This window comes from Bos taurus, chromosome 6 (assembly GCF_002263795.3).
Source record: "Bos taurus isolate L1 Dominette 01449 registration number 42190680 breed Hereford chromosome 6, ARS-UCD2.0, whole genome shotgun sequence".
Classification (NCBI taxonomy): Eukaryota; Metazoa; Chordata; class Mammalia; order Artiodactyla; family Bovidae; genus Bos; species Bos taurus.
Window position 1 is genome coordinate 11,062,955 of NC_037333.1, and position 72,089 is coordinate 11,135,043.

At 38.5% G+C, this 72,089-nt stretch overlaps 1 long non-coding RNA gene and 2 pseudogenes across 1 annotated transcript; all 3 read right to left on the reverse strand.

Moving 5' to 3' along the window:
- Positions 1–8,492: 8,492 nt before the first annotated feature.
- Positions 8,493–8,807, reverse strand: LOC100295063 (pterin-4-alpha-carbinolamine dehydratase-like; annotated as a pseudogene).
- A 210-nt stretch (positions 8,808–9,017) lies between these two features.
- On the reverse strand, positions 9,018–30,599 carry LOC101908035 (uncharacterized). Its single transcript, XR_234865.5, has 4 exons — positions 30,443–30,599; positions 28,448–28,509; positions 15,036–15,092; positions 9,018–10,886 (listed from the first exon to the last, which is right to left on the reverse strand). It is a non-coding gene; the product is annotated as an uncharacterized lncRNA (long non-coding RNA).
- A 6,065-nt stretch (positions 30,600–36,664) lies between these two features.
- LOC782938 (eukaryotic translation initiation factor 4 gamma 2-like) lies at positions 36,665–38,456 on the reverse strand (annotated as a pseudogene).
- Positions 38,457–72,089: the final 33,633 nt, after the last annotated feature.

The following is a 72,089-nucleotide window of genomic DNA, read 5'->3' on the forward strand; positions in this document are numbered from 1 at the left end:
GCTTTGACTAGATAGACCTTTTTTGGTAAAATAATGTCTCTGCTTTTCAATATGTTGTCTAGGTTGGGCATAGCTTTTCTTCCAAGGAGCAAGTGTCTTTTAATTTCATGGCTGCAGTCACCATCTGCAGTGATTTTGGAGCCCAGAAAAATAAAGTCTCTCACTGTTTACATTGTTTCCCCATCTATTTGCAATAAAATGATGGGACCAGATGCCATGATCTTAGTTTTCTGAATGTTGAGCTTTAAGCCAACTTTTTCACTCTCCTCTTTCACTTTCATCAAGAGGCTCTTTAGTTCCTCTTCACTTTCTGCCATAAGGGTGGTGTCATGTGCATATCTGAGGTTATTGATATTTCTCCTGGCAATCTTGATTCCAGCTTGTGCTTCATCCAGCCCAGCATTTCACATGATGTACTCTGCATATAAATTAAATAAGCAGGGTGACAATATACAGCCTTGACATACTCATATCCTGATTTGGAACCAGTCTGTTGTTCCATGTCCAGTTCTAACTATTGCTTCTTGACCTGCATACAGATTTCTCAGGAGGCAGGTCAGGTGGTCTGGTATTCCCATCTCTTTAAGAATTTTCCACAGTTTATTGTGATCCACACAGTCAAATATTAGTTGACTGAATAAATTATTTACATAGTAAGGTAGAGTTGATGATCTTGTGTTCTAGAATATTGAATTAATTCCTTGCATTTCAAAACATCAGCATTCTCTGTAACTTTCTGCTACATCCATGCATGCATGCTAAGTCTCTTCAGTCATGTCCAACTCTTTGGGACCCTATGGACTATAGCCTACCAGGCTCCCTTGTTCATGGGACTCTCCAGGCAAGAATACTGGAGTGGGTTGCCATTCCCTTCTCTGGGATATCTCTGACACAGGGATCGAACCCATGTCTCCTGTGTTGGCAGACAGGTTCTTTACCAGTAGTGTTCTGGGAAGCCCTTTCTCCTACTTAGAGAAGCTCATATTCAAGTGATGAAGAGATCACTTCTTTGACTTCACAGCTTCCTCCTCCTTCCCCTGTTTCTTCAACCATAGTTTTAAACACTCCTGTTTATAAAGCTGGCTAAATTTGCTCCTGCCTTACGTGATTTGTACTAGCCATTTCCTGAACCTATAATTCCCTTCTGCCAAATATTCTCTCTCTACATGATGGAAGCTTCATCTTTCAAGTCTCAGGTCAGATACCCCTTGCTCAGAGAAGCCTTGCTCAATCATCTAAGCTAAATTACCCTAGTCCAACATTCCACCATGTTTGATTTTCTTTCTAGTATTAACTGAGTTTATTGTGTCTATTTTTGCCTAGTTTATTTTTCTGCCTTCATGAGATTGGAACTTTATAGGAGAAGAAATCTGGTTTGTCTTTGTTTATATAGGGCCAGCTCCAAGAAGAATGTATGAAAATGGAAGATGCTGAACATGTAACTGTTGAATGAATGGATGAATAAAAGAACAGCTTCCAAATAAAAGTGCTTTTACATATATTTTCAGTGAAAAGCCTCAGGGCACACAAAAGCACATGACTTTATATGCTTAACTTTCACTGGGGAGGTAGCCTGGTTTAAATTTTCTGCTCCGTAGGAACTTGAGTCATAGCATCTGTAACACCTTATTAAACACCTTATTGGTCATACCTTAAAGAGAGAGCAGGCAGGCTCTTGCTGTTACATTTTTATGCCAGTGCTTGACACAGTTCATGACATTAAGTGGAACAAATTGAGTAATGGGTTAAGTAAATGTGGCTTGATTCTCAAACTCTTATTTTACCTTAGTACTTACCCATTTTTCAAGAATAATAACTATCATTTTTGGAACAGCTACTCACTAGATAGGTATTTTGTATTCTTTATCATATCAATTCACTTAAATAACCATTTAAGAAAGGATTACCATAATCCATTTTTAAAAACTTAAGCAACAAATGATTCTTTGGCATTGGACACAGGTCTAGTTTCCAAAATTCATAATCTTAGTTCAATCAGTCAATTGCCGGTTCTTATTAGACTAAAAGAAATTCAAATATACTTGACAGTTTATTTGAACATTAACTACTATCTCAGACTTTGCTGACTAATTCCTAATAGTCTTCATAGCAAATAAGTACTTTGTAGCATGAATCTGTTCTTAATATATAAACAAATCTATGGAGATTTTTGCTATACATCTAGCCTGTCATTTTTCATAGTTTAACATAAAAATAATTTTGTTATGATTGTAAAAAATAATATTGTCATTGCAAAAAGTCAAATAATACAGAAAATATGGAGAAGAATATACAGACTAAAATCCCATCTTGTGTGGGCTCAGTTGCTCAGTCATGTTTGACTCTTTTTCACCCATGGACTGACTGTAGCCCACTTCTAATGTAGCCCAGGCTCCTGCATCCATGGAATTTTCCAAGCAAGAATACTGGAGTGAGTTGCCATTTCCTACACCAAGGGATCTTCCCAACCCAGGGATCAAACCTGATTCTTCTGCATTGGCAAGCAGATTCTTTTACCACTGAGCCACCTGGGAAAGTCCATCCTAAATATGTATAAAATTTTATGTAAATAGAATCAAATTGTATATGATATTTTTTTCTTGTCTTTCACTTAGAATTATATCATGCTACTACTTTCACAAAAAACCGTTTAGGCACTATCATGGACATTTGGATTTATTGTCTCTATTCAACATAGATGGCACAGGTGACTTAAAATCTAGCTGAGTGAAACCTATTCTGACTTCTGAAGTACTACTAATCTAACTCTGCTACTGCTGCTGCTAAGTCGCTTCCATCGTGTCCAACTCTGTGCAACTCCATAGACGGCAGCCCACCAGGCTCCCCCGTCCCTGGGATTCTCCAGGCAAGAACACTGGAGTGGGTTGCCATTTCCTTCTCCAATGCATGAAAGTGAAAAGTGAAAGTGAAGTCGCTCAGTCGTGTCCGACTCTTAGCGACCCCATGGACTGGAGCCCATCAGGCTCCTCCGTCCATGGGATTTTCCAGGCTCTTAAGAGTACTGGAGTGGGGTGACATCGCCTTCTCCAGTGCATGAAAGTGAAAAGTGAATGTGAAGTCGCTCAGTCTAATTGGTTTAGTTTGTCAGGTTTACCATCACATATGCCTTCTGTGAGGCAGAAAATCTGCAGAAGTCTTAAGCTGGGAACTGTATTCATATTTATTCAATAAACTACAAAGAACTGAAGCAGACTTGTTTTTATTTTTTAATGCTTTCTCTTTTCTGCTGCCTTTCAACTTTTGACAATGACATGTTTTCATCAAGACTCATGTTATTGAAGGTACCAATGGTTCCTCCTCCCTTACGCTCTGCATCCTTTCTCTTTCACTCCATCTACCTCTGTCCAGTGTTAGAAATCTGAGCCCAGGCTATTACAATTCTCACATATATCTTATCCACTCCAACTCATGCTGTATATAGCAATCATCAGATAGATATTTCTGAAATATCCAATTTTTATAAGATCATATCCAAGCATCTTAATCAGACATTCCAAGTCTTTCACAACCTGGACTCTATGGATTCTCCAGATTCTCTCAACCTCATGGGCTCTGTGTTACATCCAGGCTACTATACACAGAGTTCTTTCATTCAGGAGACATGCTGTCCGAATCCTTAGTACCTTTTAACACTAAAATAAAGTTGGCTCATTGGAAAAGACCCTGATGCTGGGAAAGATTGAGGGCAGGAGGAAAATGGAGTGACAGAGGATGAGATGGTTGGATGGCATCATTGACACAATGGACATGAGTTTCAGCAAACTCAGGGAGTTGGTGATGGACAGGGAAGCCAGGTGTGCAAGGAATTGGACACAATTTAGCAACGAACAACCCTGAAATATCATCTTCCCCTGAAATCTTCTTACTCCATTTAATATGTTTCTGCTTAATTGCAGGTATCTTCCATATAATTCATTCATTCCAGAAATATTTTTATTGAATATTTGCTGTGTATCAGACATTGTTCAGGGCACTGGGGATATATCAGAAAATAAAGTGGACAAAATTCTCTGACTTAGTGGAATTTGTGCTCTTATAGAGATACAATATACATAATTTACAAAGACAGTGTATGGTACAATGTGATAAATGTTATTTTTAAAAATTGAGAAGGCGAAGGCATCAGGATTGCCAGTGAGTGCTTCCAGTAATTAACAAAATGTTAAGCTTATCCTCAGGGGTGGGCAAACTTGTTCTGTAAATGAGCAGATATTAAATACTTTAGACTTTCAGGGCCACATGGTCGCTGCCATAACCATCTAACTTGACCATTTTAGCACAAAAGCAGCCTGTGTTTCAATAAAACTTTATTCATGAGCCCTGAAATTTGAATATCATGTGATTTCCATGTGCCACAGAACATAATTCTTCTTCTGACTTATGTGTTTTTAAATAAAAATCTAAGTGCTATTCTTACTTTGTGGGCCACACACACACAGGCAGGAGGCCAGATTTGGCCCACAGATGATAGTTTGCCAACCCTTTGTACACCACTGAGAAGCTGAGATTAGTGAAGACATGGGGAAGATAACAGAGTGAGCATGGGGACAGGTAAGAGTAGAGTATTCTAGGCAGAGGGTACAGTCACTGCAGAGTTTGTGAGACAAAGACATGCCTCCAGTGTGCCAGAGCAAGCTGAGTGAGAGAGAGAGGGGCAGGAGATGAAGGAGGAGGAGCAATAAAGATGAGAATGGATAACACAATTGATCTACAATCACGGTGACAACCATAGGCTCTTAGACCAGCAGAAGGAAACCCCAAGAGATTCTCTAGTCTTGCCTGTCCAATAGGCTTCAACTCAGAAAGCCAGCTTTGATTGGCATACTGTTGAGTACTGCTCTAAGACCACATTCTGTCTTAGCCAGAATCACTTACATGATCAATTAGCAATATGTGTTCAGGGGTGAGGGTAGTGGTTGTTCTACATTTGTGTTCTTCACCTAGTCTGCCCACAACATTTCACCTCTAGGACACCCTGAGTTCCCAACAATTTACATGGCATCCTCAACATTACCATCTAATTAATGACAGGAATTCTGAGTGCCAGATTGTGATCTTCATTGTATCTTGGCCCTTCCTTGTTTCAGGTTTTACACTTAGGGCAATGATCAGTATGTATCTTTTCTGAAGAAGCTGAAAAGATACTGAAATTGAAAGCTGAATAGAGATGAGAATTGCCAATGCAAATTTTACTCCCTTAGACCTATAAAACCTTTACCGCTTCTAAAGCACTTTTGTCTTTATCCCTTCTTTGAGCTTTAGGATGGCCCTATGAATCTTTAATAAACCCATAAAACAATCCTTAGGCCCTAAAATGAAAAATCAGGCTGCTCTTATCTTAAATTGCATTTGCCTGTGATCTGTGAGATTTTTTTTCCCCACAATTCCACGTATTAAAATTTAGCTTAAAATTATTACCAAAGATTTTTTCATAATTGTTACTAAAATACTTCTTAGTGTACTTAGAGCAAAAGGAAGGAAGAACCAACTGTTCCAAAATGTTCAATGATAAGCTTAAAACTGCCATTGTTTCTCTGCATTGTCAGAAAAAGAGGAGGAGTTCGTGGTGAGCTACTGTGATGACTAATGAAATTTTTATTCTTTTCAATAAGAAGAGCTTTAACAATTAGGCTGTGTTATAATGAAATGTTCATTTGTCCAAACTCTGATTCCTGGTCCATCAATACCTCTTTGTGAGAGGTACATCCCTAAAACATGCCTTTGTCTTGAATGGAATGCAACCAGAGGCGTTTAGTGCAAGGACTCTCAGTAAGGCAGCCTGAAATGAACAATGGACTTCAGATAAAGCTAAAATTAAAATGTATATATATATATTTTCCTGTACCATCTGCTATTCATTAGGCAGCTTTCACCTGACTAAATAGCTAAAACAACGAATGAAACGTCACATTTTAAAATAAGCATAAATAAATGTTTAAAAATCCAAATTGTAAGGGAAGCATATTTTACATTCTCTGTATCAGTATAAAGGACATCTGGAAAATACTTTTTTGCTGTGTAGATTTAAAGGATTTCAGTTAAAACTATCTAATGAGTTTAAACGGCCTATAATTTCCTAGAAATATTTTCAGTTTTATATTTTGATAACATTCTATTGCAGCTGGAACCAGTTGGGATCTATTTTAAATACTTTCTTGTTCCTCCTCCTACTAATCTCTTCTCATTACTATTCAACATTTAGAAAGCGGCAACAAATGCTGGGTCTGTATTTAATGTGACCTTAGTGACAATGGGCTCACATTTCCACCATGATGGGAAAGAACTTTGCATTTATAAAGAATGTACATAGCAGAGAATGGAAGCAAAATGATAATAATTATGGGGATTTACATCACCTATAAGTTGATTCTGGTTCTCTTCATAGCTTGAGGTAATTCCAAAATGCCAGTGATGGTGCAAAAGGCAGAAATTTTTGCAGGAATGGCATTTGAGTAGAGTAGTGGAGATAGTCAGGCTCCTAGAAGTAGAGACAAGGGAGGTACAGGCAGAAGTGGGAGCAGTGGCAGCAATGACAGTTAAGCAAGTGTCCATGACATTCCTTATTTCATCTTACACTCTTACATGGTCAGCCTGTGGCTCACTGGACACTAAGCAGCCTCCGGTCTCCATTCTGCTCTCTCCATCTTCCCACCCACGTCAGAGCATCTAATGGGGTACTGGAACCACTGGGCCTAATTATGTTCTCATGGACAATGCTGATGTTGTTTTTCTCGCTCCTGGAATGAGAACCCATGTTTTGTGCCTAGGCAATTTTAACACACACACACACACACACACACTTCAGTGAAAGTCACCTGCTCTGAAAAACTTCTGTGGTATCTATAGTCTAAATGAAATGCCCTTCATTTGAACTCTTATAGTAACTTGCACACACTTCTATTCTTATATGATTAGTCCTTTTTTATCCTTCTAAATTTCTCTTAAAAATTATAAACTACTTGACAAGGAAAATATCTCATTAAAGTGCATATATATTTCTAGTGCCAAACACACTTCCTGGGAGAGTGATAGTCACTCTAGAAATGCTTTCTGTTCTTCCTTTGGAAGAACAAAGGAATGATATTTCTCATTGCTTTTTTTTTTTTTTTTCTTTTTGCCCCATTCAGGTAATTTTTTCAACTGTTAGAAAGATGTTCTAGGTGAAGAGAAATAAAAATCCAGGCACTATGGCTTTATAGAATGTTTTGCAAAAGTGGAAATGATTCTAAAGTGATAAAAAGTGATCCGTTGTCTTTAATCAACACTTAGTCTGTGTTAGCAATGTCACCCATAAGAGTTATAGTGAAAAACTATTGCAGATAAAACTAGCTTGTCTTAGCAAGTTCTTTTATAAAGCTTGTATAAAATACCATTTCAGGCAGAATTGACCCAAACAAGGAACATGTTTTATCTTCAGAAATAATTTACTTAGATACTGATAGAAGAATTTAATGCCTGTGCTGTGCTGTGCTTAGTCACTCAGTCATGTCGGACTCTTTGCAACCCCATGGACTGTAGACAACCAGGCTCCTCTGTCCATGCGGATTTTCCAGGCAAGATTACTAGAATGGGTTGCCATTTCCTTCTCCAATTAAGTGCCTACATATACTAATTTTATGGTCCTGAGAAGCTGCCAGCATCCAAACCTGTCATTTCCTCTGCCTATGGTCATGTTGAAATCATCATGAAGTATTTTAGGCTAATGTTTTATCTATTAGGGGAGATAAGACTAGAATGTTGTCATTTCTCACTTGTTGATGCCAAGAAGAGCTTTCTACTCACTGCTTTCTAAGAACAATTTGCAAGAATAGGAGCTGAAGACAGGTTGTGCATTAAGAAGAGAAATTTGCAAAACCACAGAATCCAACATTTATCTTATAACAGTGCTAGCTAGAAAATATTTGTGGGACTTTGAAAGACATTCTCAGTTCAGGGGGGCTTTTCCTGGTCATCTATAAAATAAAGGAGTGGAAATTTTGAGATTTATAGTACCGTATTTCTTTTGTTTGTTTGTTTTTTTCCCCAAGTGAAACAACGATTTTATTTGAGGCATAAAAGTGAATGCATTTCTGTCACATAGGATGAGGACAACGTGAGGGTCCTGGTTTCTAAGATAAAACTTTGTCTTAGACACAGTTTCCGTCAAGCTTCTTGGGAAATGAATCAGAAAAGGAGCAAGCAAGACATGGCCTGAAAAGAAAGCATTACTGTTGCTGGGAAGTAGTGAAGCAAGAGAAGAACTTACTCAGATCAGTGTACATGTTTCAGAGGTCCAAGGAGGAGGAGAGTGGTGTGGGAAAAATGGTCTAATTTCCTCATCTTGGCAGGAGATATGGCCCTCTCCTTCCAGGGAAATAACTTGCCTCTAATCAGAGGCAGCAGTACTGACTTGGCAGTTTTGACTGCAGCAACATCTCAGGGCTCCCCAGTTCCCTGGATCCCCTGAAAAACTCAGAGACGAAGGGTGGGGTCTATGTCACGGACCCTGCCACTTGCTCCCTGAAGCTGGCCGTGTTTATGTCCCTTTCTGAAAAGCCCGCACACTTGGGGGTACTCAGGATGGTGTGGGCCTTGGTGCACAGGTTAAACCATTCAGGATGCTGGTCCAGTTTTTCAGTCTGCAGGCCACTGTCATCCGGAGGCCAAGAGCCCTACTGAAGTCTTTGAAATGGAGCTGCCTGCAGATGGCATTCCTGCCCATCTGGCTCCCTCCACCTCATGGCAGGTGGGTTTGGCAGCAGCTGGTCCTCCTCCTGAGCACTTAGTTTGTGGGCTTAGCCAGTCATGAAGTGGGGAAGGAGGCGGGGGCATGGACACGGGCAACTGTGATAGCAGTAGAGTGGAGGAGTATGACTTACAGTTCCATACTTCTAAGAGATACTTACCATCTAAATTTTTACAATAATTGAGAGAATAAAATGAAAGGTCCACACCATATCATTAGAAGGCTTTTGAGTGGCATGCCTTTTTTTGTACATAAACTCTCAATCTTTCCTTCTTTTGTAATTAATTTTTATTGGGGTATAGTTGATTTACAAGTTTCTGTTAGTTTGAGGTGTTCAGCAAAGTAAATCAGTTATACATACACATACATCCACTCTTTTTTAGATTCTTTTTTCCATATAGGTCGTTACAGAGTACTGAGTAGAGCTCCCATGCTATACAGTAGGTCCTTGTTAGTTATCCATTCTATATATATGGTGTGTATGTGTCAATCCCAGTCTTCCAATTTATGCCTTCCTAGGGAGATGCTTAACAAAGAACCAAGACAGGCAAGGAAAAATGCTTAAAGCTAATAATTCAGACTGTGAGACAATGGCGTTAGGGTTAGTGATTACTGATCTCGTACCTTTCACAGCTTTGTTTAAAGCTGGTAAGAGAAAATGGGGAATTATAGAAAATGAGGTGGATGAAACTGGAGCCTATTATACAGAGTGAAGTAAGCCAGAAAGAAAAACACCAATACAGTATACTAATGCATATACATGGAATTTAGAAAGATGGTAACAACAACCCTGTATGCGAGACAGCAAAAGACACAGATGTATAGAACAGTCTTTTGGACTCTGTGGGAGAGGGAGGAGGGGGGATGATTTGGGAGAATGGCATTAAAACATGTATAATAGCATATAACAAACGAATCGCCAGTCCAGGTTCGATGCAGGATACAGGAAGCTTGGGGCTGGTGCACTGGGATGACCCAGAGGGATGGTACGGGGAGGGAGGTGGGAGGGGGGTTCAGGATGGGGAACACATGTACACCCGTGGCGGATGCATGTTGATGTATGGCAAAACCAATACAAAATTGTAAAGTAAAAAATAATAATAAAAATAATAAAAATTGAATGACAAGAACAAAGATGGATGGCCCAGAGAGCAATTAGAATCTTGAAAGATTCTGACCAGTACATCTGAATATAATACAAATTAAAAAGAATGAAATGCTAGTGAAGTTCAGGTTTAATAACCACATTTATCAACTATCTGAGGTTTTAGTTACAGAAATCTGTTTGTTTTACATAGAAACAATATTAATAACTAATAAACATTGGCCATTCTATTGATAAACACTTGCTAAGTACCTCTTTTATCATCTCCGTTATCCTGAGGTACATATTCTTTTTATTGGCAGTTTATTAATAAGGAAAATAACACACTGCTGCTACTGCTGCTGCTAAGTCGCTTCAGTCATGTCCGACTCTGTGAGACCCCACAGACGGCAGCCCACAAGGCTCCCCCGTCCCTGGGATTCTCCAGGCAAGAACACTGGAGTGGGTTGCCATTTCCTTCTCCAATGCAGGAAAGTGAAAAGTGAAAGTGAAGTCGCTGAGTCTTTCCGACTCTTAGCGACCCCATGGACTTCAGCCCACCAGGCTCCTCCATCCATGGGATTTTCCAGGCAAGAGTGCTGGAGTGGGGTGCCATTGCCTTCTCCAAAGGTTAAAAAATTTGTTCAAAGTAAATGGTAAAGTGTATTTTGAGACAGGGCAGTCTAATTCCCAATCAAAGTTGAACTCATATCCATTAGACTATAATACATTGATTAAAAATTATCTTACAGTAGATCTAAAAAGAATTCCTTAAAAACTCAACACTGTTTTAAAGAGTGATGTTCTTGGAATGATGTAAAGCGTGTAGAAGTTACTTCATCCCTAAGGTATCTGTCAGTTTCTTCCTGTTGTTGCTAGTAATCGACTGTTATCATGACCTGCTGAGGGGAGGCAGAGTTTGCTCTGGCCACAGTGACCTTCTCCTCCACCACTTCCATCCTGTGGGCGACTGCGGTCCTCTTGAGATGCTGGCGCTCTCCAGCCTCCAAATCTCTCTGTCCCAGTAAAAGCAAGCCAGAGGAGGCATAAGCGTCTCTACACAGAAAAATGAAATGGATCATATCTCTGTTTGTCCACGTTCCCCAAAACTCCGACATAGGACTTATTGTGCTCACATAGATGAAGGCGTTTCTCTTTCTGATGTTAGAGATTTAGGTCTCTGGCAGGCAACTCAACCCCAAGAATGGCATTAAGACTCAGATTACCCTAAATATCCATTCACCACTTGCATTTTTTTTTAGCTCTGTAACAACACATATACGGGTTTCTCTTGACAAAAGATAGACAATTAAATACTAATTACTACAGAAACTTGAGAATAAACCCACAAATAAAATATTTAAAAAATTTCCGTTCATTATACCACAGCCTTCCTTTAAAATTCTATGATTTTATGCCAGTATTTTTTGGTGGTGTTTTCATGTATATCATATTCACAAAATCACAGAATTATACAGCTGAAAGGTTCTCACACAATCTAGTCCTGTGCCTAACATTCAGAGAGACTGAATAGCTACCACCTTATGATGGAAAGCCCTCCAGTTCCCATGTCCATGTTTTACCATTACAGCTCATTGTCTTGGAATTTTGACAACTTACAGATGTAAAGAGCAATGAGTTATCACAGAGTCTTAGACCACTTGAATTGTCAGATGGCAGTGTAGCAATTTTTTAAAACATAGTACTCTCTCTCATATCAATAACCTGTTATCCATCACATAACATCTAACAGTTAAATTTCCCAACTCTTGTAACTTCAATGAGTATTCTTTTAGGAGCCATCTCTGAGAACTTCTCAGTTTAGATCTGATGATAGTTTTGCACATATCTTGGTCTCATATCATGTGTCCTATCTCACCAAATTTTTATCTTACAGATAATGACCATATCTGCTGGTTTACATAAACCTCCCTGCAGTGCTTATTCCAGTTTTATTAAATCACTTTTTGAATAAATCACTTTTACTTGGACAAGCCATATCTCCCTAAGTCCTTTTGGTGGCTGTTTCTGAATTTAATCTGTGAAACATCTTTCCACTTTCCAAAGAAGATAGATTTCCAAAGAAGGCATCTATCACATTCCCCTATGCCTGAATGTATACCTTAGACTTGGATGGTTGCCTAAATACACACCTTAATAAGAAAGCCATAAATAGATTGCTTTGACCACTTGGGCAACTGCCTATTTCAACACGACTCAAATTCACTATTTCCACCGACTTACCAAAAGAACTCTTTTGGGCAACAGGTTCCTTTCTCTGAGCTTCAGGAGGATGTTCCAGAGATTATAGAGTCCCTGCATCCAGGCAGCTGACTTAAATTTGAGTTACAAAGCAATAACATGAAATACCAGCCACACCTAAAATAAGTTACTTCATTTTCCCAGCAGATCCAAATGCATGCTTAAATGAAACTGCAGCCCATCTTTAAGACATGGCTCAGAAGATAAGATCTTCTTGTCTAGGATGTTTATTCACCTGCTTGCATTTCTGTCTGAAATCTAACCTCTAAGTTTGATTATTCTCGAGCAAAGTAATAGATCTGTGCTCATCACATGTGCTGTTAGAATACACGATAGTAAAGGATGCAGTCACTGCTCTTAGCTACCCTTTGTCACTTGTCCTTTTCACTATAATAATCCAAAATAGCTTCTGATAGGTGACATAGTAAAAGTGGAGATAAATGAGAACTATGATGAGAGTATGGGGTTCCTGGGGTATAGAATATGATGGAAGACAGAATAAATAAGAAATAAAAAATTATCAGACAATTCTCAGCTTGAAACTTTGCTTAGGATTAGCTGTGTTTCTCGGGGTTTCTGGAGCATCTTGGAGCACAGTCAAGATGTAAGTGTTCCCCGCAGAACCTGAAACCTAACTATGGTCGTGTCCTTGGGCACACATTGTGGACAGCACACACTGTCCTCAGACAGGAAGATCCTGAATTCTCAGAAGTCATGCCAGGCCAAATCATGCCAGACTCTTGCCCTTTGTCAGGGACCCAGTCCAAAGAAACCATAACATGTTTTTCCTCTAAAAATTTTTTTAAATAAATATGTGCTCTCTGAAGCCCAGTTAAGATACTGTGGGTTCTTACAGATTTCACACAGCTTATATATATGGCTCAAATGAACTGGACAAAAAGGCAATCTCACAATGAAAGGACTTTGTTCAGCCTGAGCAAAGTTGAGCAGCTTAATAACAGTGACTTGGTACATTATAAAGGTGAAAACTGCCAACTCATCACTATTGTGCTGTAGTTAGTTATAATAGAAAGAAGTAGATTCAAAGTATAGGAAGTATGTGAAATGCAAAGGAGAACGTTTCACTAGTGGTAGGGCCTGGCTGCAGCTCCCTTTTCTTGTTGTGGTTTGACAATATTTTTCAAAGGATGATACTGAGTAATTTGTAAAGGTAGTTCACTAACTTTTATTTTAATTATCATTAAGCTTCTAACTGCAAAGATAAGAATTGTTTCCTAGTATTTTGTAATAAAATAGCCTATTTTGTCCGGCTTCCCTGGTAGCTCAGCTGGTTAAAGAATCCACCTGCAATGTAGGAGACACCAGTTCAATTCCTTGGTCAGGAAGATTCCCTGGAGAAGGGATAGGCTACCTACTACAGTATTCTTGGGCATTTCTGGTGGCTCAGATGGTAAAGAATCCACCTGCAGTGTGGGAGACCTGGGTTCGCTCCCTGGGTTGGGAAGATTCCCTGGAGGAGGGCATGGCAACCCACTCCAGTCTTAATCCCATGGACAGAGGAGCCTGCCAGGCTACAGTCGACGGGGTTGCAAAGAGTTAGATATGACGAGGCACAACAGCCTATTTTTTCACCAACATGATGTTAGCAAAGTACAGTGAGGGAAAAGATTATTAAAAAAAAAAAACTGTATGTGTTTAACTTCTGCACATCTTCCAGCTAAATATATAAAAGTGGAGTTGCTGATAGAGGTCTAATATATTCCCTTAGATAATTTCTGGATCTGTAGAACTCTAGAAGTTCTACGCTAGGAGAACCCCATCACTCTTCCTTCTAACTTCACATATAGTTTTGTTCTAAGTTTAAAAGTGTTCCAGCTAACTATAATGGTGTAAGAACCTCAATTTACTGTTACTTGTGTGTTACTTAGAAAGATATATTCTTATTTCCCAGTGGTGGGATGATTATCCTCTCTGATTCTCCCCATGCCCTCCTGAATACATGTATCCCTTCTCCCAATCAAATTTTAATTCAAATGAAATTTCTCTTCAGAATTTTCAATTCAATATACTTTGCTTTATATTTTATCCTTTTTCTTTATTTCATCTTTTTATGGTGGAAAAGCATTTGCTCTAGTTTACTTTTGAACTAAAAATTCAATACAATATTACACAGATGTAATAATTTAAATTTATAAACTAAATTTATATGAGGAACAGGGAATTATAAAGCAGTGAGTTGGGAGAAACAGGGAAATTGAATATCACTAAGTATCACTCAACATTACTAATTACTAGAGAAATGCAAATCAAAACTACAATGTGGTATCACCCTACACTGGTGAGAATGGCCATCATCAAAAAAAAAAAAAATCTACAAACAATAAACTCTAGAGAGGATGTGGGGAAAAGGGAACCCTCTTACGTGATGCAGGGAATGTAAATTTATACAGCCATTATGGAAAACAATATGGAGATTCCTTGAAAAACGAAATATAGAGCTACCATATGATCCAGCAATCCCACTTCTGGGCATACATCCAGAGAAAATCATAATTTGAAAAGATATATGCACCCTGAAAGAAAACTGCAGCACTATTTACAATAGCCAGGACATGGAAGCAACCTAAATGCCCATCAACAGGTGAATGGATAAACAAGTTGTGGTACATGTATACAACAGAATATTATTCAGCCATTAAGAAGAATGTAATAATGCCATTTGCAGCAACATGGAAAACCTAGGGATTGTCATACCAAGTGAAGTAAATCAGACAGAGAAAGACAAATGCCATATTACATTACTATTACATTACATGTGGAATCTAAAAATTTGGTACAAGTTAATCTATTTACAAAACAGAAATACAGTCACACATGTAGAAAACAAACTTATGGGGGAAGGTGAGGAAGGGATAAATTGGGAGACTGGGATTGACATACACACACTACTGTATATAAAATAGATAACTAAGTAGAACCTACCGTGTAGCACAGGGAACTCTATTCAATCATTTGTAATGACCTATATGGGAACAGAATCTAAGAAAAAAGAACAGATTCATATATATATTTATAACTGATTCACTTTGCTGTACAGCAGAAATTAATACAACATTGTAAATCAACTATACTCCAATAAAAATTAACTTTAAAAAGTGCTAAAAATAAAATAAATACATTTCTAAAGTAAATTACATCTAAGGAACAGGGAGTTATAAACCAGTAAGTTGGTAAAACAGGGAAATTGAAATAGTTTGTACATCCAAAGTATTTGCCTTGACGCTATCACCACTCCTGACTAAACCCACAGTCATGATGGGAGTAGCAGTGGGTATCTTTTGAGCAATTAGAAAACTTATTCATTCAGTTCTGCTTATAAGCTAAGAGCATGTCCATTTTTAAACTCAAAGGAAATTTTGAGTGATTTATTGATAAATAGTAGCAGTTTTCTTCCTCAGAACTCATATTCATCAAAGAATACTATCACAGCTAAAAAGAAATGATCAGTTAACAAAAATAATCCAATATTAAATTCATTTTTTCATTCAAACTTACGAAATCTAAGTTGTTCTGTTTCTCACTTTCAGATACATGACAAAATAAATGCAAAACATCAATGTTTAATAAAAGTGTTAGAGACCAGTTGTCCTCTGGAATCTGTTCTATTCTCCATCCACAGGAACAAAGAATTAAAACCATACTTGGTCATTCAGAGCTACTCAGTCACCTATTCTTAGAGCCAGAGTAAACACGTGAGAGAGTTCTCACTGATGGAATGTGAGCAGAAGGGACTTGTGCCATTCCAAGGCTGGGTCTTACCACACCACGAGTGCTCCTTTGTACCCTCCTTGGTTTCCACTGGGAGAAACTGGACATCGTGGCAATCAGACTTCAGTGTCTGATTGGACAGACACTGAGGCAGATGAGGGCAATGCCTTGGTGAATGGTAAAGCAGCCATTGCCTCTGGGAGATGTCATAAAGCCCAACTCCCCTTCCTTGACTTTTACATAGAAGAAAATAATAAACTATCTCTATTGGAGCCATTGCATTTTTTGTACCTCTTTGCTGCACAGTCTTCACCATAAACTAACATCAAAGGAAAACTAATATAAATTCATGAGGCTTTTTTTTCCCCCTAAAGTGGGACATTTCATTACTAGAACTAGATATGATTCAAGTGATTAAATAGAAGGAGACATAATCTATATATATTTATCAGTTCATGCTAAAATTGCTGATTATAAACAAGCAAGATCAGGAATGAGCAGTTATTAGGAAAAGTCATTGCATCGGTATAAAAAAAAAATAAGTTGAGTAGACTATACAGTTGTTAACTTAGGGCTTTCTGCTTTGTTTAATGTGTAAATGTGTTTTAAGAGTGATGCATATAAGGAGCAATGTAATTGAATTGGACCTGACCAGTGATGTTTGAACTTTACAATAATGTTTCTAAGAGCAATAAAACGGCTTTACAGTAGAAATCATCTATAGGGTAAATAAACTTACTGTATTTATTCTTAAATTCTCTAGACCTTAATACCATTCTTGCCTAAAAAACAATTTTTAGAATTAATTTTTTACAATATGTGGGTTCTTAGGTCTTCAACTACTATATTATAGTGTAACAGAGTAATGAAATTATAAAAATTCTTGAATGATCTAGAAACCAATGTCCATTTAATTATGGCCAGAATTTATAGGAAGCTGGAGAATGTTCTCGTCTAATAAGCACTTGGTCAGTGTTGAACAGCTGAAGGGCTCCAAGCACTCCAGCTACACAGTGAAGTGAAAATGTTAGTCCCTCAGTCATGTCCGACTCTCTGTAACCCACACACTGCAACCTGCCAGCCTCCTCTGTCTCTGGAACTCCCCAGGTAAGAACATTGGAGTGGGTAGCCATTCCCTTCTCCAGGGGATCTTCATAACACAGGAATTGACCCAGGTCTCCTGCATTGCAGGCGGATTCTTTACTGTCTGAGCCACCAGTGAAGCCCCCTGCAACGTAAGACTCAGTTCAGTTCAGTTCAATCACTCAGTCATGTCCTACTCTTTGTGACCCCATGAATTGCAGCACGCCAGGCCTCCCTGTCCATCACCAACTCCCGGAGTTCACTCAAACTCATGTCCATCAAGTCGGTGATGCCATCCAGCCATCTCATCCTCTGTCGTCCCCTTCTCCTCCTGCCCCCAATCCCTCCCAGCATCAGGGTCTTTTCCAATGAGTCAACTCTTCCCATGAGGTGGCCAAAGTATTGGAGTTTCAGCCTCATCATCAATCCTTCCAATGAACACCCAGGACTGATATTTAGGATGGACTGGTTGTATCTCCTTGTATTCCAAGGGACTCTCAAGAGTCTTCTTAAACACCACAGTTCAAAAGCATCAATTCTTCGGTACTCAGCTTTCTTCACTAAGGGAGTATTTTTTTGGTGCGGCAAATATTGAGCTAAGCTGACATGGTCATTGTGCTTCCTGATTCAAATGACTTAGTCATTTGAAAGTTTCAAAGTGTCTGGGCCATGCCATTAGAGAGCAAGCTGTATTCAGAGAAAACAAACAGGCTTCCAAAGAACCAAGCAGCGAACGAGGCGGAGCTTGAAGGACAGCTAATGAGGTTCTGACTGTTCCACCGAGGCATGCCAGGCAGCAAATCCCCATTTAAAAGCACATCTTCCATCTCTCTAAATCCTACCACTTGGCAACGACTCCTGACAACAGTTTATGTCATTGGAAAGTATCCTTTGACTAATAGCTCTTTTCCTTGTATGTACACTGACCTTAAAAACACGGGAACATTTTCTTTTGGGAGATGTTACAGTAGACATGTTGTTCAGTAGTCAGAATTCATTATCTCCTTCACCTTCCATAGTGCACCCTGATACTATTTAGTTACCTGCCTCTCAGCCTAAGTGCCTCTTAGAAAGTTGGGTCTGGTGGTTCTAATGCTCCTTCCACTCCCATTTTTAGTTTTTGGCTCAGAGACAGCCAAGGGCAACAGTCAGAATACTGAGATTCTTATAGTGATTTGCATGAAGCTTGTGGAAAGATCCTCTTCATTACTCTGAAAGAATTCTGGAAGCCACCCTCTCTTACATCTGATATAAATCAATATGCATGTATCTTCTGTTGCAACTGTCAGCCGTTCTAGAACCAGGTAAGGAATTAATATTAAAAGGTATATTAGAAGGATGATGAAGATCATGACAGAGATACAATGACTCTGAAGCTTGAGATAATTCTTAGAGTGCTAGAGCTACCGAACTCAAAGCCTGTTTCTCTTTGAATTTTTAATTTCATTTGTCAACACATTTTCCTACCATGTAATCCAGCCTCAACTGGTTTTTTGTTTACTTTTTTTTTATTTAATTATGCCCAAAGGTCAGTTTTCATTCCATTCCCAAAGAAAGGCAATGCCAAAGAATACTCAAACTATCGCACAATTGCACTCGTCACACACGCTAGTAAAGTAATGCTCAACATTCTCCAAGCCAGGCTTCAGCAATACGTGAACCATGAACTTCCAGATGTTCAAGCTGGTTTTAGAAAATGTAGAGGAACCAGAGATCAAATTGCCAGCATCTGCTGAATCATGGAAAAAGCAAGGGAGTTCCAGAAAAACATCTATTTCTGCTTTATTGACTATGCCAAAGCCTTTGACTGTGTGGATCACAATAAACTGGACAATTCTGAAAGAGATGGGAACACCAGACCACCTGACCTGCCTCTTGAGAAACCTATATGCAGGTCAGGAAGCAACAGTTAGAACTGGACATGGAACAACAGACTGGTTCCAAATAGGAAAAGGAGTACATCAATGCTGTATATTGTCACCCTGCTTATTTAACTTCTATGCAGAGGACATCATGAGAAACGCTGGGCTGGAAGAAGCACAAGCTAGAATCAAAATTGCCGGGAGAAATATCAATAACCTCAGATATGCAGATGACACCACCCTTATGGCAGAAAGTGAAGAGGAACTCAAAAGCCTCTTGATGAAAGTGAAAGAGCAGAGTGAAAAAGTTGACTTAAAGCTCAACATTCAGAAAACGAAGATCATGGCAACCAGTCCCATCACTTCATGGGAAATAGATGGGGAAACAGTGGAAACAGTGTCAGACTTTATTTTTCTGGGCTCCAAAATCACTGCAGATGGTGACTGCAGCCATGAAATTAAAAGACCCTTACTCCTTGGAAGGAAAGTTATGACCAACCTAGATAGCATATTCAAAAGCAGAGACATTACTTTGCCAACAAAGGTTCGTCTAGTCAAGGCTGTGGTTTTTCCAGTGGTCATGTATGGATGTGAGAGTTGGACTGTGAAGAAGGCTGAGCATCGAAGAATTGATGCTTTTGAACTGTAGTGTTGGAGAAGACTCTTGGGAGTCCCGTGGACTGCAGGGAGATCCAACCAGTCCCTTCTAAAGGAGATCAGTCCTGGGTGTTCTTTGGAAGGACTGATGCTAAAGCTGAAATTCCAATACTTTGACCCCCTCATGCGAAGAGTTGACTCATTGGAAAAGACTCTGATGCTTGGAGGGATTGGGGGCAGGAGCAGAAGGGGACAACAGAGGATGAGATGGTTGGATGGCATCACCAACTTGATGGACATGAGTTTGAGTAAACTCTGGGAGTTGGTGACAGGGAGGCCTGGCATGCTGTGATTCATGGGGTCGCAAAGAGTTGGACACGACTGAGCAACTGAACTGAACTGAAATCATCCTAGGCAACACTTATGGTCATAAAACCTACTGTGTAAACCTCATTGAGGTATGCGACATGTGACAAGTAAACTTTTCCAAACAGGGATATATAAGAAATACTTTAGCAATTTAGTCAATAATGTTTGTTGGTTGGACCCATCAATATTTTTGACCCCACTTTTTAATTTTATATTGAAGCATAGTTGATTTATGATATTATATTAGTTTCAGATATGTAACATGGTGATTCAATTAACTCTAAAGTCATAAAATATTAGCTATATTTCCTGTGCTGTATAATGTACTTTATATTATATATAGTGGTTTGTATATCTTAGTCCCCTAATTCTTTTTTCTTCCTCCCCCTTGCCTCTCTCCACTGGTATCCACTATTTTGTTCTCTATATCTGTAAGTCTGCTTTTATTATATTCACTCAGTTGTTTCATTTTTTAGATTTCATGTGTAAGTGATAACATACAGTATTTGTCTTTCTTTCTTTGACATATTTCACTAAGCATAATCCCCTCCAGGTCCTTCTGTGTTACAAATGAAACAAAATCTCATTGTGTTTTATGGCTGAGTAATATTCCATTGTTTATATACATCACACCTTCTTTGCCTATTCATCTGTCAATGAACACAAGTTGCTTCATATCTTAGCTATTATAAATAATGCTGGACATTATTATTATAAGAAATAATATACAAAAAACAATGAACATTAGGGTGCATGAATTTTTTGAATTAGTGTCTTCATTTTCTTCTGAAATTACCCAGGAATGTAATTTCTAGTAGCTCTATTTTTTAGTTTTTTTGATGAAACTCAATGCTCTTTTCCATAGTGGCCATTTCAATTTACATTCCCACCAACAGTGTACCAGGGTTCCATTTTCTCCATATCCTCACCAACATTTATTATTTGAGGTTTTTTGCTGATAGCCATTCTGACAGGTGTGAGATGATCACTCATTGTGGTTCGGATCTGCATTTCAGATGGTTAGCAATATTGAGCATATTTTTCATGTGCCTGTCTTCTTTGGAAAAATTTCCGTTCAGATATTCTGTTCACTTTCAGTTGAGTTATTTTTTTGATATTGAGCTGTATGAGCTATTTATGTTTTGGATACTAACCCTTTGATGGGCACGTCATTTGTATATATTAATTTCTCCCATTCACTAGGTTATCTTTTCATTCTTTTGATGGTTCCCTTTACTGTGCAAAAGCTTTTAAATTTAATTAGGTCTCTTTTGTTTATGTTTGCTTTTGTTTTCTTTGCCTTAGGACATAGATCCTTATAAATATTGCTATGGCTTATATCAAGGAGTGCTCTGCTTTGTTTTCTTATAGGAGATTTATGGTTTCTAGCCTTACATTTAGGTCTTAAATCTATTTTGAGTTTATTTTGTATATGATGTAAGGAAATATTCTAATTTCATTATTTACATGCAGCTGTGCAGTTTTCCCAGCACCACTTTATTGAAGAAATTGTCTTTTCCCCCATTGTTTTGCATGTTTTATCATAGATAAATTGACCATAAGTTTATGGGTTTATTTCTGGACTCTCTATTCTGTTGCATTTATCTATATGTCTGGGTTTGTGACAGTACCATACTGTTTTGATTACTGTAGCTTTGTAGAATTGTCAGAAGTCAGGAAGTATGATACCTCCAGCTTTGTTCTTTTTTCTAAAAATTGCTTTGGCTATTTGGTTGACCAATTTTTTTTTTTTAATTTTATATGGTCAGATATCTATAAATGGTCTGAATAAATCACCTAAAATTAATATCACAATTTGTCCATCTGTTCCTGTTTTCCAACATTGCACAGTTAGACTTCACCGTTCCTGGAAAACATTTCTTTTTAATTATAGTGACTCAAATTTATTCAAATAATAATGGCATTATTATTCTATTCAAGTTTAGTTTATATTTAAATAATAATAACTTGACGGTATTATATGAGTCACTGTTGGTGTGCCCATCTTAACATTCATATTCAGAATGACTAAGCAGTCACTCATAAATGATAATGCTCATAATGTGCACAGTTTGAACACAAGTACTTCCCTGGCTAACATAAATTAGCCAAGAGATTAAGGCTATAGTGGCACCATTTTTCATCTATCAGATCCTTAAAAATGTTCTAATCTTCTTTCTCCTTTTTTGTATTACATAACAAAAGTTCCCCTCCCCCAAATTCTAATTATTTGAATAATATTGCTTTACTTCTTGTATCAGTCTTTGCCCATATCTACTGTAGGCAATTGTCTCATTGTATTTAGGTTCATAGAATCATTAGAATTACACTGAAGAAAATTTAGAAATTGATATAATCCCAGTACTCATGGCAGATATTTTACTCATTCACTTTTTCATATGCCTATATCTACATATATAAAAGTTTATCCGTAGTCATGCAGTTGGAAAATAAATGATTCTGTGCTTTGATGATTCCAACCAATACATATCATATGATCTTAAACTTCAGGAGGAACACCACAAACTGTTAATTGTGATCACCTCTGCAGAAGTCTCACTGGATATTTGATAATGGAAAAATCTTTCATTTTATACTTTATATGATAATTTTATAAATTAATAGATTATGTTTACTTCTTTGTTTTACATTTTCTATATTTTTCTAGTAAAAAAGTAAGATATAACACAGTAAGCTGTAAAAGTGCTACCAAGAAACCAGAACTAAACAAAATATATGTTCCACTTTGACATAAGACCTTCTTACAAATCTTTTAAATGGTCTGTAACATATTCAAGTGATTGAATATACTAGATTTTCATCAATAAGTTCTTAGCCAATAAACATACAAGTTGCTTAAATTTTTTCACTAGTCTATTTAGAACTATATTGAAAATATCTGTACATAAAGCATTTGTCTTATTTTGATAAATTTTGAACATAAATTCCCAGAGGAATGATTATTACATTTGAAAAATTGTGTCACTTATCACAAGTTTTCAAATTAATTTTCAAAATGATTTGAATCAGTTTACATTGCCATCAGCAATATAAAGTTCTATTGAAACATTTACCAAAAAAAGTATAGTGATAAATATTTATGGGATCTCTTTGTCTACTGCTCTTAATTTTCATGTTTGTTTGTTTATCCATTTATTCATTTAACAAATATTGAATGAGTATCAATATTATGCCAGATACTGATAGTCACTGATGAGAAAAAACAGAAATGATCCTTTTCTTCATAACTTATCTCAATTCCAGGAAGAAAATATTTTATCCGCAGATTTTCAGAAGAGAAAAAAGTAGTTCAGCAGGATAAAAATGTATTTAAAATCACACAGCAATTAAAAGAGCTAGGGCTCTAGGATTCAAATCTGAACTGTCAGACAAGAAAGCCTATGTCCTTTTGAGCCAATCTGGGCATCACTAAGTATTATTACTCTACAAGTTTCTACTATTTTTGCTGACTTAATGATTAGGTTTAATACCTTCATATATTTTCAGGTTTTTTTTATATCAAACAAGGTTGAAATTTTTTTTCTCTTTACTAATTGTATTTCTTAATGGAACAATTACTTGCTCTTGTGTTTAATCATTTGTAACTGCTGTAGCTTTGATGATTTTCTTACTAACCTACAGAATCTGTAGATGAAGGTATAGAAAAATTATTAGTTTTTGGTAATGTTTGTTTAATGAAAATTTACATTTTTAAGGTTTACTTTTAAACTTTGGTTATATGAGTTAAAAATTCAAATTGATTTAATACAGTGCATTTTACCTTTATATTTACTGATGTGACAAAATCAAGGATATTAATGAAATAAGTAGCAATCTTATAAGATGTGAGGAGATTGCTCTTGTACTCAGCACTCTTATTTTGACCATGTAACTATATTTATGATTCATGTAATGAATCACAGGGCCTACTAATGGAGAAATCTTGATTGATCAATAACTGTTTGAAAGGCAAACTAATTTTTTATTAAAGAGCACTTTAACTTGAAGTGGATATTTTGATGGGGTGTTTAAGAGCTTTTCTAATCCCAACCTTCAGAAACTTTAATCCTTGCCCATATTTTCTGTTAATATTTTGCTTTTATCATCATGGTTATATGTATAGTCGCCCTAATAAATGATAGCATATGACTCCACATAACGTCTTATCACTATAATTTAGTCAATAGAGCTGTATTTACTTTTCTTAATGAGTCATGTTTTCTTCATACATTTATTAATACTCTTTACAAGCTCATGCTCACCACCATTCATGTCTCTGATTAACTGCTTGAATGATTTTATATGGTGAATTGAAATCTCTAGGAAGAATTTTCTAGAAATAAGCTTAATATTATTTTACAGCTTACCTGATATACTATATGTATAAAGAATAAAATATTGCACAAAGCTATACCGGTGATGATGATATCAGTGACTTATGACATAAGAAACTTAAGGGCTATTTCCTGCTACTGCCATTATGGCTACTAGCTACCATCTACTGAGCACTTACTTACTAAGTGCTACATGCTTTGTGACCCCATGGACTGTAGCCTGCATGGCTCCTCTGTCCGTGGGATTCTCCATGCAAGAATACTGGCATAGATAGCCATTCCCTTCTCCAGGCAGTCTTCCCAACCCAGGGACTGAACCCAGTCTCCTGCATTGCAGGCAGATTCTTTACCATCTGAGCTACCAGGGAAGCCATTTCTCTCTTTTTTTTTTCACTACTAAGCACCACATGCTAGTTAAGTGCTTTATTTTGTATTATTATTATTTAGTTTTCATAATTCTTATATATGTAAACATACATAATTTTAAAATGTAGACTTTGTTCTGATTGTGAAAGGTATTTAGTGCAGGTCATATAGCTAGTCAGTAGGCAGAGAATATGAATTAAAATCAAGTTCTAAATTTATCTGAGAATGGAATATAAACTTCAGAAACACCTCTTTATAATTCTTGAGACAGCTGTATTCTCTGTGCTGTGCTTAGTCACTTAGTGGTGTCCGACTCTTTGTGACCCCATGGACTGTAGCCCACCAGGCTCCTCTGTCCATGGAATTCTCCAGGCAAGAATACTGGAGTGGGTTGCCGTGTCTTCCTCCAGGGGATCTTCCCATGCCAGGGATAGAACCCAGGTCTCCTGCATTGCAGGTGGATTCTTTACCATCTGAGCCAGCAGGGAAGCCTGCTGTATTCTTTAGAACAGTCTAAAAGTATTGTTTTAGGTGTTCCAGAGTTGATCAGACTTTAGAAGTACCAGTACTTCAAATAAGGCTCAGAAGACAAATAGAAACTAGAATACAAATTTCATCAATGGTAAGTATAACTGCTAAAAGAATTAAACACTTAAAGTTCTTCTTTAAGTGGATTCTACTCCTATAAGTAAGTTATAGGGAAAGTAGCATTTTAGAGAATTTCTGCATGTTGAAAAATTACAACAGGAAAAATTGATTATTTGAAGTGGATATTTAAAAGCATCAGGCCAATGCATCTCTTCCCACAAAAGACACATCTATCATTAGACTGGGTAACTCAAATTCTTGGATTAGGAATCCCTTTTCTTTGGACAGTTCTTGGATATGAAAAGCTAATGTTTGCCTCTGTGATCATGTCTTCTATAATGCCATCACCTAAACCAACTTTTCTTTGATAGATACCATTTCTTCAAATCTGTTAGACTTTCAACAAAAATATAGCAAGCTTGAAGAAAAATTTGGTTCCTGGATATTATTTTGTATATTTTCATTTTATGTTGATTTGCATAAAAATTTTGTTTCCAAGGTGAATGCATCTCAAGGCAATCCCAACTATCAGGTGCCCCAAATAATATAATAGACACTCATAAACATTGTGTTATAATGAATGAACAAGTGACTTAGGGAATAAATGGGCTTCGCTTTTGATGCCCTTAAAATTCCTTATTTTATTGAGGAAAAAGGAAATGTAAGTTAAGTCTTTGTATAACTCCTGGGTTGCTTTCATTATCAACATCATATAAAATCTGATACCCCAAGACCTGTCTGGCACCTCTTTGTGTAGGATGATTTTATTTTGTTTATGCACCTTGAATAATAGATCACTCTGTGCTTTAATATAGTGAGTTCCCTTTGATTTCAGCTAGACAATGTTTAGGACATATTTTGGGGTTTAATCTCCTGCTTAGAGTAAATGGCTGTAATACAGAACTTAGCAATTGCTAAACTCTGGCAGTGCAAAATCCCTGTGTGTGTGCTCAGTCACTCAGTCGTGTCGGATTCTTTGCAGCCCCATGGACTATAGCCCACCAGGCTCCTCTGTCCATGGAATTTTCCAGGCAAGAATACTGGAATGGGTTGCCAATTCCTCCTCCAGGGGATCTTCATGACCCAGGGATCAAACCCAAATCTCCTGTGTCTCCTGCACTGGCAGGTGGATTCTTTACCACCGAGCCATGTAGGAAGCTCTCGATGATTTACTGATTTCTAAGTTTTCTAGCTGGAAAGATAAGAGAAAGACATGGATGGAAATAAAGGTTAAAACTTTTAAACCTTTACTTTTCATCCTTTTTCCTTAATACACTAACCCTCTCAGTCTCTCAAAACATATCTCTTCAAGACTGCCATCTGGTATTTTTTAACCAAGGAGGCCAAAAATTTTACTAATATTTTTTGTTCTTTGATACAAACTATCACTGGGTTTATTTGAGAACTTCAAATCCAGCTGCTCTTTCGTTTGGAAACCATTACATAAGTTTTAAAATCTCAGACTGAAGGACACCTGTCAATTTAATAGTCAATTATATATTTAGTTAATATTCATTGAACTAAAATGAGCAATTAATGCAAAATAATGAGCATTCTTAATATTAAATAATAAAAACACAATCTTTACCAGAGGAGAGTGAGCTTGATATTATTTCTAATGTCAAAGAAAAGTTAGATGATGCAAGCTCATAGCATTTGCTATAAAATCCTATAAAATTAATTTATTCCTCTGATGTAATTTTCTTTCTTTTCACTTATCATTATATAACTCAAATAGGCAGGTATTTATTATGTTTTTATAATGTGTTTAGTTGGGAATGAAAGAACAGAAAGAAGACTAAGACATTATGCTTAGTCTAGAGGTGATGGTACTGTAACTGAATTCCCTGGTCACAAGCCCCTTACAATGGTTCTTAAATAGCATACATATCTAGCATGTCTTTTCTTCTCTTTTCTGTGTCAATCTTATTAGCCTGTTTTTACTCACAATTGTTGTATGTCCATCTATTTCAACATTTCCCCCAATTCTCATAACCTAACTGGGTGTGGCACAGAAGTTTCTAAACTTAACTTTGGGAAATGCTATCTAGAATTCCTCCTATTTGATTTCTGCACTCAGAAAGCCTAACTGCTCTTCCTCACTTGTGTTTTGCATGCTAATACTCAACTTTAATTGACCAATATTAGATAGCAATAAATAATGGACAGAAAAGCAGAAGTTGAAAAGCTGGAAGCTATAAAGATGAAGTTAAATAGTTATTGATCAAACTACAGTTAAGACTGTGATCATAATATCTGATGGAAATTTTGAATAAAAATAATCATGTGGCAGGGGAAAAAGCAGATTGATTGAGTTTGAATGAACAGTAGAAAGCAAGGAGTGGGACTGAAGTATGGATGAGTTCAAAGTGATAGTTTTAAAAAGAAGAATAAGGGAACATACTTAGAATATGACTGTAAGAAAATATAGGTGAAGGGGAGTTGTTTTACAATTTAAAGGAAGAAATTATAGTAGGGAGAGATAAGACGCACTTTCCAGTGGGTTGTGAGGATTGATAAGATTTACTCGGCTCACTTTCACTTTTCACTTTCATGCATTGGAGAAGGAAGTGGCAACCCACTCCAGTGTTCTTGCCTGGAGACTCCCAGGGACGGGGGAGCCTGGTGGGCTGCCGTCTACGGGGTCGCACAGAGTCGGACATGACTGAAGCGACTTAGCAGCAGCAGCAGCAGCGACAAAGATAAAAAGCTGCTTTGGTGGCATGATGGTGTGCCTTGTTACTCGTGTGGTCTGTGGACCTGCAATATCAGCCTCCCTCAGGCACTCAGTAGTAATACAGAATCTCAGGCCAAACCCCAGAGCACCTGAATCAGACTCTGCATTGAATAGTATCCCCAGGTGAATTATTTGCATTAATAAATGAGAAACACTCATGGAGCAAAATCTTCTAACCACTCCATTTTGAGATTTGTGTTTGTTTTGCATTGGTTGTAATCTTTACAAAGAGATGACTTTTATGACATCATAGAATTTGAACATTATTAATGAAAATGTATACTAATGTTTAGGCATGTGATCAATGCTTAGTAAATATTGATCTATATTCTCTTTTGTTAAAGATTTCTCTCCTGCTAATTTTCTTTCACAGAAAAGAAATGAGAAATTAATGGAAGAAATTTTAAATTTCAGTACAGGAAGATTAGATAATTAAACTCTACCCTTGAACTGAAAACAACTAGAAAAAGTAGACTAATCCAAGAAACATATGTGTAAAAGCCATTGGAAGAGCTAAGGAAAAAAGGCAAAGAGGAATTGTGAAAATAAAAATCTGTGAGAAGGAATTGCAGAGAGGTGAGTCTGGTAGTGCAATTTTTCTGAAAGAGGAAACTGAGAGGATGAGAAATTGAACAAATAAATCAACAACCTCAATAGACTCAGAGGCTGAAAACTGACGTTAGAGCTTACCATTTGGGAGAAGGGTACTGATAAGTTCACAGGTCTTGGTAGGTGCTCCAAAAAGTTAAGTCCTAGGAGTAAGGGAAAAGCAAAGCAAAAATAAAGATACTCTTTTGCTAAAGTCCAGCTGCCAGTCATCTCAATTTCACAGTTACATTAAGGAGGTCTGAGACTGATCCTACCCTTATGGGAAAAAGAAACTATAAATCATTTCTGGAGGAAACTAATATCATTTAAGTCTCAAAATATTTCCATAATTTCCACATAAATATCTGATATTAAATATGAAAGTGTTAGTTGCTCAGTCGCGTCTGACTCTTTGCAACCACATGGACTGTAGCCCGCCAGGTTCCTCTGTTCATGGGATTTCCCAGGCAAGAATACTGGAGTGGGTTGCCATTCCTGTCTCCAGGGGATCTTCCTGACCTAGGTATCGAACCCAGGTCTCTTGCATTGCAGGCAGATTCTTTACCATCTGAGCCAAGATAAATTAAATATAAAATATATTAAAGTAGGCAGAACATACAAAGAGATATAAACAAAACTGAAGAAATAGAACAGAAAGTAGAAAACATTTCAGAGAATCCAGACAATTGAATTAGCAAACATATACTTTCAAATAGTTATGTTTAATACATTTATAGATATATAAATGCAGAATTTTGACAAAAGTACTGGAATTATGAAAGAATTAGGAGAAACTCTAGGATTGAAAAATACAATAACTAAAATTAAGAACCCAATGGATGGGTTAATAATAGATTAGATACAACTGAAGAGCAAGTTAAACTTTTGATATAGTTAGAATAAAACACTAAAAATGAATCAGGGAGTGACAAAACACTGGAAAATACAAAAGAGAAGATCAGATAAGTAGGTGGTACTGTGAGAAGTTCTAACATTTGTGTAACTAGATTTCCAAGAGGAACAGTAAGATGATGAATGGCTATAAACTAGTTTGAAGAGGTAAAAATTTCCAACACCCTATTCTTCAACATTATATGAGCCATTCTAACTGTGCAACAAAGAAATAACTATTTTTAAAAAATTAAAAAAATTGGAAAAGAGGAAATTGCCCTTATTTGCAAACACTCTGATTGGGAGAAAATATTTACAAATGATATATCCAATAAGGGGCATTCCCAGGTGGCAGCAGTAAAGAATCCACCTGCCAATGCAAGAGACTCAGGAGACACAGATTCGATCCCTGGTTTGGGAAAATACCCTAGAGGAGGAAATGGCAACCTACTCCAGTATTCCTGCCTGGAAAATTCCATGGACAGAGGAGCCTGGTGGGCTATAGTCCATAAGGTTGCAAAGAGCTGGACATGACTGAGCACACAGGCATGCATGATATTCAATAAGAGGTTGATATCCAAAATATATAAAGAGCTCATAAAACTCAATATCAAAAAAAAAAAGAAAGCTTATTTAAAAACAGGCAGAGACCTGAATAGATATGTTTTCCAAAACAGATATATAGATGGCCAATGGGCACATGAAAAGATGCTTAACATCACTAATCATCAGGAAAATGTAAAACAAAACCAGAATAAGATACCATGTCATATCTGTCAGAATGGCTGTCATCAAAGAGATAAGAAACAAGTGCCAGGAAGAATGTGGGGAAAAGGAAACGTTTATGCACTGTTGATGGGAATGTAAATTGGTACAGTTACAATGGAAATCAATATGAAGAGTCCTCAAAAAAAAGTAAATAAAAATAGATCTACCATATGATCCAGTAATTCCACTTCTGAGTATTTAGCCAAAGAAAATAAAATACAAATTCAAAAATATGTATGTACCCCTAGGTTCATCACAGCACTGTAACATCTTACAGAAAAACCCATTTGAACTTTTTGACCAACTCAGTACAATAGCCAAGATATGGAGGCAACCTAACTGTCCATCTATTTATGAATGGAAAAAGAAGATGCAGTATATATACACAATGGAAGATTACTCAGCTATTAAAAAAAGAAACAAACAATGACATCTTACCATTTGGAGCAATATGGATGGATCTGGAGGTTATTATGCTAAGTGAAATAAGTCAGATGAATCTTCACAGTTTTCATGTGGCTGTCAAAACCTGGTATCCTAGTTGAGGTCTTACATGCTCTTAACTAATTTTCTGACAAGAAGAAACAAAGTCTATTGAGCGACAGTAGTGGAGTACAATAGATTAACTGTGCACTCTCCTTTGTGCAACAGCTGCACCGAGTGTGATGGGCTACTTATGAAATTATTTTCTCTTCTATCCCAATTAGTTTTAGCTTGCAACATTATTCCCATAATAGCTAGCCATCTTTATAAATACTGGTTGCATTCTTTTAACTTTTCTGTAGCAGATCAAATTTGCAGATAACTCAGTTGCCAGAATGCATACTCTAGGTGACTAGTTACTTCTGCTAGATAAAGAATCACTGGTTGTCCCCTGTAATAACCACTCAGTTCCAAAGATGTTCTGGAGCTTTCTCTGTCCTTTTATTGTTACATAGAGCTAAAACTCTGACTATAGGAACAGGGGTAAAAAATACAAAATAGTAGATCAGAAAAATATGTATTTTGTAGTTCTTATGAAACTGGAAAAGTTGTATTTCACAGATGAAAGAAGCTGCTGGTATAGTCCTATTTCCAGTGATCCCAGCTCAATAATTTTCATTAAAACACATGTCGGAAGGTGACTTTTACAGTCCATCCTCATTGACCCCTTCACATTCAGAACACAGAGAGCTGATGGTATAACAAATGAGATGGTTCTACTGCTATGAATGAATTAATTGTGCTCCTTACTTTTACCAGTTAACTGAAAAAAAGCAAACTGACTTTGAAACCTGGGGAAGAACAGGACCAATGACTTAATTCTTCTTATTAATAATATAGCAACATGTGCTTGTGTTAGTTCCATCTAAATCTCCACGCTTTATTTGTTCACTTTAGGCAAATCTGCTGAATCAAGCAAGTGCTCCTCATTGTGAAAGTCAGTGACGGCTTTTTCAGGTGTGGTGTGGAAATAAAAACATAGAACCAGTACCTTATATGCAGGATCAAGATCTGAACTGAGTTAATTTGGTCAGAAGGAAAACATTTGTTTTGACTTCGATGTGGAATGCTCACTAATATAGACAATAGGCTGCATAATGAATTAATCTCAGCAAATTTCAAAGGATTTAAACCTTAGCATGTTCCCATATCCCCAAACTTATTAAATAAAAAATCAGTAGCAAAAAGATTTCTGGGAAAGCACCAAATATATTGAAATTATAAAATATATTTCTAAATAACCTGAAGATCAAATAATATGTTACAAGAGAAATTAGAAAATATTTCTAACCGATTGACAGGGAAAACACAATGCAACAGATATTGTGGGGTGCAGTGAAAGAAACGTTTAAAGGGAAATTTTTAGTTTTAAATTTAAAATTAAAATTTTGTATGAGATAGAAAAATTTTTAATTCAGTGAAAAACAGAGTGATATCAGCAAATATAGCAGAGAAGTTAGCTCCAAGTTTTTCTCCACAAAAAGTTAGAAAAGCTGAGTGAAAACTGCCAGAATCAAGTGGAAGAACCCTGGGAAATACCAAAAGGTTTTACAGCAACAAAGCACATGTTGATCAAGAAAAGGCAACTTTAAAACAGCAGGAGTGCTCCGTGGCGTTTTTCCGTGACCTTGTCCAGCTTGCTCCTCAGCTCACTAGCAGTCTTAAGGATAAGAATCTATGCTCCCAGTTTGGGACCTTCACCCAGGCTCTGGAGTGATCAAAGCAGAACTTCTGAAAGAACAGTGTTCTGTTTTTGCCTGCCTTGGCGCTACCTGAAGGGATGATGGGAGGTACCTGTCTTTGTTTCTCCCAACTCAAGAATTGTCTCCTATATTGTCTCTAGGAGACAATAGTCTCCTAATAGTCTCTGCTATATTTGCTGATATCACTCTGTTTTTCACTGACTTTAAAATTTTTCTATCTCATACAAAATTTTAACTATTTTAAGTTTAAAACTACAAATTTCCCCTTAAACGTGTCTTTCACCGCACCCCACAATATCTGTTGCATTGTGTTTTCCCTGTCAGTCAGTTAAAGGCAGAAAAGTGTCTTCAGAGAAGGCATTCCTAGAAAACACCGAGGCAAATGAACAGCTCACTGTCTCTGCTGTTTGGGACAAAAGACTGTAGTTGAAGCAGACAATAGGCATGCATAGGAGGAAAAGCTGGGAAGACAATGCTTTCTTTTGGAAAGCAAGGCACCGAAAAGCACTTGCATATACAAGGAATTTAGAGAGCCACATACTGCACAGGGTAAGATGCGCGGTCAGAAAAATCCAAGAAGACTACAAGCTTTTTACCTCTGACTGTTCATTATACTCACCACAAGTTAAGAACTAAGGCTAAGGCATAGTTGTAACTAGCCTGGCTAAGCACTGAGGGGGTGCCACAACACAGAGCCAGCCTGCAGAGAATGGCAGAATTGTTTTAATTTTTTCCCCCTTTTCTTTCTTTTTGTTCCTTCTTTTTTTGGGGGGTGGGGAGAGGGGGGCGGGGGCAGGGGGGAGGAAGTCCAAGTATTCAAGGAAATTTCTGTCAAAACAGTAGCTGACCACAAGCTTAAGGAACAGGTTTTAGACACCACACATGACAAAAAGAGTTTACAAAAAAAAAAGTTACAAAAATATTACTAAGTCATTAAATGACTAACTAAAACCCACAGCAAACAATGAGAACATACCCTGAGACGGGTGAAGAATATGACTTCCGTATTCACCACATTATAATACCCAAATGTTTTAAGGACTGGAATGTTATAAATTATTCTGCCATGAAATATTTTTCATCAACTATCTCAGGAATGATCAACACCAAGAACATATATTCCTCATAGACTGAAAGAGGAAAAAATTAGAGGAGAAATACAAGTTTCTGTCTGTCAGCCATACACAACTAACATTTTGTAGGGAAGCAGGAATTCTAGAGATGCTTGCGTTGCCGAACCACAAACCACAGGCAGAGAGCTTAATGATTTCAATACACACGGTAACTTAACACAGCCATAGGGGTTCAAGAGCATTAATATCTTAACAGCTTAATAGGTGCTCCTTCACTCAGCAGATGCTAAAGAACAAAGGTGTGCCTTGGCAAACATTCCCATAATTAAACTCTCATACTTTTAAAATCTAGATAAGGTGAGTATGTACACACTGCTAGATTTAAAACGGATAACCAACAAGGACCCATTGTATAGTACATGGAACTCTGCTCAATGTTATGTGGCAGCCTGGATGGGAAGGGGGTTGGGGGAGAATGGATACATGTATATGTGTGGCTGAGTCCCTTCGCTGCTCACCTGAAACTATCACAACATCATTAACTGAGTGTATACAAAATAAAAAGTTCAAAAGGAAATAAAAAGGAATAAGAATCAGAGACCCAGTATATCATATCACTAAATCTTATTAGCTGAGTTCTAAAATGGGAAAATCAATGCATTTATTTAATATAGTCCCCCTTATTGTCTAGTGGGTGACTCTTCTCCTTGATGAATACTTTTTTAAAATTCTTTTTATTTATTTATTTTTGGCCGTGCTGAGTCTTTGCTGCTCTCCAAGGGCTTTCTCTAGTTTCAGCAAGTTGGGGGCTACCCTTCATTGCAGTGCGCAGGCTTCTCAATGCGGTGGCTTCTGTTGTTGCAGAGCACAGCTAGGCTTCCAGGCTTCAGTAGTGGCAAATGGGCTTAGTTGCTTCATGGCATGTGGGATCTCCCCGGACCAAGGATCAAATCCATGTCTCCTGCATTGGCAGGTGAGTTCCACTAAAGAAGCTCAATGAATACTTTTAAGAGTCCATCATGGACTTTTAAGAAGTCCAGGAATACTTTTAAGAGTCCATTAAGAATTTCTGTGTGCACCTACCTTAAGACAAACCTATTGTCAACAATATTTCCCTGTAAAGTTGTGATTTTTTTCTTCATGAAATCTTATGCTTATTATGCATCTGAATATATTTAATGAGTAAAGAAGGAGTTAAATTAATGTTTATGATTCTTACAAAGATTGCTACCATCTCCTCATCAAATGAGCACTTGGCAAAATCCTACTTATTTATTACTTTAAGCAACTCCCTCAGGGTACTCACTCTAGTGTTCTTTATTACTTTTATTTATGAAATATATTGGTAAAAAGCTATCTATTGTGTCTACACTTTCTATATCCTTAACATAAGTTCATAGTGAATGCAGTTTTGCTGAACTATTTTACTGCTTTGCAGCATAGTTTATCTTTATATATGACCAGAGCAAGATATCTCTTAGGAATGTCCTTATTAGATGACTGCTGGATAGAAAAATAGACAGATATCTATCTACATCCATACTTATCAAGCTGAAGCCCTGGAAATCATTGGCCAGGATAAGTAAGGCAAGTCACAGACCTAAAACATTCTAGTAAGTTTATTAAAAGTCAACATATTGAACACATAATCTAGAACATTGCCCAGATGGGCATAAGAGGAGTCAACTCCTTTATAGCCAGTAGATGAAATCAATGTCTGCTTTGATGTTAACCATTTAAATAATATTTATTCCTGCCTCTTGTTAACATACATAAAAGTCATTACCCAATAAGCCAACCTGCTTTTAACATATGACTTATTGCCATATAACTTGTTTCTCAGTTCAGTTCAGTTCAGTCGCTCAGTTGTGTCCGACTCTTTGCAACCCCATGAATCGCAGCATGCCAGGCCTCCCTGTCCATCAACAACTCCCAGAGTTTACTCAAACTCACGTCCATCGAGTTGGTGATGCCATCCAGCCATCTCATCCTCTGTCCCCTTCTGCTCCTGCCCCCAATCCCTCCCAGCATCAGGGTCTTTTCCAATGAATCAACTCTTTGCATGAGGTAGCCAAAGTACTGGAGTTTCAGCTTTAGCATCATTCCTTCCAAAGAACACCCAGGGCTTATCTCCTTTAGAATGGATTACTTAGCCATTAAAAAGAATACATTTGAATCAGTTCTAATGAGGTGGATGAAACTGGAGCCTATTATACAGAGTGAAGTAAGCCAGAAAGAAAAACACCAATACAGTATACTAACGCATATATATGGAATTTAGAAAGATGGTAACGATAACCTTGTATGTGAGACAGCAAAAGAGACACAGATGTATAGAACAGTCTTTTGGACTCTGTGGGAAAGGATGAGGGTGGGATGATTTGGGAGAATGGCATTGAAACATGTATAGTATCATATAAGAAATGAATCGCCAATCCAGGTTCGATGCATGATACAGGATTCTTGGGGCTGGTACACTGGGATGACCCAGAGGGATGGTACCGGGAGGGAGGTGGGAGGGGGGTTTGGGATGGGGAACACGTGTACACCCGTGGCAGATTCATGTTGATGTATGGCGAAACCAATATAATATTGTAATTAGCCTCCAATTAAAATAAATAAATTTAAATTAAAAAATAAATAAATGGCTGTAGGAGAAGACAACTCATTTATAAACTCATTTAAAATGTTTTGATTTTTATTCATCTTGTGTTCATACCTTATTCCTCTTTTCTTGCACATATTGGTCATGTCTGATTTTTCCCATACTCACTCACAATGTTTTCTGCATAGTTCTGGGTATTAATGATTGCTAACACACACAAACATGCATGAAAAAACATATAATGTCATATTTATTGTCGTCTCTACCTATCTCTATTTCTTTTCCAGGTTTACTTCTGTTTCAGTTCAAGCCAGAGATATCTTACTTACACATTCTGGCCATTAGTTAGGCAACTCTACTACTCGGAGTTACTCTTTTCCCTGAGTTGTCCCTTTCCTCAGCTAGTTTCTTGTTGCACCATTCCCAAAACATTACTCCATCATAACATCTTCTGCAACTTCTCTAAAATCTTGATTCTCATTTTACTTCTTTACCTCAAGACTGACCTGTACCTTTGCCATTTCAGCCCCAAGAAAACCAAAGTCAAAGGGAATTTTGTTCTCAGCAGAGATCTAGTTCAAGGGTTAGGAAATCAGGGCCTCTGAATTAAATCCAGTCCATATCCTGTTTTCTGTACAGTTCATGAGCCGGGAATACTTTTCATATTTTTAAATGGTTGGGGGAGAAATGAAAGAAAATAATAGTTCATGACATGAAAATTGTATGAAAGTCAAATTTCAATGTCTATGAATAGTGGAATCTAGCCATGCCCATTTAGACATGTGTCTGTGATTGCTTTTTTTTTTTTTTCAAGTATCACAATGTTTATTGATAGATACAAGTACATAAAATCAGGGCATGAACATGACTTGATAAATTAAGTAGACTTAATTTCAATACTATAATAAGAGGGACCAATTCAAATTCTCACCATTTGTTTCACACCCACAAAGACCACTTCAAGGGCATTTACGATCTCTCAAAACTGATCAGTTTTGTGCAAGTAAACCATGTTTCTTTTAAAGAGACTTGATTTTTATTCATTAGGAAAGACTGAGCAGGCCTCAAGCTAACCTCATCTGCATTAAGCTGTCCTTTCTTAAAAAACCGAGGTGGCATATTCCTTCGACTGTCCTTGCAGCTGGGATAAGAGTCCCTGACTCTGGTTATGGTAGAGCTGGCTTAGCCCCTGGCTTTTCATAAACTTGCCTCCCATCTCCCCAAACTGCGACTGTGTGGGAGGCATGATGTGTCCCCCATGGCCACTGAAGAGCAGATTTGAACGATGGCGCCCCATGGTGGGTGAAAATCTATCCTGGATAACTCCTGGACCAATACCAATTCCGCTTCCTGGCATTTGTCCAAACATATCAGCAAGTCCTCCAAGTGGGTCCCTATCTATTTTCATCCTGGGTGGCATAAACAGTCCCTCCAGAAGAAGTCACTTCTCATCCCTTGAGCCATAGGAGCAGGAATAAATACTCCTAGATCTTTTACTGCATCTTGACGGATTTGATTGATCGTCTTTGGTCCATTGTCAAGAAAAGCTTTGCAAGGAGCCCAATGGTATTCTCGCAACTCTACAGCATCCTGCAGCAGGGAACGAATCCTCACCAGCAATTCCTTACTTAACATCAAGGAGCACATTCGGGCAAAGTACTGATCCATTAAGGGCTTGGCTCGTTCATGGTCTAATCTAGGCCCCACTGTCCTCATTATCTGACAGAGGCACTCCAAATCCTCTCCCATATCTTTGAGTTGGACTCTCTTCTTTTTTTCCAAAAGTGTTTTGATGCACTTATGAAGGATAGATTCATGAATAAGATCAAGCTTTCCAAGTTCTCCAATGAATTTGATGTTCCCCAACATCTTGATGTTGGCAATAGCTCTCTGTTCCTCCTCCTCAGGGAGGAGGGGATTTTCACGCTTATCATAGACATCAACATTTCTGGTTTGGTTTTCAAATTCATCTTGTAATTTGGAAATTAGGAGGCATCTGAATGTTGTGCTTTGCTTTTGTCCTGGTTGACCCTCTGCTGCTGGGCCATCAAAGTTTTTTGGTGCATCTTCTGCCAATCGCAGACATAAGCTGAGCATACAGTGAGCTATACTTTGGCTCTTCTAGGGCTTTGTCCACAATCAGCTGTATGACCCCTTTAAGGATGAGTTTAGACTCTACACCCACATTGAGGAGCTCAAGGCATAGCTTGTCAAACTTCTCAGGAGTAAGCTTGTTTAATATGCCTTACTTTCCTGAAGATTGCATCATGTCGTTCTTTTTCATTTGCGGAGTTGTTTGCTGCGGAGTTGTCATCTCGTCTAGGGCTTCGTGCAGGAATCCATTTCTGAGCGTTTTGCCCTGGGGTTTCCCCCGGGAACTCGCTGTTACCAGCAGTCTTGGGATAGTGCTGAGGTGCACCCCTACTTCCTCCTCCGCCCGAAGAAGCGCTGAAACGAGAAGCACCCACTTCTGCGATCGCATTCTCCACTTTGGCGGCTTGACAACGAAGAATCTTCAAAAGAATAATATTAATGGATGGGGTGGGGAGGGAAGAGGATGGGAGAAATGAAAAACCTTCACCGAGAACTCAGCAGCTGCTACAGCAGCTGCCTCCTCAGGATCCGGTCGTCGGGGACAGGGAAGGGAGGGGGAAGGGGAACGGAAAACAAAAAAGGGGGAGGGAAGGGGGAGGAAGGAGTCTGAACCGGCTTGAAACGGCTCAGAAGAGTCGCTGCTGCAACCACCACCCGATACTCGCCGCTACCTCCATAGAGCTCCGACTCGCTGCTGGCCTGTGATTGCTTTTTGCACTATGACAGCAGAACTAAACGTTGCAATGGACACCAGATACCCTGCAAAGCCTAAAATATTAATTACTGTTTATAGAAACAGTTTGCCCACCCATGATCTAGATAAGACTTCCAAGTTTTGCAAAAATGTGAATTGTTTTTCACAGAGGTTAAATGATTTTCCCAAGGTCATGATAATTTATTGCTGAGAAAGGGCAGGGACTTTGATTCACACCCTCCTCACTGTATCACATGCAGCCTTCTTTTTATAAATATGTAGTTAACCTTGTAACTGAAAAATAGGGGGAAATACAACTTTTCCTGAGATCTCCTGCATTTCCAACGTTAGTTACAAAACACACCATGTAGGAAATCAACACTTAAGATGACTACTGAAACAAGGATTATTACAAAATACATAATTTGGCAGCAAAGATTATTTATACCTTCCCTAAGCAATAGATTTTAAAAATCAATGTTATTTCCAGTTAGGCAGAGTTGTACCAATACTCAATCTACTCTATAGTATTCTATTTACATGTTATTTTTATATACAGATATATTCTTAGAGGAAAATGAGAACAATTCTCTGAGATAATTTATCATCTTGCTTTTAAATGAAAAAAAGAAATAAGTTCTGTTGCTGAAATGTTCTCCACGTGTTCCACCCGTGTCAGGATAAATAATTGTTTGATCAAAATAGAAGTTGCCTATGGGCCCCTGGCTGAGGAGTTGATTCATGAATTCTCATTAGTAATTACAACTCTAGAACGATCTAGCAGCCTTTTGACATCCTGATCACCTACCTCCTTCCCCAGTCTTCCACCTTGGGAGAGACGGCAGTGTCTCCTTCAGGCAGCTACAGATCTGTAGGGAAACAGAGGATAGAGCAAGGATTGCAGTAGGCCCTGGTTTATTCTTTCCCAGACAAAAGGAACAGGAAACTTCAAAGAAAATGCTCTAATTATCACTCTGTAACTGTATTCCAAATTTCTACTTTCTTTCCTTTGGCGAAAATACTGCTCCTACTATATTCGAGAAAGGGGAAGGAGTCCTCTGCCATCTTATTGGAGCCCATCCGCGCTGCTACAGCGTCTCACACCAGTTGACCCTGCATGGGCCTCTGGTCACTGCGTTTTGATCAGCTTCCCTGGAGCAGTGGCCTTACTGCTGCCTGGGCCTCAGTGCAAAGCATGTAGGGGAGACAACACTACCCTTTACTCTCTGCCCCCTTGACTCCCCACACCATCGCAAGCCCTGATGTGACCGTGATCTGAGATTAAGGCCTAACTAGAGCAGACGGGACAATCCACGTACAACCATATTCTAGGGGACTTCACTCACGGTTCAGTGCTTAAGGCTTCCCCTTGTAAGGCAGAGGGTATAGGTTTGATTCCTAGTCAGGGAGCTCAGATCCTACATGCTGCACAGTCAAAAAAATAAAACAACATAAAACAGAAGCAGTACTGTAACAAATCCAATAAAGATTCAAACAAATTGTCCACATCAAAAAAAAAATTCTTTAACGCCCCCCCCGCACCCCCCACCGAAAACCATATGCTAAATCTGACTGCTGCCAGAGTCCAAGGACTAAGCTAACCTCAGCCCTATGTCTCCTCTGTGGACACAACCAGTCCAGAGACCTGCTCCTCATCTTGTCCCACCTCTAAAGAAGATATCCCCCTTTGTCAGACAGAGAATAAATTTTCTTATCACTTTAGGAAAATAACTACCGGTACCAACACAAATGGAATCTGTCTGGGTGTTTTCTCCTTTTCTTATTAGGGAAATGCATAGGCTTAAGTAATAAGACAGCATTGGTTGGGGCTTTGGCAAGAAATGCCTAATATCGAATTCCTGAAAGTACCATCAGACCCCGTGTAAATAAAGACAAACGAAGTTTAACTCACTATAGTGAGAAAGTCAGAGTCTTGGCAATATCTCAAAAGGAGGAAATCTAGAAGTTCTGAGGTCTAGGCAGATCTTTGAAGGCAGGGGAATAATAAGGATTGGGCAACATTTATGATACAACAGTTTAGGATTGTTGCATACAGGGAGGTGAAGGTTCTGAAGTGATAAGTAAACTACTGTTTAATAAATGATCTCCTTATATGAGCAGAATGCTATCTCTGATAAATGAATTTGTAGGAATTTCTTCAGAGAAGGCGATGGCACCCCACTCCAGTACTCTTGCCTGGAAAATCACATGGACGGAGCCTGGTAGGCTGCAGGAGTCGGACACGACTGAGCGACTTCACTTTCACTTTTCACTTTCAAGCATTGGAGAAGGAAATGGCAACCCACTCCAGTGTTCTTGCCTGGAGAATCCCAGGGACGGGGGAGCCTGATGGGCTACCGTCTATGGGGTCGCACAGAGTCAGACACGACTGAAGCAACTTAGCAGCAGCAGCAGCAGGAATTTCTTACAGCCCATAGTAAAATCATTTACTGATTTGTCTTGTCCTTTCCTGCCCCACTCTTCCCCCAAAGAAAACAATTAAGTCATGGTGACATAGCTGGTTTCAGTCACTAGGGTGATCTTTAGTACTCATAGTAGCAGAAAAGGCCAGGTGTACTGCTGACAAATCCAATTTGTGATTTGGAGGAACCAGAGATCAAATTGCCAACATCCACTGGATCATTGAAAAAGCAAGAGAGTTCCAGAAAAATATCTATTTCTGCTTTATTGACTATGCCAAAGCCTTTGACTGTGTGGATCACAATAAACTGGAAAATTCTGAAAGAGATGGGAATACCAGAGCACATGACCTGCCTCTTAAGAAACCTGTATGCAGGTCAGGAAGCAACAGTTAGAACTGAACATGGGACAACAGACTGGTTCTAAATAGGAAAAGGAGTCCGTCAAGGCTGGATATTGTTACCCTGCTTATTTAACTTATCTTCAGAGTAGTACATCATGAGAAATGCTAGGCTGGATGAAGCACAAGCTGGAATCAAGATTGCCGGGAGAAATATCAATAACCTCAGATATGCAGATGACACCACCCTTATGGCAGAAAGTAAAGAAGAACTAAAGAGCCTTTTGAAAGTAAAAGACGTAAGTGAAAAATTTGGCTTAAAGTTCAACATTCAGAAAACTTAGATCACGGCATCTGGTCCGATCACTTCATGGCAAATAGATGGGAAAACAGTGGAAACAGTGTCAGACTTTATTTTGGGGGGCTCCAAAATCACTGCAGATGGTGATCACAGACATGAAATTAAAAGACACTTGCTCCTTGGAAGAAAAACTATGACAAACCTAGATGGTGTATTAAAAAGCAGAGACATCACTTTGCATACAAAGGTCCCTACAGTCAAAGCCATGTTTTTTTTCCAGTAGTCATGTACAGATGTGAGAGTTGGACCATAAAAAAGGCTGTTCTCTGGTTCCTCTGCCTTTTCTAAGTCCAGCGTGTACGTCTCAAAGTTCTTGGTTCACTTACTGTTGAGGCCAGCGTGAAGGATTTTCAGTATTACCTAGCTTGTGAAATGAGTGCTTACTGTTTCTCTTCTTTTGGTCTTAATTTTTTTAAATTATGAATTTGGTCTAGGTATTTAATCATTTTCATTAGCAAATTTCTTAGAGCACCTCTGAGACTTTTTTCTCCTTTATCTTGAGTATGTGCATGCTAAATCACCTCAGTCATGTCTGACGCTTTGTGAGCCCATGGACTGTAACCCACCAAGGTCCTCTGTCTATGGAATTTTCCAGGTAAGAATACTGGAGTGGATGGCCATTCCCTCCTCCAGGGCATTTTCCCTATTCAGGGATCAAACCCATGTGTCTTATGTCTCCTGCATTGGCAGGAGGGTTGTTTATCATTGGCAGCACCTGGGAAGCCCAGTTATCTTGAGTACTTCTTCTAAAAGTGTTTTTAATGTGGATTTTTGTGAGGCAAAACTTCTTAGTTCTTGTATGCTTAACAAGGTTTTTACAGTACCCTCACTTTCAAATGGCAATTTGGCTACATATAAATTCTAGATTGAAAGTTCTTTTTAATACTTTAATGGTATTAATGCATTGTTTTCTTAGAGTATTGTTATCTTTTCTTTTTTTCCTTTAAAAGTGATCTGTTTTTCTATGAAAATTTTAGAATTTTTCAGTATTCTTAATTTTTAATTTACTGAGATGTAGCTTTTCTTAATATTTCCTTTTGGTCACAGTGGATTCTTTTAATCTGAGACCTTTCACTTTTTTTTTTTTAAGTTCTGCTGCTGCTGCTGCTGCTAAGTCACTTCAGTCGTGTACGACCCCATAGACGGCAGCCCACCAGGCTCCCCCGTCCCTGGGATTCTCCAGGCAAGAACACTGGAGTGGGTTACCATTTCCTTCTCCAATGCATGAAAGTGAAAAGTGAAAGTGAAGTCAATCAGTCGTGCCTGACTCTTAGCGACCCCATGGACTGCAGCCTACCAGGCTCCTCCATCCATGGGATTTTCCAGTCAAGAGTACTGAGAAATTTCTTTTCATTATTAAAAAATTATCTTCTATTTTTTCCCTTTTTGTGATCCCTATTATATGGCTGCTGATATTTCTCTATGTAGGTTCCATATTTTTAACATTTCCTTTATCTTTGTATGCTCTCTTCTAGGAGAACTGCCCAATTAGACTTTCCAGCTTTCTTGTTTCTTTTTTGTCTGTATCTGTTCCATTTTGGGGGGCTTCCCAGGTGGCTCAGTGGTACAAAAATATGCTCGCCAATGCAGGAGGCTCAGGAGACACAGGTTCAATCCCTTGGTTGTAAGATCCACTGGAAGAGGGCTTGGAAACCCACTCCAGTATTCTTGACTGGAAAATCCCACGGACAGAGGATCCTGGCAGGATGCGGTCCATTGGGTCACAAAGAGTCAGACACGACGTGTTGACTGAGCACAGCACAGCACACATTCTGTTTGTTGAATCTATTATGTGTTTCATGTCATATGGACTATTGTGTCTAATACTTTTCACACCTAACATCGCCAACTGATTTTCTTGACAGTGTCTATTATTTTCTTATTGTTATCTTAACTAAATCATGTCTACTGTACCTATTTAAAATTCTCTATTTAGGCAATTCCCTGGTGGTACATTGTAGGACTCAGTGTTTCCATTGCAGGGGGCCTTGGTTCCATAACTGGTTGGGGAACTAAGATCCCCAGAAGCTGTGGGGCATGGCCAGATAAGCAAATCAATCAATCCATCCTCTATTTTAAAACACCAGTTTCTTTTGATGCTTGTAAAAAGTTAATATTTTAAAATTTTGAAATAAAAATTCACTCAGTTGACATCTCTTTATTTAGAATGATCTACTCATATTCCTCTGGGTATATATATAGGCTACTCTGTCCAGGAATGCATATTTGGGGAAAATGAAAGAAAGAAATCTATTGTAGTTATTCAATTAGATCTCTTAACTCTCTCCCACAACATTCTAAATTTGTTGAAGGTCAAAAGCATCTTTTACATGTCTTGTAAAAAGAGCTCTGGAGCTTTGTATAAAGATTTCCTTGAGTCTATGCTTAAGTACTGATTTGTCTATTCATAAGAAGAAATTACAAAGACCAAAGAAAGAATCACCAGAAAGCAATAGGCAATTAATTTCTGGGGCACAATCAGTTCAGTTCAGTTCAGTCACTCAGTCGTGTCCGACCCTTTGCGACCCCATGAATCGCAGCACGCCAGGCCTCCTTGTCCATCACCAACTCCCGAAGTTCACTCAGACTCACATCCATCGAGTCGGTGATGCCATCCAGCCATCTCATCCTCTGTCGTCCCCTTCTCCTCCTGCCCCCAATCCCTCCCAGCATCAGAGTCTTTTCCAATGAGTCAACTCTTCACATGAGGTGTCGAAGTACTGGAGTTTCAGCTTTAGCATCATTCCTTCCAAAGAAATACCAGGGTTGATCTCCTTCAGAATGGACTGGTTGGATCTCCTTGCAGTCCAAGGGATTCTCAAGAGTCTTCTCCAACACCACAGTGGCTGGGGTTATATTGAGTTTCACCTGACAGAAATCAGAGTCACACCATATACAATAAAAAATGAACAAGTGTGCAAAGAAGCAAGAATAATAATTAATGACTTGCAGAAAGAAAAAAAATCTCAGTGGAAAACCCACAAAAGGCAATACAATTAAAAGATAAGAATATTAAGGCTGCTTTTATAAATATATACCATATCTATGATTATTCTAGGTTACTGCCTGGAAAGAATTTCTGTACTACAGAAGAGGGAATGGGAAACCAGGAGGAGACGCCAGCAGTCTAAGAGATAAAACTGGGAGTCTAAGTATAGAGAGAAGAAGTCTAGCATTCATCTAGAAGGAGGGAGAAGAGTAGATAGAAGTACAGAGCACACCACAGAGACCTGCTGAGAAACCCATGTAAGTCTTCAGTTGATTTCTGATCATTGCATGTGTATGACGATCTCAAATTAAATGGACAAAATGAACCATCTTGAGCACGTTAATCCCTTTTTCCCAATCACCCCATACTACTTAATAACTTCTAAAGTTTGGGGAAGAAGTGCTTGTGGTGGCATGGATGCTATTTGTGCATTCAAGAACATAGGCGTTCATTCATCAAGACTGATATGACTACAGTCAGGGCTAAGTACTCAGTCTTTGAACAAAAGAGATATTCCCCATGGGAACTAGCTAGGTCTCGGTGACTAATTGATTGTATTGGATCTTTTCTAATACAGGAAGGACAGAGAATGGGCTTTACTGAGATGGTCATAGATTCTTGATGTCAATAGGCAATCTCCATCCACAGTCCTTCTGCCAGCAATACCATCTGTGGACTTACAGAAAGCCTCATCCATTTGCCATGATATCTCATCAGACAACAAAACCAACTTATACCAGAAATGTAGCAATGGACTCACAGCCATGGAATTTGGTAGGCATTTTACTAAATTCTCCAATAACTAGTATTAATCTACTTCATTTGGTAGAGTAGCCTTGTGTTCAGTAGCTGTACCAGCTGGTGCAAAGTGAAAAGGTAACAATGGTTACTCTACTACAAAGCAAAGTTGTAACATTCTCAAACTTATAGCTTATCACCAAGAACAATGCCAAGTACATAGTAGATACTCAATAATTTTTAAGTAAATAAATGAATGGCTCAGATCTTTATGATTCTCATTTTCTCATTTTGATAAGAAGCAGGTGTAAATTCTATTTGGGTTTAAGGTTGTTGCATCAAAACAGGTCACTTACTTTTCAGTAAAACATTAATTACTAAGAATTGATCAGAAATGCAGCTGCTTCTTTTTGCTGCTTTAAATTTTTATAGTACCTAGGAGAAAAATAATCAGTATACCAAACTGAAACACTCTTATGGCCATATCTCTTTAGCTAAGCCAAAATTATCTCTAATTTATCTCATAACAAAAACTCACATACTCAAAGTATATCTTTTACTTCTTGGATTTTCAAGATATTATCAACCCAATAATGTGTGTGCATGCTCAGTCTCTTTGGTCATGTCAGACTCATTGCAACCCTGGGGACTGTAGCCCACCAGGCTCCACTGTCCATGGGATTCTGTAGGCAAGAATGTTGGAGTGGGTTGCCATGCCCTACTCCAGGGGATCTTCCCAACCTAGGGAACGAACCCATGTCTCCTGAATCTCCTACACTGCAGGTGGGTTCTTTCCCCACTGAGTCACGTGGAAACCCCACCCCAATAATGATGGTGCTCAGTGGGAAAGTTCTCACATACAGGACAGACGGGCATGAGCACTTTTTCTGTCACCTTGAGAGATAAGTAGGAACAGAATTTGAATACATCTTTTTTAAGAGATTAATTACTTAATATGACAGCATTTCCATTTTCATATTAGCTGTGTCTTGCTTCCTTTTGGAATTAAAAATTCAGTGAAAGCAAGCTGGGACTTAGGTTATTGCAATAAATCTTGCACAGGAAAATGGAAGAAATGGCATTAATGAACATACAATACTTAAATACAGATGATTAAACATTTGGGACAAAGCTAGGGAAGTTCTAGTATATTTTAAACATATTGATATCCTCTTTCATTCCTCAGAGTGTTTGTAAACATATTAGAACAAGCAAGAAAAGTTACAAAATAAAATTTTAAAGTGGATCTTGGCATGTAAAAATGAGAATAAAAAGTTAAATATGTTGGATATAAGTTTCTCTATATGGTAGATGGTTTTAGTATATCTTAATAAAAGTTCTCTTTATGTTTATTAAAAATGACTCAGTCCAAAAAATATTTATGTCATTTATAGAACTGTTACATTTTAAGAAAAATTGCTCCTTCTATAACCCTGAAAAAAATTACATAGGTTAAGAAAAACTATTGCAAATCTTTTAAAAGCACCCTTGTGCCATACTTTACTTGTTTAGCAACATTTGCTCTGATTTAACAGTATGATGCAAAGCATTTAGTTGAAACAAGCAGTTAATAGCATAGAAGCAATATCAGGTAAGCCATATGAGCTTGTAATTAAATGTTAATTGTCTTCTGATCCTTAAACTAGATACCTAAACTGAATAGACCACTATCAGCAAGAGATGCAAATTATATGAATGCTGTAGGTACCCCAACACAAGTGGATTGATAAATATTTTATTGCTTTCCTAAGTGTCACTGAAGAATTCTACATAATTTCCCTCATACTCTAAAAGAGGTAGTTTCAAAATGTTTGTCCTATTATAAATAATCAAAACTTATTTTAAATACAATTTTCCTGAGTGCCTCAGAAAGCTAACCAGAGATTGCATTTTGTATATTTTCTTTATGTAGATGAGAACTGGGGGCAATATACTTTTATATTTTTGATGATAAAATATCAACATTCTTCCATTCCAACCTCTTTAACTTATGCATGTTATATGTATGGCTAACTGAACAATTTACTTTTTCATCTAAATACCCAGCATTCCCATACCTTTGTATATTTGCTTGCATTGTTAATACAATGTTTTCTCCCAACATCTATGTTGCCCAACAAATTCTATCTCCTGTCGCTAATATTTTACTCTTGTGTGAATATACTGATCCACATAGATAGAAATTAACTTTCCCTTCTTTGAATTTTCACAATGCTTTGATATTAGTATTTTTGGCATGACTCTCATTCTGTTGTATGATGTAGTTAGCATTTCAGAACTCAAAATTACTTTCATAAACTAAAGAACCTATAGGAAATAAAACTCGACATGTGAAATGCAAAGTATTCCATTTAGTGGGGTGGGGAACCCACTAAAACCCAAGAAGTGAATATTGTACATATAATAATAAATAATTATGGGATAGTGAATATGAATGGAAAATAGCCAGGCTGTCACATCTGGTTGTACTTTTTTATCTTATAATCAGAGAAGTTGACTAAGAAACACTCATTATATAAAGGAGGTCAGAAGCTACTAACTTCCAGTTATAAAATCTCCTAATAATGAATGGCACGGTGTCTATAGTTAATAATTCTGTATTAAATATTTAAAAGTTGTTAAAAGTAGATCTTAAAAGTTCTCATAATTTTTTTTTACTATGTGTGATGATGGATGTTATATAGACTTACTGTGGTGATCATTTCATAATATAAACAAATATTAAATCATATTGTACACCTAAAACAACTATTTTAGCAGTGTACAATCTTATTTTATTTTTGTTTCATTTACATATATATGTATCAATTCTTTCTCAGATTCTTTTCCCATTTAGGTTGTCACATAATATTGAGCAGAGTTCCCTGTGTTATACAGTAGGTCCTTGCTGGTTATCTGTTTAAAATTAACGGTGTGTACATATCAATCCCAAACTCCCTAACTATCCTTGAAACTAATCTAATGTCATATATTAGTTACATCTCAAAAAAGAACAAAAAATACATTATAGAAGCTAGGACCTTTTGAGGGGGAAAAGGGTAAAAGGATTTTTTTTTTTTTTAAGATTTAAAGGTTACTGTGCAAAAACTGATGTTTCATTTTATTCCAGTGATGGTAGAAAAATGAAGAATTTTCTGTGAATTAAGTCTTTTAAACAGTCATTATTTTATTAATGGTGGGAAATACTGGTGTCTTCTTTTTTAGAAATTTTTAGTAAGTAGAGAATTTTATTTTTCTGAAATATTTAAATTAATTCTACCTAAAAAGGAAAAGTAACCTTGTAAGAGACAAACTTAATAGGTGCAACCACAATCAACTTTATATTGTTTATTTTATTAGTCCTTTCCACATAGAGTCTCAGACCCGATACTGAACTTGAAAAGGAAAATAAAGTCCTGGGTAATTTGAAAGCTAGGAAAATAGTGTCAGTTTTCTTGTTTGATTAACTAGGGGTTAAATAGAAAGTCTTATGGAAGGTTATGTCACCTTTTTTCACTGTTGAAATTTTTTCCAAAACTTACCAGAGCAATTATATTTCACAGAGTATAGCATTTGAACACAGTTTCATTTTCACGGAAGCTTCAGGAACTTTCAGGGTATAAGGTTTATTAACACTAATGATAAAATCCTGTATTTTGAGGCACTATACAGGTGGGTATCAGTTCAGTTCAGTTCAGTTGCTCAGTCGTGTCCTACTCTTTGCGACCCCATGAATTGCAGCACACCAGGCCTCTCTGCCCATCACCAACTCCTGGAGTTCAGTCAAACTCATGTCCATCGAGTCAGTGATGCCATCCAGCCATCTCATCCTCTGTCGTCCCCTTCTCCTCCTGCCCCCAACCCCTCCCAGCATCAGAGTCTTTTCCAATGAGTCAACTCTTCACATGAGGTGGCCAAAGTACTGGAGTTTCAGCTTTAGTATCAGTCCTTCCAAAGAAACCCCAGGGCTGATCTCCTTCAGAGTGGACTGGTTGGATCTCCTTGCAGTCCAAGGGACTCTTAAGAGTCTTCACCAACACCACAGTTCAAAAGCATCAATTCTTCGGTGCTCAATCTTCTTCACCATCCAACTCTCACATCCATACATGACCACAGGAAAAACCATAGCCTTGACTAGATGAACCTTTGTTGGCAAAGTAATGTCTCTGCTTTTGAATATGCTATCTAGGTTGCTCATAACTTTCCTTCCAATGAGTAAGCATCTTTTAATTTCATGGCTGCAGTCACCATCTGCAGTGATTTTGGAGCCCCCCAAAACAAAGTCTGACACTGTTTCCACTATTTCCCCATTTCCCATGAAGTGATGGGACCGGATGCCATGATCTTCGTTTTCTGAATGTTGAGCTTTAAGCCAACTTTTTCACTCTCCACTTTCACTTTCATCAAGAGGCTTTTTAGTTCCTCTTCACTTTCTGCCATAAGGGTGGTGTCATCTGCATATCTGAGGTTATTGATATTTAATTCTATTCAAATGATGGGGTGAGACATTTTGTGTTCCATATTATCGAGTATCAATCTTATTAACTATTGCATCATTGCCTTAGGGCACATACTACACAGTCTTCTGTAAAAATCCATATTTAAAAGTAAGATAATTGCTGCAGATCACTGACTGAGGCCTTTGGTTTTACCCTTAGAGTGGAGATATTGTCCAAAATAAGTAGGGAATTCTGGAGATGCTATTGACCTGCTTAATTTGGCATGAGTGTGTGCAGTGGGAGTAAATCTGCTGACAAGCTCAGTTTCTCTCACTCGTCTGATCTAAGGAGACACTGAGTCAACAGAATAGAATTCCAAAAGCTTCCCTACTGCAAAGCTCACGCCCTTCAGAGTGATACCTTTGTCCTCTGAGGTTTATTCAACTGCTTTAGGAAAGTGATCGCCTGAGCAGTAAAAATAGAACAGTGTCCAATCAGAAGAGGGGGAAAAAAAAGTTAGATTTAGCTTAAAACAGTGTAGCACATTTCAAAAAATTTATCTATTTTATTTATTTTTTTGGCAAATTTGTGTAAAATTAAACCTTCTTTGGAGCATACTTTATAGCATTTTTTTTTTTTAGGATATCTGACTCCTCTCCTTATCATTCTCATTCTCTCATAGAAGCAGGATGGTTTACAAATTTATCTCCCTATCTACAACTCACAACATGAAAAGAAGTGGGGAAAATTGGCGCTCTCCTGAATTGGCAGCAAATCTGCTGCTGCTAAGTCACTTCAGTCATGTCCGACTCTGTGTGACCCCATTAACGGCAGCCCACCAGGCTCCTCTGTCCATGGGATTCTCCAGGCAAGAACACTGGAGTGGGTTGCCATTTTGAAAAGTGAAAGTGAAGTTGCTCAGTCGTGTCCAACTCTTAGCGACCCCATGGACTGCAGCCTTCCAGGCTCCTCCGTCCATGGGATTTTCCAGGCAAGAGTACTGGAGTGGGGTGCCATTGCCTTCTCCATTTCTACTTATTTATCCATTCATTGACATCTGCTCAGTAACTCCAAAGACAGGAATTGAGTCTAAGTAAATAACCACACCTTGATCCTGCCCCAGGCAGGTATTCTAGCATTCACTTGTCCCTGTGGCGTGTAGTTTGTGTGTTTGAAGATTATATTTGGAATAAGCTTATTTCAAAACAGCTTGGGACTATAGCCAACTCCAATCTTTTGACCTTCCCTATGAGAAAATTAAGGAAAATAACTTTATAAGGTTACTAGTAAGTAATTAACAGAGGTAAGACCTATAGGATATCTTAGAGAATTGGGAAGTTAAAGAGTCATAACACCCTTTCAGTGATAGATTTCTATGAATTCCTAGGAATAAGACACTTCAGGTTCATTTTCTGTAGTAGTGTAGTCATTCATTCTAATATTATTCAAGCACCCACTATGGCTGGGGAAGGAAATGGCAACACACTCCAGTATGCTTGTCTGGGGAATCCCATGGACTGAGGAGCCTGGTGGGCTACAGTCCATGAGGTCGCAAAAGAGTAGGACATGACTGAACAACTAACACACACACACACACACCTTCTATGAAATAGGCTTGTGCTCCAGACAAACTGTAATTTTGACAAAACATGGCTTGTGTATGTTAAGTGATACAGATAATCTGGAAGTTGCAATGCAATGGATTAAGTTCTCCTTGAGATACAGTGATCATACTGAAAAAAAATTGGCTGAGAAGTATTTGAGGCACAAAGGCCCCAGAGAAAATTTGTGGATATTTTGGGTACAGGGTCACATTCTTGGAAAATGAAAAGTGATTTGTGAGGAAATGAAGTAACTGTATATAAATTCTGCTTTCAAGAAATCTGATTAAGCAAACAACAGCAAAAGAAAGGCTTTGTGTTACAATGACAGGCATCAAAGAGGGATCCCCCCACTCCACCCCCCCACTGCCCCAATGAAACAGTTAAGTGTATTTATACACCATAAGAAAGAATCCAACACATAGAGATATAATTAATGGGGCAAAACACCTTCAGAAATGAGATGCATTGGATCTAGATTATTGGCTATACTTTCTAACAAGGAAAATAAGATAATGACAAGGAGTAGATACTTGACATCCAAATATAAAGCAAGGTTGCCAGCTAACACAGAAAGAAAGCCAGGCCAGGAAAGGAGTAAGATGAGTGGGGTGAATACTATCCTTGTATTTGTGGGAGCTGGAAGACAGAGAAGAAATGGGAGAAGCAACTGACCAAGGATGTTTTGTATTTTTGTTCTTTTGTATTGAAAGACAAGCAGAGATTAGAAAGTGTTCACTTTTAGTACCAACGATAAAGCTCAGGAATGCAAGAGGTGAGGAACAATCAGGTGAGAGGAAGAGTTGATGGTTTGGCCATTTTCAGGACAGTGGAGAAGAAATACTTGAGATGAAGTCTTTGGGAAGGCTGCAGAGAAAGTATCGGAACTTCCAAACCTCAAAATGCCCAAAATACAGAGAAAGAAGTCAACACAGGATAAAGAGAGGGAAACTAAGGGTCTCGATATAGTAAAAGACCATAGATACATGGGAGGAGGAGATAGCGAAAGCCAGGGGGCTTAGATGACTAAAAGGGTTGGTGGATACTAATAATCCCAAATTGGGGAACCTTCAGGGGGTAACTTCCTGTGTGCTCTCTTGAAGTGTATATTGAAGCACTGCTGCTGCTAAGTCACTTCAGTCATGTCTGACTCTGTGCGACCCCATAGATGGCAGCCCACCAAGCTTCCCCGTCCCTGGGATTCTCCAGGCAAGTGATTATATTTGAAGATCAAATAAATAGGATAGCCATGGAATTGGATAGGACCTCAGCTTGCATATGGAAACCATCCAGAAGAATGAAGAAAAATGAGATGGAAAGAAGACTGTAAAATGGGAGCCAAACCCCTCAATGAATATGGAGAAGGACTGATTCACCAGAAAATTGACAAAAGAGGGGAAGTTTATGTTACAGAGCCCAAGCTCACTCTGCTTTCCACACAACAGATCAATGAATAAGAGATGAGGTGTTGAGGCAAGGAATATGACTTTATTCAGAGAGCCAACTGGCAGAAAAGGTGGCAGACTAATGTCTCAAAATATCCATCTTATGAAGGTCTGGATGTCAGGTTCTTTTATAGATCAGAGATGGGGGCAGGTGAGTAAACAAAGTGAAAAGACCATTAGTCTTGCAAATATCTCAGAATGGCAAGCCTCTGCCAGAGGATGTTTTCATTTCTTCTTTCCTGCCATCAATAGGTGGACAGGGTTCTGAAAAAGGCACTTTACCAGTCAGGCAGAGGGGCAGGATTCTCTGAAACAGGACATTATGTATGATTTTAAAAACAAAAGCAAGTTTCAATGCCATTCTCCCAAATCCGAATCGCCAGTCCAGGTTCGATGCAGGATACAGGAAACTTGGGGCTGGTGCACTGGGATGACCCAGAGGGATGGTATGGGGAGGGAGGTGGGAGGGGGGTTCAGGATTGGGAACACGTGTACACCCATGGTGGATTCATGTTGATGTATGGCAAAACCAATACAATATTGTAAAGTAAAATAAATAAATAATAAATAAAAATTTTAAAAAGAACTTAAAAAAATAAAATAAATAAAAACAAAAGCAATGAAAAGCAAGTCAAAGAAACAATTCCAAGATGGAATCAGAATTGGCTCTTCCCTGAAACCTTTAGAAGGTGGTAAACTTGATTACTATAAACTTTATAAAGACAAGAGGTTTTTCTCACATGCATATGTAATAATGGTCTAGAACTGGCCAAAAAAAAAAACACAACAACCTAGGAAAAATGCTATGATTGCGTTAGAAACCTTGGGGTGTAGGAGAATGAACAAGACTGTGCTTGAAAGGGCACAAGTGAAGTCAGGTGTTTGGAGGACATCCAGGTTTCAGTTGAGGCATAGAGGAGAAATGTATAGAGAATTTGTCATATGCTTCCATCTGGAATATTACAACATGTACTTAGTTTTAAAGAGAACCATTTCAAAAGCTTCTGGTGCCCTTTCAAGGTGATTTCTTAAGGGGAAGAGTAAATGCACATGTTTATCTCTGTATCTATCCCAAGTAGGCATCTGTATACTTGAGATAAGGGAGTGGTCCTGTTTGTTGAATCCTCATCTGATATACAGTTTAGCAAACAACAGACTCTTAATAAATACTTGTGCCTGCCATATTATAGGTGACCCACCTATACTTGTAGAATGACTGTTATCCAGGACATAGTATATAAAGCCTTCTTCATGTTTGCTTCTTGTTTGTTTTAACCTTTGAAGAATAAGGGCTTCCCTGGTGGCTCAGATGGTAAGCATCTGCCCGCAATGCAGGAGACCCAGGTTCGATCCCTGGGTTGGGAAGATCCCCTGGAGAAGGAAATGGCAACCCATTCCAGTACTCTTGCTTAGAAAACTCCATGGATGGAGGAGCTTGGTTGACTTCAGTCCATGTGGTCACAAAGAGTCGGACACGACTGAGTGACTTCACTTTGAAGAATACAATGGCTTCCAAAGTGAAAAGTTTTTCCCAGCCTGTGCATCTAAAAAACTGGTCTGAGACCTTCTCTTTAAATAATTAAATTCTATAAAACAGGACATCTTTTCTCCCAGTTTGAAAAGGGTAGCCATTTTTCTACCTATGAGAACCTTCCATTTCTTTTTGTATTATGGTGTAATTCATGGATTTTTATTTTAATGATAAAAAAAATCTAGTCAGAAAACTGCCATTTTTTTTCAAGCCTTCTTTAAGTAGACACCTAACTACTATCCAGTTTCACAGTGGACATTTATATATTTTTCTCATGCTTGTAGCTGTTTTGCGTTAGTACTGATAGATGAGCATAATTACTGCTGCAAAAGTAAGTTAAAAAAAAAACCTTTAAAAATCTAAAAGTGTCATTATCAGTGAAAATTCTATTAAATTCTAGGTTATATATGAGACATTTTGCAGTTGATACTTCCATGTGCTCATAATAATACAGATAAATTTAGTTATTGGATATTCCCCCCTAACTAGGATATAAAGTTATTCCATTTTATCTAACACATGTGTCCATTTAACTTCACAAAGAATTTTAAAGATTTCATTTTATGTAATTTTATAAATATTAGTCCTGCTAATATAAATGTTTGTTTCCTTAGACTCATTTTGAGTTTGAGTATTCATTTTCAAATAGTCAAATATTTATAGAGTACCTACAATGCAAAAAGTGACATGCTAGATTTTTGCTAGAAGATTGGGATTAAACTGACTTCAGATACAAAAAGTTCAATATGTATACATAATGAGACATGCTATTTGTTTACAAAACTGTAGAGGTCTATTATAGAATGATCAATGATATCTATTTTTTTAATTACTACAAACAATTCTGATGATTATATATAAAAATATATGAGTACTTCTGAGTACTGACAAAATTTGTTCTTGACAAGGTTTATTCTTTTGGATTTCTGTTCTCCTATTTCACTAAACTGTGTTCTATTCTGCTATTGTATTCCCTTGAACTTGGCAGGATGCATTATGCAAATAAGTACCTGGTTCCTATCTATCAGCATGTGAGATCCCCAAAATGTCTGCTTTAACATGCTGATTAAAGTTAACCCCATGCAAATAGGAGAGCACACTAACTCAGTGCAAGATAAATGTCAAGGGTGTTCTGTATTCTTTCATACAAACTTTCCATTATAAATGTGACAGAATTAAGATGTTTTCAGTATACCATGATAAAAGACTGAAAGACTGAATCCGTGTTTCACAACAAAAAGCTTCTTAAATAAATCCATTGATCTCATTAAGATTAACCAAGGAGAAGGCATGTATTGGCACTGAGGTAAGTCATGAATGTATAGGGACAGTTTTAAATAATCATAAAATTAATATATCTTCAGAATACATCCTATAGGCAAAAAATTCTATTGAGTAGTATAATTAATAGGATCCCTGGTGACTCATGATGCAGAGTACATCATGAGAAATGCTGGGCTGGAATAAGCACAAGCTGAAATCCAGATTGCCGGGAGAAATATCAATAATCTCAGATATGCAGATGACACCACCCTTATAGCAGAAAGTGAAGAGGAACTAAAAAGCCTCTTGATGAAGGTGAAAGAGGAGAGTGAAAAAATTGGCTTAAAACTCAATATTCAGAAAACGAAGATCATGGCATCCGGTCCCATCACTTCATGGGAAATAGATGGGGAAACAGTGGATACAGTGTCAGACTTTGTTTTTTTGGGTTCCAAAATCACTGCAGATGGTGACTGCAGCCATGAAATTGAAAGATGCTTACTCCTTGGAAGGAAAGTTATGACCAACCTAGATAGCATATTCAAAAGCAGAGACATTACTTTGCCAACAAAGGTCCGTCTAGTCAAGGCTATGATTTTTCCTGTGGTCATGTATGGATGTGAGTTGGACTATGAAGAAAGCCGAGCGGTGAAGAATTGATGCTTTTGAACTGTGGTGTTGGAGAAGACTCTTAAGAGTCCCTTGGACTGCAAGGAGATCCAACCAGTCCATTCTGAAGGAGATCAGCCCTGGGATTTCTTTGGAAGGAATGATGCTAAAGCTGAAACTCCAGTACTTTGGCCACCTCATGTGAAGAGTTGACTCATTGGAAAAGACTCTGATGCTGGGAGGGATTGAGGGCAGGAGGAGAAGGGGACGACAGAGGCTGAGATGGCTGGATGGCATTGCTGAGTTGATGGACGTGAGTCTGAGTGAACTCCGGGAGTTGGTGATGGACAGAGAGGCCTGGCGTGCTTTGATTCATGGGGTCGCAAAGAGTGGGACAGGACTGAGCGACTGAACTGAACTGAACTGAACTGGTGACTCAGATGGTAAAGAATCTGCCTACAATGCAGGAGACACCGGTTCAATCCCTGGGTCAGGAATATCCCCTGCAGAAGGGAAAGGCAATCCATTCCATTATTCTCGTCTGGAGAATCTAAAGGACAGAGGAGCCTGGAGGTCCATGGGATCACAGAGTCGGACATGACTGAGCAACTAACACTTTCACATAGACTGCAGACTAGGACAGATATCAGTCAAATGGATTTCAAAGCTTGGGCAAATGACAACATTACCTTTCTGATATTGTCTTGCCTCACCAGGAAAATGCATATAACACTATCTATTTTATAGTTGAGAAATGGATTATTTCCTGCCATTTGGTAATAAGAAACTAATACAGACATCAGAAATATACCTTCAGACACAGAAGTGCATGCAGACCATCAGATGAGAGCAGACAGGAGTACCTGAATATATAGACCCACACAAAACTTGGTAGAATGAAGGAACTAGGAGGGGAAATTGGAGTGTTAGTAGGACAGGACCAGCCCTCAACAGGTGGGGAAAATGAAGTAGGGGTCCAATCCCCACATTGGGGCAATTGTCTGAGTCAGAGAAGAAACATTAAAGGCTGAGAGTGAAACAGCTGATCTGTGGCAGCCTAAATGGAATAAGAATCAGTCCTTGCCACAGCCATATATACCCTAGATGGCGCAGTGGCTGGGAGCTGGAGTTTAGAGATTGTGGAGGTATCCCAGGGCGAGGGCTGCTGTTGACTGCAGAGAGATGGATCGAGGGGATGTGAAGGAGTAGATTGTGGTGGGAAATGCCTGTGGAGGAAAACAGATAGGCTGGCCCGTCAAACACCTGATGAACCAAACTACAGAGTAGGAGCCCACCCAGGGTGGCCCATTAAGTGCCTGATGTTTCGATCTACAGAGTAGGACCCCAGGAGAGGGGCCCCTCTATGTGCCTGATGCACCGAGCAACAGAGAAGGACTCCAGGCAAGGAAGCCCTCTAAGTGCCTGAATCGGCAGCGTTACAGAGAAAGACTGGCCAAAGAGGCTTTCTGATCACCAGCTACAAGAGGCTCGATAATAGACTCTGATAGGGCCATAACTCCTACTGTGGATGGAGGCAGTCCATGTCCCTGCACACTTGGTGCCACCAGGGTACCTGCAAGCCCAGCATTGCACTACCTTCACGCTTAACTGTCAATGGGGCAGAGCTGCCCCAGGCAAAAAAAGTCTTGTGCCTATGCGTGCAGGGTCACTTTGGCAGTGCCTGACCCTTTGTGACCCTGTGGATGGTGGCCTGCCAGGCTTCTCTATCAGGGAGCGGGTTTCTCCCGGCAAGAATACTGGAGTGTATTGGCAAATACTGGTTGCCATACCCTTCTACAGCACTAAATTTCCTGCTGTCCTAGCTGCCAACTCCCCTGAGAACCTGGTGTTGCCATAACCCCTGCTACTCAAGCAGCTGCACCACCTCCACACCTGTCCCTCACAGGGGCAAACCAAAGCCCTCCAGGGCAGCCTCAGGAGCAAACCCCAGTAGATGAACCATATCCAGAGGTGGAAATAAAGCCACAATTGAAACCCAGGGGCAGTGTGATTAAGGAAGAAGACCCAAAAACCTTCCCATCAACTGTACAAGCTGCAGGTTAAATCCACATGATCAACTAGGAAGACTCTGCGTCTGTGGAATATATAAAAGGTCATTGAGGGCTCCCACAAAAGAAAGACACTGGTTCTGATAGCTGTGGACATTGGAGGCAAGAACACAGAGGAGGAGATTAGATCTGAGCTGCCCTCACAGCAAGTCCAGAGATCAGCACAGTGTTACAGGGGATCCTAGGGAGGCAAAATGGACTTTGACTCCTAGTGAGGGAAAGGAGTCTGACAGCAGTGACTCAAGAAAACATTTATTATTCCTATGTTTTGACTTGTTCTGTAGATTCTTTTGGATTTTTTTTCTATCCCCTACCTCCACCCGGTTGCAATGGTCAATTTTATTGGCACTACAAAATCTAAGCTTTTGAGCCTTTTTATTTTTTTCTTTTTTTTTCCTCAGTCACATTTTTTATTGTTATAAATTTCTGCCTCTATGTTGGGTTTTGCAGTTCTGGGGAGTTTTTATTTTTCTCTATTTTTTAATTTTAATTTTAAATTTTAAAACCTATTATTATTTTTCTACATTTATTTCTTTGTCTGCTTTTCCTACTGTTCTTTTCCCCTTGCAGTTAATTTTCAATGTATATAAATCTTCTTCATTTACCTCTATTTAGCTTTGAATATCTATTCTTTTTTTTCTTTCCTTTCAACATATTTGTTAGTTTTGTTTCATTGCTTTATTCCCCACTTGGTACCTTCCTTTAGTTTTGTTTTCCAGTTCATGCTTTAGTTTTCATTCTTAACTGGTAAATATAATTTTTTATTTCCTTTGTTCACCAAGTCTAACTATTGTACTTTTTTTTTGTTGGACTGTTTTGACTTTGCTCATGGGTGTATATTGTATATTCCATTATTTTAATTATTATTTGCCTGATTTTGTAACTGTCACTTGTATTGGGTTCATCCTTGGTTTCTCATTTTTAGATATTTGTTTTAATCTCACTTAATGCCATAACAAACCACTTGTGAAATCTTCATTCCTGACCAGAGATCAAGCCTTGAGCCTTTGGGGTGGGAGAACTGACTCCAAGACCCTAGACTGCTGCTGCTACTGCTAAGTCATTCAGTCGTGTCCAACTCTGTGCAACCCCATAGATGGCAACCCACCAGGCTCCTCTGTCCATGGGATTCCCCAGGCAAGAACACTGGAGTGGGTTGCCATTTCCTCCTCCAATGCATGAAAGTGAAAAATCAAAGTGAAGTCGCTCAGTCGTTTCCGACTCCTAGTGACCCCGTGGACTGCAGCCTACCAGGCTCCTCCATCCATGGGATTTTCCAGGCAAGAGTACTGGAGTGGGGTGCCATTGCCTTCTCCTACCAGAGAACAAACCCTGCTGCTGCTGCTACTGCTGCTAAGTCACATCAGTTGTGTCCAACTCTGTGCAGCCCCATAGACGGCAGCCCACCAGGCTCCCCCATCCCTGGGATCCTCCAGGCAAGAACACTGAAGTGGGTTGCCATTTCCTAATCCAATGCATTAAAGTGAAAGTGAAGTCACTCAGTCATGTCTGACTCTTCGCGACCCCGTGGACTGTAGCCCACCAGGCTCCTCCATCCATGGGATTTTCCAGGCAAGAGTACTGGAGTGGGGTGCCATTGCCTTCTCCAAGAACAAACCCTAGGGGGTATCAAATAGTGAGAACTCACACAAAGGAAACCACTGCAATACAAGACCAGGCATCACCCAATGACCAATAGCACCCTGTGCAGGACACCTCATCTAAGTAACAAACAAAACAAAAAAATTCAAACCCAGTCATCAGCAGACAGGATTACCACCTCACTCAGCCTTGCCCATCAGAGGAAAAACAAACAAACAAAAACTCAGCACAAATCTCACCCTATACGAAGTTTACACAAACCACTGGACCGACCTTAGAAGGCAGAAACCAAAAGGAAGAAAGAATTCAACCTTGAACCCTGGAAAAGGAGACCTCAAACATAATGTTAAAAAAAAAAATTAATGAAAAGGCAGAGAAGTGCTACACAAATGAAGGAACAAACTAGAAACACAGAAGTCCAAACAAATGAAGAGGAAATAGGCAAACTACCTAAAAAAGAATTCAGAATAATGATAGTAAAGATGATCAAAAATATTGAAAGCAAAATGGAGAAAATGGAAGAATCAATTAATAAAAACCTAGAAGAATTAAAGAATAAACATACAGAGACAAACAACACAACTACTGAAATTAAAAATACTGTAGGAGGAATCAATAGCAGAATATCTCAAGCAGAGGAACAAATCAGTGATCTGGAAGATAAAATGATGGAAATAACTTCTGAAGAGCACAATAGGGTATAAAGAATGAAAAGAACTGAAGAGAGTCTCAGAGACCACTGAGACAGTATCAAATGCACCAACAATTGAATAATAGGGGTCCCAGAAGAAGAAGAGAAAAAGAAAGGGTATGAGAAAATTTTTCAAGGTATTATAGTTGAAAAATTCCCAACATGGAAAAGGAAATGGTCAATCAAGTCCAAGAGGCACAAAGAGTCTGATACAGCATAAACCCAAGGAGAAACATGCCAAGACACACACTAATCAAACTAACCAAGACTAAAACACAAAGAAAGAAAATTAAAAGCAATGAGGGAGAAGCAACAAGTAACATAGGAGGGAAACCCCATGCGCTTAACAGCTGATCTTTCAGCAGAAACTCTTCAGGCCAGAAGGGAATGGCAGGATATATTTAAAGTACTGAAAGGGAAAAAGCAACAACCAAGATTACAGTACCTGGCAAATATCTCATTCAAAACTGATGGAGAAATGAAAAGTTTTTCAGACAAGCAGAAGTTAAGAGAATTCAGTACCACCAAGCCAGTTATACAACAAATGTTAAAGGGACTTATATTTAAAGTCAAGTTAAAGTCAAGAAATACAAGAGAAGGAAAAAAAATCTACAAAATCAACCCCAAATAATTAAGGAAATGGCAATAGGAACATATGTATCAATAATTACTTTAAATGTAAATGGATTAAATGCTCCAACCAAAAGACTCAGACTGGCTGAATGGATAAAAAAACAAGACCCATATATATGTCGTCTATAAGAAACCACTTCAGACCTCAAGACATATGTAGACTGAAAGTGAGAGGATGGAAAAATATATTCCATGCAAATGGGAAGCAAAAGAAAGCTGGAGTATCAATCCTCATATCAGACAAAACAGATCTTAAAGAAGATTACAAGAGATAAAGGAAGATTACATAATGATCAAGGGATCAATCCAAGAAGAAGACACAACAATTGTAAATATCTATGCATCCAACAAAGGAGCACCTCAATACATAAGACAAACACAGACATAAAAGGAGAAATTGACAGTAACACAATAATACTAGGAGACTTTCACACCCCATTCACACCAATGGACAGATGGTCAAAACAGAAAATTAATAAGGAAACGCAAGTCTTAAATGATACATTAGATGGGATGGATCTCATTGATATCGTTAGGACATTCCATCCAATTGCAGAAGAATACACCTTCTTCTCAAGTGCACATAGAGAGACCACATCAGTTCAGTTCAGTTCAGTCCCTCAGTCGTGTCCGACTCTTTGCCATCCCATGAATCGCAGCATGCCAGGCCTCCCTGTCCATCACCATCTCCCGGAGTTCACTCAAACTCACGTCCATTGAGTTGGAGATGCCATCCAGCCATCTCATCCTCTGTTGTCCCCTTCTCCTCCTGCCCCCAATTCCTCCCAGCATCACAGTCTATTCCAATGAGTCAACTCTTCACATGAGGTGGCCAAAGTACTGGAGTTTCAGCTTTAGCATCATTCCTTTCAAAGAAATCCCAGGGCTGATCTCCTTCAGAATGGACTGGTTGGATCTCCTTGCAGTCCAAGGGACTCTCAGGAGTCTTCTCCAACACCACAGTTCAAAAGCATCAATTCTTCACCGCTCAGTTTTCTTCCCAGTCCAACTCTCACATCCATACATGACTACTGGAAAAACCATAGCCTTGACTAGACAGACCTTTGTTGGCAAAGTAATGTCTCTGCTTTTGAATATGCTGTCTAGGTTGGTCATAACTTTCCTTCCAAGGAATAAGAGTCTTTTAGGATGCAATCACCATCTGCAGTGCTTTTGGAGCCCAAAAAAATAAAGTCTGACACTGTTTCCACTGTTTCCCCATCTATTTTTCATGAAGTGATGGGTGAGTGATCACACCATTGTGATTATCTTGGTCGTGAAGATCTTTTTTGTACAGTTCTTCCTTTATTCTTGCCACCTCTTCTTAATGTCTTCTGCTTCTGTAAGGCCCATACAATTTCCGTCCCTTATCGCGCCCATATTTCCATGAAATGTTCCCTTGGTATCTCTAATTTTCTTGAAGAGATGTCTAGTCTTTCCCATTCTGTTGTTTTCCTCTATTTCTTAGCATTGATTGCTGAGGAAGGCTTTCTTATCTCTTCTTGCTATTCTTTGGAACTCTGCATTCAGATGCTTATATCTTTCCTTTTCTCCTTTGCTTTTCACTTCTCTTCTTTTCACAGCTATTTGAAGGCCTCCTCAGACAGCCATTTTGCTTTTTTGCATTTCCTTTCCATGGGGATGGTCTTGATCCCTGTCTACTGTACACTGTCACGAATCTCTGTCCATAGTTCATTAGGCACTCTGTATATCAGATCTAGACCACATATGGATCACAAATTAAACCTTAGTACATTTAAGAAAGTTGAAATCGTATCAAGCATCTTCTCTGACCACAGCACTACAAGACTAGATATCAATTACAAGAAAACAACTGTGTGAAACCAAACATATGGAGATTAAACAACACGTTTCTAAATAACCAACATGTTACTGAAAAAATCAAAAAAATTCTAGAACAAATGACAATGAAAACATGACAACTCAAAACCTATGGGATGCAGCAAAAGCAGTTCTAAGAAGGTAGTTTATAGCAATACAATCCTACCTCAAGAAACAAGAAAAAACATCAAATACACAGCCTAACTTTAAAACTAAAACAACTGGAAAAACAAGAACCAAAAAAAACCCAAAATTAGTAGAAGGAAAGAAATCATAAAAATCCAAGCAGAAATAAATGAAAAAGAAATGAAAGAAACAATAGTAAAAATTAATAAAACTAAAAGCTGGTTCTTCAAGAATATAAACAAAATTCACAAACGTTTAGGCAGACTGATCAAGTAAAAGAGAGAGAAGAATCAAATTCAGAAAATGAGAAATGAAAAAGGAGAGATTAAAGCAGACAATGCAGAAATACAAAGGATTATAAGAGACTATTGTGAATAAAATGGATAACCTGGGAGAAATAGATTCTTAGAAAAGTTCAATCTTCCAAGACTGAACCAGGAAGAAATAGAAATTATGAACACCCCAATTACAGGCACTGAAATTGAAGCTGTGATCAAAAATCTCCCCAAAAACAAAAGCCCAGCACCAGATGGCTTCACAGGAGAATTCTGTCAAACATTTAGATACGAGCTAATGCTATATGGCAAAACCAATACAATATTGTAAAGTTAAAAAAATAAAAGAAAATATATTTTTTAAAAAAGAGCTAATGCCTATCTTTCTAAAACTCTTTCAAAAAACTGCAGAGGACAGAACACTTCCAAACTCATTCTATGAGGCCACCATTACCCTGATACCAAAATCAGACAAAGACAACATAAAAAAAGGAAACTAAGGCCAATATCACTGATGAACATAGATTCAAAAATCCTCAGCAAAATTTTAGCAAACGGAATTCAGCAACACATCCAAAAGCTCATACACCATGATCAATTTGGGCTTATTCCAGGAATGCAAGGATTCTTCAATCAATCAATGTGATACAGCATATTAACAAATTGAAAGGTTAAAAACCATATGATAATCTCAATAGATGCAAAAAAAGCCTTTGACAAAATTCAGCTCCCATTTATGATAAAACTCTTCAAAAAATGAGCACAGAAGGAACTTAACACTGTAAAGGCCATAGAAGGCAAGCCTACAGGAAACATTATTCTCAGTGGTGAACAACTGAAAGCATTCCCCCTAAGATCAGGAACAAGACAAGGGTGTCAACTTTCCCCACTGTTATTCAACATAGTTCTGGAAGTCCTAGGTACACCAATCAGAAAAGAAAAAGAAATAAAAGGAATCCAGATCAGAAAAGAAGTAAAGCTCTCACTGTTTGCAGATGACATGATACTGTACATACAAAACCCTAAAGATAGTATCAGAAAATTACTAGAGCTAATCTGTGAATTTAGAAAAGTTGCAGGATACAAAATCAATACACAGAAATCATTTGCATTTCCATATACTAACAATGAAAAATCAGCAAGAGAAATTAAGGAATCAATCCCATTCACCATTGCAACAAAAATAATTAAATAATCTAGGAATAAACTTACCTAAGGAGACACTTATTGCCAAATTCAGACTTAAATTGAAGAAAGTAGGGGAAACCACTAGACCATTCAGGTATGACCTAAATCAAATCCCTTATGATGATACAGTGGAAGTGAGAAATAGATTTAAGGGACTAGATCTGATAGACAAAGTGCCTGATGAACTATGGATGGAGGTTCGTGACATTGTACAGGAGATAGAGATCAAGACCATCCCCAAGGGAAAGAAATACAAAAAAGCAAAATGGCTATCTGAGGAGGCCTTACCCTGTGGAATAGCTGTGAAAAGAGGAGAAGCGAAAAGCAAAGGAGAAAAGGAAAGATATTCCCATCTGAATGCAGAGTTCCAAAGAATAGCAAGGAGAGATAAGAAAGCCTTCCTCAGCGATCAATGCTAAGAAATAGAGGAAAACAACAGAATGGGAAAGACTAGAGATCTCTTCAAGAAAATTAGAGATACCAAAGGAACATTTCATGCAAAGATGGGCTCAATAAAGGTCAGAAATGGTATGGACCTAACAGAAGCAGAAGATATTAAGAAGGGGTGGCAAGAATATACAGAAGAACTGTACAAAAAAGAGCTTCATGACCCAGATAATCACGATGGTGTGATCACTCACCTAGAGCCAGACATCCTGGAATGTGAAGTCAAGTGGCCCTTAGAAAGCATCACTACAAACAAAGCTAGTGGAGGTGATGGAATTCCAGTTGAGCTATTTCAAATCCTGGAAGATGATGCTGTGAAAGTGCTGCACTCAATATGTCAGCAAATTCGGAAAACTCAGCAGTGGCCACAGGACTGGAAAAGGTCAGTTTTCATTCCAAATCCAAAGAAAGGCAATGCCAAAGAATGCTCAAACTACCGCACAATTGCACTCATCTCACACGCTAGTGAGGTAATGCTCAAAATTCTCCAAGCCAGGCTTCAGCAATAAGTGAACCGTGAACTTTCAGATGTTCAAGCTGGATTTAGAAAAGGCAGAGGAACAAGAGATCAAATTGCCAAGATCCGCTGGATCATGGAAAAAGCAAGAGAGTTCCAGAAAAACATCTATTTCTGCTTTATTGACTATGCCAAAGCCTTTGACTGTGTGGATCACAATAAACTGTGGGAAATTCTGAAAGAGATGGGAATACCAGACCACCTGACCTGCCTCTTGAGAAACCTGTATACAGGTCAGGAAGCAACAGTTAGAACTGGACATGGGACAACAGGCTGGTTCCAAATAGAAAAAGGAGTACGTCAAGGCTATATATTGTCACCCTGCTTATTTAACTTCTATGCAGAGTACATCATGAGAAACACTAGGCTGGAAGAAGCACAAGCTGGAATCCAGATTGCTGGGAGAAATATCAATAACCTCAGATATGCAGATGACACCACCCTTATGGCGGAAAGTAAAGAGGAACTCAAAAGCCTCTTGATGAAAGTGAAAGTGGAGAGTGAAAATGTTGGCTTAAAGCTCAACATTCAGAAAATGAAGATCATGGCATCTGGTCCCATCACTTCATGGGAAATAGATGGGGAAACAGTGGAAACTGTCAGACTTTATTTTGGGGGGCTCCAAAATCACTGTAGACGGTGACTGCAGCCATGAAATTAAAAGACACTTATTCCTTGGAAGGAAAGTTATGACCAACCTAGATAGCATATTCAAAAGCAGAGACATTACTTTGCCAACAAAGGTCCATCTAGTCAAGGCTATGGTTTTTCCATTGGTCATGTATGGTTGTGAGAGTTGGACTGTGAAGAAAGCTGAGCGGTGAAGAATTGATGCTTTTGAACTGTGGTGTTGGAGAAGACTCTTGAGAGTCCCTTGGACTGCAAGGAGATCCAACCAGTCCATTCTGAAGGATCAGCCCTGGGATTTCTTTGGAAGGAATGATGCTAAAGCTGAAACTCCAATACTTTGGCCACCTCATGCGAAGAGTTTACTCATTGGAAAAGACTCTGATGCTTGGAGGGATTTGGGGCAGGAGGAGAAGGGGAAAACAGAGGATGAGGTGACTGGATGGCATCTCCAACTCGATGGACATGAGTTTGAGTGAACTCCAGGAGATGGTGATGGACAGGGAGGCCTGGCGTGCTGCAGTTCATGGGGTCGCAAAGAGTCGGACACGACTGAGCGACTGAATTGGAACTGAACTGAACTGAGAACATGGAAGCAACCTAGATGCCCAATGATAGATGAATGGATGAAGAAGTTGTGGTACGTATACACAATGAAATATTACTCAGCCAAAAAAAGCAACATATTTGAGTCAGTTCTGATGAGGTGGATGAACCTAGAACCTATTACACCGAGTGAAGTGAGTTGGAAAGAGAAATATAAATATTATATTCTAATGCACATATACAGAATCTAGAAAAATGGTTCCGAAGAATTTATTTACAGGGTAGCAATGGGGAAACAGACATAGAGAATAGACTTATGGACATGGGGAGAGGGTAGGAGAGGGTGAGATATATGGTAAGAGTAATATGGAAACTTACATTACCTTATGTAAAATAGATAGCTAACAGGAATTTGCTGTATGGCTCAGGAAACTCAAACAGGGGCCCCTTATCAACCTAGAGGGGTGGGATGGGGAGGGAGATGGGAGGAAGTTTCAAAAGGGAGAGGATATATGTACATCTATAGCTGATTCATGTTGAGGTTTAACAGGAAACAACAAAATTCTTTAAAGCAATTATCCTTCAATAAAAAAATAAATTAAAAAAAGAAGCTAATACAATGATGGAATTTTGAAATTGTCTTTTAAACTAAGCCAGCATTGTAGATAAGAATTTGACAGTTTTTCTCAACAAACTAGGCTTATAAATTAAAATTTATAACATTATATTTTAAAAATCAACTTACTGAAACTGTTCAAGTATCTTTATTTACAATTGTATTTCATACACTTTACAGTTATACATTCACTTATATTTCAGCAGTGTCTACACTGGATTTGTAATGTACACAGCTTCATATAGAAAGATTAAATGTAAAGCAAATATAGACTATTACATGTCAATTACTAAAGATGAAAAATGAATCCCTTATATTGTATTTTAAAAGTGAATTGAGTAAAGGTCACTTTACTAAATGTTACGAGGGAGCGTTAAAGTGAATAAAACTTAAAGTGAATATTCCATTGCTGAGATAGAAGCTAAGAGTATGGGGACTGATGCTGAATCAAAAATACACTGGCCACCTGATGGGAAGAGCCAACTCATTGGAAAAGACTCTGATGGGAAAAGATTGAGGGCAGGAGAAGAGGATGAAAGAGGATAAGATGGTCGGATGGTATCATTGACTCAGTGGACATGAGTTTGAGCAAATTCCAGGAGACAGCAAAGGATAGGGGAGCCTGGTGTGCTGCAGTACCTGGGGTAACAGAAAAGTCGGACAAGACCTAGCAACTGAACAACAAAAAATAATAACAAAACATCAGTTTCCAACTTCCTGCTCTGAATTATAGCCTAAGGGTTTTAGCATTAATTATTGGTGGCTCAGACTGTAAAGAATCTGCTCATAATACAGGAGAGCTGGGTTCAATCCCTGAGTTGGAAAGGGAATAGAAACCTACTCCAGCATTCTTGCCTGGAGAATTCCATGGATAAAAGAGCCTGGTGGGTTACAGTCTATGGGATCGCAAAGGGTTGGACATGACTGAGTGACTAATACTTGTAACATTTATAGTAATTATAATTATTGTAATTGCTCTATTGGTTATTCTTCAATGAGGGTATGCATTATCAAACACTCTAAGCTATAAACAAAATAATACTTATAATTTTAATCTCCAAAGAAAGAAAATGTAGTGTGTTTTATCTGTTCAAGAAGAACAGAACTTTCAACTAGACCCCAGTACCACGTAATGATAGAGATATGAGAAGGTATGGTACTGAGACAAATGTGAACACTGTAAAAGCTAAATAGGCCATTGGCTACTTTGCAGATATAGAGAGGATCTCCAGAGGGAAATGGGATAAGTTAGTAAAAGGACTGGGGGAGATTGTTTCCCTCTGGCATATTTAACATGAGCAGAAGAGAAAAGACAGAAAGTAAGGTGCTAAGCAGGTAGCCAGACAACACTGGACCAAGATTCAGATGAGCTAAATGCAGCAAGTCTTAGGCAATAACGTTAGTTTAATTCCCCCTATAAAACAACTGGGCTTCCCAGGTGATGCTAGTGGTAAAGAATCTGCCTGCCAATGAAGGAGACATAAGAGATATGGGTTCAGTCCCTGGAGGAAGGCACAGCAACCTACTCCAGTATTTTTGCCTGGAGAATCCCATGGACAGAGGAGCCTGGTGGGCTACAGTCCATAGGGTCGCAAAGAGTTGGACACAACTGAAGTGACTTATCATGCACACATAAGAAACTACATCCCAAGAGTTTAACAGAATTGAATTATATTCAGTATGTTCCCCTTTTGGACACTTAGGTGAAGGGAAGTAGAAGGTGCCAGCCCCAAAGATGCCTCATTGGCATAAGGATTACTTTGAGATTATTTTTTTGAGAAAAAATAGATACAGGAGAACTCTGAAAATAGAACTAGTTATGCTTTTATGCTTATAAATTTACATTTCTAAGGGAAACAGTATTTGTAAATCTGTCTCCCTCTCTATGGGCCTCCCTGGTGACTAAGACTATAAAGAATCTGCCTGCAGTGCAGGAGACCCAGTTTCAATCCCTGGGTTGGGAAGATCCCCTGGAGAAGGGAATGGTGGCTACTCACTCCAGCATTCTTGCCTGGAAAATCCCATGGACAGAGGAGCCTGGTGGGCTATAGGCTTGCAAGGACTCCCTCTCTGTACCAAGAAGAGAAGGATGACTAAGTCACAAGAAACTTCTATCAGTAAGTAGGTCCCCACTTAAATCTACATAACCACCTTACCCTTGTTTCCTATGCTTTTCCTTATAAGCTCCCTTAATTGGCCCCCTACACAATGTCTCCAAACATCTTTCCTTTGTCTTTAGCTGAAGATGGTATTTAAGGTAGTGGCCTGGGCCTAATTCAGGGAATGTACTCATTTTGCCTGGGTATATCCCATGCAGACATGAGGTATACATGTTATTAATCTTCTATTTATTATTCTCTTGTTAATCTTTTATTACAGTGAGGTTCCTCAGGGAAGATTATTTTTCTCTCCCTACACAGGCTAACTGAATCAGGATTATAACATTCATGCATTTAAATGTAAAAATGTAATGTTTTTAAACTTAAAATTTATACATTTTAAATGTAAAAATGTAATGTAATATAATGTAATATAAATATGTACTTGTTATGTGCTGCTGCTGCTAAGTCACTTCAGTCGTGTCCGACTCTGTGCGACCCCAGAGACGACAGCCCACCAGGCTCCCCTGTCCCTGGGATTCTCCAGGCAAGAACACTGGAGTGGGTTGCCATTTCCTTCTCCACTGCATGAAAGTGAAAAGTGAAAGTAAAGTCGCTCAGTCATGTCCGACTCCTAGCGACCCCATGGACTGCAACCTACCAGGCTCCTCCGTCCATGGGATTTTCCAGGCAAGAGTACTGGAGTGGGGTGCCATTGCCTTCTCCAACATGTTATGTACTGTAATGTAAAAAAAAAATGTAAAAGTGTAAAAAAAATTTCCCCAAAATGCAATCAGGATTGATTCTGGTGACTAATTGATTCCAATTATATGTAACCAAGAATTAAGAGATAAATTAAGGCATGTTACAAATTTTAAGAGTTTATTTGAGCAAAAATCGATTTGACTCTGGCAGCACCAAACTGGAAGTGGCTGGGAGCACTCCATGGGTAGAAGCCCAGGAAAGGACTCACATCGAGAAAATGTGGAAGCAAAGAAAGGAAATTTGATTGGCTATGGCTTAAAGCAAAGCTGGCTGGCATTTTGATTCCATGACCTGGAGGGGTTTACAGGCTTTGATTTGGGTTCGATTATTTAGGCCATGATGGCATTAAAGCCACACATCAGTCTAAAGGCCTCTTTGTTTAACAAAAACTATTATCAATTACCACCATTTCTTCATCATATCTTAACACTGCTCTGTGAATGGAACATTCTCATGTACTTGACACAGGGTTCCGAACTGGAGAATGTGAGCAGACTTCCCCGATCCCACTACGTTATGAATGACAAGCTGTCATTCTCCACACCGTGTGCACAGAGCAGTGGCAGCCACCATCCATTCACTGCATTGTCTAAAAATTAATATGTAATGACATATCACAATTATGATAAAATGAAAGTTTTGTTGACTATCACATGCCAGGCATTGTAGGAGACAAAATTCTGTAGGAGAAGAAATTCTTCTCCCTATTACATTGTAGTAGAGAAATCGGACAATGAGCAAGATAAATATAATTGTAAACATGGAGGAGAAAAAAAAAAAAAAACAGGGAGAAAAATTGGGGAATGGAGATGGGCTTGAGGAATATTACTACTTGGATTTGGCAAGCAAGGTTTTCTGGAGCAGCAACTCAAGAACGTATTTGAGACCTGAATGAAATAAGTCAATGGACCACGTGGATTGTTCAGTGAAGGGCATTGTGAGTAGAAAGACTGTTAAAAGCAAAGGCTATGTTGCATGTGAATACTTAAAACATCACTGAAGGAGCCAGCAGAACTGAGCAGAGTGAAGTTGGGATGAAAGAGAAGAGATTATAGAGGAAAGGCAGGCTTCCCAATTGGTTCAGGGGTAAAGCATTCACCTGCCAATGCAGGAGACAAGGGTTCAGTCCTTGGGTTGGGAAGATCACCAGGAGAAAGGAATGGCAACTTACTCCAGTATTCTTGCCTGGGAAATACCATGGACAGAGGAACCTGGCCAGCTACATCCATGGGATTGCACAGTCAGACACAACTTAGTGACTGAACACCAGCACGAGATAGAGGAAAGTCAGGGAGAGTCGGATGAGGGCTTGTAGGTCATATTAAAGACGTTGGCATTTACTTCAAGGGAAATGACCAGCCCTTACAGGTTTTTCAGCATTGAAATAATGCAGCTGGACTTTTCCTTTTTTTTGACAAGATCCCTGGCTACTTTCTTGAGAATTAACTAGAAGACTTAAGGTAAGATGAGCCAATGTTAGAAGCAAGGACATTTAGGAGGCTGTTGGAATACAGATGAGAAGTGGGTAGTTAGATCATGGTAGTGGTAGAGAGAAATTGGTGATTTACAGATATATTTTGATAGTAGAGTCAACAGAATTTGTCTCAAATTTGGGATGAAAGGACAAATGGCTTAATATCAAGCTTTTTGGCTTTTGCAGCTAAAGTATTGAGG